The sequence below is a fragment of the Mesocricetus auratus genome, unplaced genomic scaffold, assembly GCF_017639785.1.
Source record: "Mesocricetus auratus isolate SY011 unplaced genomic scaffold, BCM_Maur_2.0 Super-Scaffold_100045, whole genome shotgun sequence".
In the NCBI taxonomy this organism is placed as follows: Eukaryota; Metazoa; Chordata; class Mammalia; order Rodentia; family Cricetidae; genus Mesocricetus; species Mesocricetus auratus.
Window position 1 is genome coordinate 42,063 of NW_024429222.1, and position 72,089 is coordinate 114,151.

At 42.9% G+C, this 72,089-nt stretch overlaps 1 protein-coding gene across 1 annotated transcript; it reads left to right on the forward strand.

Moving 5' to 3' along the window:
- The first annotated feature begins 14,781 nt into the window (after positions 1-14,781).
- On the forward strand, positions 14,782-57,106 carry LOC101836425 (zinc finger protein 25). Its single transcript, XM_040735325.1, has 6 exons — positions 14,782-15,111; positions 30,403-30,529; positions 34,220-34,312; positions 35,789-35,886; positions 36,367-37,138; positions 55,434-57,106. The coding sequence occupies exons 2-6, from the start codon at positions 30,496-30,498 to the stop codon at positions 55,475-55,477; spliced, it is 1,041 nt and encodes a 346-aa protein (XP_040591259.1). The 5' UTR covers positions 14,782-15,111; positions 30,403-30,495; the 3' UTR covers positions 55,478-57,106.
- The last annotated feature ends 14,983 nt before the right edge of the window (positions 57,107-72,089 follow it).

The following is a 72,089-nucleotide window of genomic DNA, read 5'->3' on the forward strand; positions in this document are numbered from 1 at the left end:
ATAAATAAATCTTCTTTGGCCTATGGCAAGACAAGATAGAGCCAGGTGGGAAATCCAAGCGAAGAGACGGTAGAAGGGCAGAATCAGAGAGACAGCATCATCTGCCCAAAGAGCAACATGCCAGACCACTACCAATAAGCCATGGACCACATGACAATACACAGATTAATAGAAATGGCTTAATTTAAGTATAAGAGCTAGCTAGTAATAAGCCTGAGCCATTGGCCAAACATTTCTAATTAATGTTAAGTCTCTGAGTAATTATTTAGAAATAGCTGTGGCAAAGGGTGTGAGAGAGAAGCCTCCAATTACAGAGAGAGACAGAGAAGAAGAGGGAGAGGGAGAAGGAGAGGGAGAGGGAGAGGAAGAGGGAGAGGGAGAGAGAGAGAGAGAGAGAGAGAGAGAGAGAGAGAGAGAGAGAGAGAGAGAGAGAGAGAGAGAGAGAGAGAGAGAACTTTTTGTTAGGATGGGACACTGTGCCCACTCCCCCTTCTCTGTACTGGGATTTTTGTCTCGTTTGAACCTGTGCATGTCTTGTACCTGCTGTCACAGTCTCTGTGAGTTCATATGTGCATCAGTCCTCTTGTGTCTGAAAGATTGTTTCCTTCAGTCATTGTTTTTTTGGCTGTTACAATTTTCTCACTCTTCTACATAAAACTTGAGTCTTGAGGGAAGGGGTTTAATAAATACATCCTATTTAGGGCTGAATGCTGCAAGTCTCCCACTCTCTGAACATTGTCCCCTTGTGGGTCTCTGTTTCACTGATTCTTTTTTTTAATTAAAAAAATTTATTTTTAAATTTAAATTCAAATTAGAAACAAGGTTTCTTAACATGTCAATCTCACGTCCCTTTCCCTCCCCTCCTCCCACCCCCTCCCACCACCCACCCAATACTCCCTCCTTCCCACAGGGAGGGTGAGTTCTTCCATGGGGGTGTCCATAGTCTGTCATTTCATCCAAGACAGGGCCTAGAGCCTCCCTCAAGAGTCCAGGGTGAGAGTGCATCTCTCATTGTGGGATGGGCACCCAATGTCAATTTGTATGTCAGAAATAAATACTGGTCAACTACCAAAGGCCCCATAGATCGCCTAGACCTCCTCACTGACACCCCCATTCAGAGGGTCTTGATCAGCCCCATGCAGGATTCCCAGGCATTAGCCTGGGATTCAAGAGTTAACCCTTGTCAGGTCAGCTGTTTCTGGGGGTTAAACCAGCCCAGTCTTAATCCCTTTGGTCATCAGTCCTCCCTCTCTGTTACTGGCTTTCTTGAGTTCATCTCAGTGCTTAACCGAGGGAGTCTGCCTCTGCCTCCATCAGCCACTGAATGAAGGTTCTGTTTCCCTGACTCTCTGGCCATGGGATTGTAGGCTGGCACTCCCCAGATCTATGTCTAAAATCCATATATGAGAGAGTACATGCCATGTTTCTCTTTTTGTGACTGACTGGGTTACCTCACTCAGGATGGTTTCTGCTAGTGTCATCCATTTGCCTGTGAATCTCATGATTCCATTATTTTTTTCTGCTGAATAGTACTCCATTGTGTAGATGTACCACATTTTCTCTATCCACTCTTCGGGTGAGGGACATCTAGGTTGCTTCCAAGTTCTGGCTATTACAAATAAAGCTGCTATGAACATAGTGGAACAGACATCTTTGTTGTATGAATGGGCATCTTTTGGATATATGCCTAAGAGTGGAGTTGCTGGGTCTTGTGGTAGGTTTATTCCCATTTTTCTGAGGAATCTCCACACTGATTTCCAAAGTGGCTGAACAAGTTGGCACTCTCACCAGAAATGGAGGAGTGTTCCCCTTTTATCACATCCTCTCCAGCATAAATTGTCCTTGGTGTTTTTGATTTTAGCCATTCTGACAGGAGTGAGATGGTATCTCAGAGTTGTTTTGATTTGCATTTCCCAGATGGCTAAGGATGTTGAGCACTTTCTCAAGTGCCTCTCAGCCATTTTAGACTCCTCTATTGAAAATTCTCTATTTATTTCTGCAGCCCACTTTTTAATTGGATCCTTTGGTGGTTTGGAAACTTGCTTCTTGAGTTCTTTGTAAATTTGGAGATCAACACTCTGTCAGATGTGGGGTTAGTGAATATTTTTTCCCAATTCTGTGGGCTGCCTTTTTGTCTTGCTGACTGTGTCCTTTGCCTTACAGAAGCTTCTCAGTTTCATGAGGTCCCATTTATTAATTGTTGATCTCACTGTCTGGGCTACTGGTGTTATGTTCAGGAAGCTGTCTCCTGTACCAATTCGTTCAAGGGTACCACCCTCATTCTCTTCTAAGAGGTTCAGTGTGGCTGGATTTATGTTGAGGTCTTTGATCCATTTGGATTTAAGTTTTTGCATGGTGATAGACATGGATCGATCCGCAGTCTTGACATGCCAGCCTCCAGTTATGCCAGCACCATTTGTTGAAGATGCTTTCTTTATTCCATTGTATACTTTTAGCTTCTTTGTCAAAGATCAGATGTTCATACGTGTGTGAGTTAATATCAGGGTTTTCAATTCGATTCCATTTGTCTACCTGTCTATTTTTGTGCCAATGCCAAGCTGTTTTCAGGACTATAGCTCTATAATAGAGCTTGAAGTCAGGGATGGTGATGCCTCTGGAGGTTGCCTTGTTGAACAGGGTTGTTTTGGATATCTTGGGTCTTTTGTTTTTCCATACAAAATTGATTATTGTTCTTTCAAGTTCTGTGAAGAATTGTGCTGGGATTTTAATGGGGGATTGTACTGAATATGTAGATTGCTTTTGGCAGGATTGCCATTTTTACTACATTGATCCTTCCTATCCAAGAGCATGGGAGATCTTTCCATTTTCTGAGGGCTTCTTTAATTTCTTTCTTTAAAGATTCAAAGTTCTTGTGATACAGGTCTTTCACTTGTTTGGTTAGCTTTACCCCAAGTTTTTTTATGTTGTTTGTGGCAATTGTAAAGGGTGATGTTTCTCTGATTTCTTTCTCAGCCCTTTTATCATCTGTATATAGTAGGGCTACTAATTTTCTTGAGTTGATCTTGTAGCCTGCCACTTTGCTGAAGGTGTTAATCAGCTGTAAGAGTTCCCTGGTAAAGTTGAGTTCATCTTGTAGCCTGCCACTTTCTGAAGGAGTTAATCAGGTGTAAAAGTTCCCTGGTAAAGTTCTTTGGGCCATTTATGTAGACTATCATATCATCTGCAAACAGTGAAAATTTTACCTCTTCTTTCCCAATTTGTATCCCCTTGATCCCCTTTTGTTGTGGTATGGCTCTGGCTAGAACTTCAAGTACAATGTTGAAAAGGTATGGAGAGAGCGGACAGCCTTGTCTTGTTCCTGATTTTAGAGGAATTGCGCTGAGTGTCTGTCCATTACTTTGATGTTGGCTGTTGGTTTACTGTATATAGCTTTTATTATGATTAAGTATGTTCCTGTTATCCCAGATCTCTTCAAGACATTTATCATGAAGGGGTGTTGGATTTTGTCAAAGGCTTTTTCTGCATCTAGTGAGATGATTATGTCATTTTTGTTTTTCAGCTTGTTTATATGGTGGATTACATTGATGGATTTTCGTATGTTGAACCTTCCCTGCATCCCTGGGATGAAACCTACTTGATCATGGGGAATGATTGTTTTGATGTGTTCTTGGATCTGATTTCCCAGTATTTTATTGAGTATTTTTGCATCAGTGTTCATGAGGGACATTGGTCTGAAGTTCTCTTTCTTAGTTGTGTCTTTGTGTGGCTTGGGGATCAAGGTTATTGAAGCCTCATAGAAAGAGTTTGGCAAAGACCCTTCTGCTTCTATTGCGTAGAATACTTTGAGAAGAATTGGTATAAGCTGTTCTTTGAATGTCTGGTAGAATTCTGCACTGAGGCCATCTGACCTGGGCTTTTTTTTGGTTGGGAGACTTTTGATGACTGCTTCTATTTCCATAGGGGTTAGGTCTATTTAAATTGCTTATCTGTTCTTGATTTAATTTTGGCAAGTGATAGCTATCCAGGAAGTCATCCATTTCCTTTAAATTTTCGAATTTTGTGGAGTACAGGTTTTCAAAGTATGACCTGATGATTCTCTGAATTTCCTCAGATTCCGTTGTTATGTCCCCCTTTTCATTTCTGATTTTGTTAATTTGCATGTTCACACTCTTCTGTTTGGTAAGTTTAGACAAAGGTTTGTCTATCTTGTTAATTTTCTCAAAGAACCAACTCTTCGTTGCATTGATTCCTTATATTGTTTTCCTAGTTTCTACTTTATTGATTTCAGCCCTCAATTTGAATATTTCATGGCATCTACTCCTCCTAGGGGAGTTCGCCTCTTTGTGTTCTAGAGCTTTCAGCTGTGCTGTTAATTCTCTAGTGTAACTATTCTCCAGCTTCTTCATGTGGGCACTTAGTGCTATGGACTTCCCCCGTAGCACTGCTTTCAAAGTGTCCCATAGGTTTGGGTATGTTGTGTCTTCATTCTCATTGAATTCTAGGAAGTCTTTAATTTCTTTTTTTATTTCTTCTTTGACTCAGGAATGGTGCAGTTGTGCATTATTCAATTTCTATGAGTTTGTAGGTTTTCTGCAATTTGTGTTGTTGTTGAATTCTAATTTTAAAGCATGCTGGTCTAATAAGATGCATGGAGTTATTCCAATTTTCTTGTAGCTGCTGAGGTTTGATATGTTGCCAAGTATGTGGTTGATTTTTGAGAGAGTTCCATGTGGTGGTGAGAAGGTATTTTTTTATGTGGATGAAATGTTCTATAGATGTCTGTTAATCCCAGATATCATTACTTCTATTAGACACTTTTCTTCTTTGTTGAGTTTCTTTCTGGTATTCCTGTCTAGTGGTGAGAGTGGTGTGTTGAAATCCCCCACTATAAGTGTGTGGGGCTTTATATGTGATTTAAGTTTTAGTAATGTTTCTTTTACAAATGTGGATGCCTTTGTATTTGGGGCATAGATGTTCAGGATAGACACTTCATCTTGGTGGCGTTTGCCTGTGATGAGTATGTAATGACCTCCTCCATCTCTTTTGATTGATTTTATTTTAAAGTCTAATTTTTAGATATTAGGATTGCTACCCCTGCTTGTTTCTCGGGTCCATTTGATTGGAAATTTTTTCCCAACCTTTAACTCTCAGGTAATGTCTGTCTTTGAGTGTGAGGTGTGATTCTTGCATGCACCAGAAGGATGGGTTCTGTCTTTGAATCAATTCTGCTAGCCTGTTTCATTTTATGGGTGAGTTAAGGCCATTAATGTTGAGCGATATTAATGACCATTGACTGCTCATCCTGCTTTGATTTGGAATGGTTGTTGGTACTGGAGTTATGTGTCAAATTTCACCCCTCTGTTCTTTTGGCTGTTGGTAGAGAGGGATTCTCTAATGCCTATGTTTTTCTGGTTGTAGTTAGCTTCCTTGGGTTGGAGTTTTCCTTCCAAAACTTTCTGTAGGGCTGGGTTAGTGGATACGTATTGCTTGAATCTAGTTTTGTCATGGAATATCTTGTTTTCTCCGTCTATAGTGATTGAGAGCTTTGCCGGGTATAGTAGTCTGGGCTGGCATCCATGGTCTCTTAGTGTTGGTAGAATATCTATCCAGGACCTTGTGGCTTTCAGAGTTTCCATGGAGAAGTCAGGTGTAATTTTGATAGGTTGGCCTTTTTCCTTAGCTGCTCTTAATATTCTTTCTTTATTCTGTATATTTGAGGTCTTGATTATTATGTGGCGAGAGGACTTTTTTTGTGATCCACTCTATTTGGTGTTCTGTAAGCTTCTTGTACCTTCATTGGCATGTCTTTCTTAAGGTTGGGAAAGTTTTCTTCTATGACTTTGTTGAATATGTTTTCTGCCCCTTTGAGGTGGTTTTCTTCTCCTTCTTCTATACCTATTATTCTTAGGTTTGGTCTTTTCATGGTGTCCCAAATTTCCTGGATGTTTTTGTTAAGGATCTGTTGGACTTAAGATTTTCTTTGGTTGATGAAACCATTTCTCCTAGTGTATCTTCAACACCTGAGATTCTCTTTTCCATTTGTTGTATTCTGTTGGTAATGATTGTATCGGTAGTACCTGACCATTTGCACAGCTTTTCTATTTCCAGCCTTTCTTCAGATTGTGTTTTTTTTTTATTGTTTCTATTTCAGTTTTCAACCCTTGAACTGTTTGTATTGTTTCTTGCAATTTTCGGTTTATCTTTTCATCCATTTGTTGCATTTTATGAATTTTTTGGTTTGTTCTTTCTTCCATTTCTTGCATTTTTTTGGTTTGCTTTTTCTTCCACTTCTTCTATTTTTTGGTTTGCTTTTTCTTCCAGTTCTTCTATTTTTTGGTTTGGTTTTTTTCTTCCATTTCCTGCCTTTTTTGGTTCGTTTCTTCTTCCATTTCTTGCATTTTTTGCTTTGTTTCTTTTTCCATTTCTTGCAATTTTTGCTTTGTTTCTTCTTCCATTTCCTGCCTTTTTTGGTGTGTTTTTTCTTCCATTTCTTGCAATTTTTGCTTTGTTTCTTCTTCCATTTCCTGCCTTTTTTGGTGTGTTTTTTCTTCCATTTCTTGCATTTTTTTTTGCTTTGTTTCTTCTTCCATTTCCTGCCTTTTTGGTGTGTTTTTTCTTCCATTTCTTGCCTTTTTGGTTTGTTTTTTCTTCCATTTCTTTGAGGGATTTTCCTATATCCTCTTTTAGGGCCTCTATCATTTTCATGAAGGTGGTTTTAAGGTTATTCTCTTCTGCTTCATTTGCATTGGAATGTTGGAGTCTTGCTGATGTGGAGTCTCTAGAATCTGGCGGTGTCATATTTGTTTTTCTGTTGTTGAGTGTTTTTATGTATTGTCATCTCTTCTTCTGGTGGGTGCAGAAAGAGCCCCTTACCGGTTTGGTGGTTAGGGGACCAGAGTTCCCTTCTGGTGGGTGCTAGCAAGTCCAATAATCTGGAAGTTCTTCTATTCCTCATCCTCGTTCTGGTCCCATGGGTGGAGAAGAAGACCAGGAATCTGGGGTGCTTAGTCTCTCACCTGGTCCCCTGGTCTCCCTGTGTCCCCTGGTTTCCTGGTCTCATTGGTGTGAGAGAAGACCTGGAGTCTGGGGTGTTTGGCTGCTGCCGGGATTTGAAGCTCTGTGCAGTTCCTAGGTGATCCCCATGCACTGGAACACAGGCCCAGATTCAGGGCCTGTTGTACCTGGTCCTGCTGGTATACCTGGTCCCCTGGTCTCCCTGGATCAGCTGGATCCGCTGGTTTCCTGGTCTCGTTGGTGAGAGGGAAGACCTGGAATATGGGGTGCTTGGCTCCTGCCAGGATTGGAAGCTCTGTGCAGTTCCCAGGCAATCCCCGGTCACTGGGTCACAGGCCCAGATGTAGGGCCTGTTTTACTTGGTCCTGCCGGAACAGCTGGTCCCCTGTTCTCCCTGGTTCTGCTTCACTGATTCTTTTTATTGTTTTCTTTGTTTCTATTTTACTGATTTCCTCCCTCAATTAGATTATTTCCTGGCCTCTACTCCTCCTTTGTGAGTTTGCTTCTTTTTGTTATTAAGTTTTCAGATGTGCTGTTAAGTCTCTAGTATGACTATTCTCTAGTTTCTTTATGTAGGCACTTAGTGGTATGAACTTTCCTCTTAGCACTACTTTCAAAGTGTTCCATAAGCTTGGATATGTTGTGCCTTCATTTTCATTGAATCCTAGGAAGTCATTATTTTATTCCTTGACCCAGGTGGTGATGCAATTGAGCATTGTTCAACTTCTATGAAATTGTAGGCTTTCTGCAATTTGTGTTGCTGTTGAATTCTAACTTTAAACCATAGTGTTCCGATAAGATACAGGGGGTTATTCCAATTTTTTTAACCTGTTGAGATTTGCTATATTGCCGAGGATGTGGTCTATTTTAGAGAAAGTTTCATGTGACACTGAGAAAAGGTATTTTCTTTTATGTTTGGATGGAATGTTTTATAGATGTCAGTTGAGTCATAACTTCTGTTAGCTCCTTTATTTCTGTTTCATTTCTGTCTATTGGTCTTGTCCAATGGTGAGTGTGGGATGTTGAAGTTCCTACTATTAATGTGTGGTGTTTTATGTGTGATTTAGGTTTTAGTAATGTTTCTTTTACTAATGTTGTTGCCCTTGTATTTGGGGCATACATGTTCAGAATTGAAACTTAATCTTGATGGATTTTTCCTGTGACAAATATGAAATGACATTCTTCATCTATTTTGATTTACTTTAGTTTGAAGTCTAATTTGTTAGATATTAGGATAGCTACACCAGCTTGTTTCTTAGGTCCATTTGATTGGAAAATCTTTTCCCATCCTGTACTCTAAAGTAATGTCCGTCTTTGAAGTTGAGATGTGATTCTTGTACGGTGCAGAAGGATGGATTCTGTCTTTGTATCCAATCTGTTAGCCTGCCAGTTTTTTATAGGTGAATTGAGACCAGTGATATTAAGAGATATGACCAGTGGATTGTTAATTCCTTTTAGTTTTGAATTTGTTGTTGTTGGTGGTATTGTGTGTGTGTTTCCCTTTTGGGGGGCTTGATAATGTGGGATTATCTATTGCCTATGTTTTTGTGGATGTAGCTCACTTCCTTGGGTTAGCGTTTTCCTTCAGTACTTTTTTTAGGACTGGATTTGTGGATGTGTATTGTTTAAATCTGGTTTTGTCATGGAATATCTTCTTTTCTCCATCTATAGTGATTGAAAGCTTTGCTGGGTATAGTAGTCTGGGCTGGCATCCATAGTCTCTTAGTGTGTGTAGAACATCTATCCAGGAGCTTCTGTCTTTCAGAGTTTCCATTAAGACGTTAGGTGTAATTCTGATAGGTCTGCCTTTCTTGACCTTGGTGAGATGGATCCATATGCAATGCCAGCTACCTTCACAGCCCCTTTGACTAGTTTAGTGCCCCTTTGGTTACCTGCCTGACCCAGACAGTGTCACTGCAGTGGAACATTGGGAAACTGGAGAATCTCTCAGATAGTCTAGTGATTAGACTTTCTGGAGGACTGGGGTGTCTGTAGTGCCTTGAGAAAGGAATGGTTAGAGAGTTCTGCCAACTGAGTCTCTGAGTCTCTGAGTCTCGGAAGCAGTGGGTGAGTTTTTCCAAACATAATCTCCTTGTAAGGGTTGCAGCTGCCAAATCAAAGCAAAGGAAGGAGGCCTCTTCGTTGGATTCTGATAAGAGTTTTGTTAGAGGTTTTCTTCTTCTGGTTTTGTTTGTTTGTCTGTTTTGTTTTATGACCTGTTTATTATTTAACTTTCCCAGAACTCTGATGTCTGTATGCACAATGAAGTTTTAAATCTATGTGTAAAGCTTTAGCTGTTAATTGATTTTGGCTATGAAAGCAAGGCCATTGGTGGACTCAATTGCTAGGGAGAGGCTAAGTCAGGGCACCAATTCCTAGAGGAGATTTTTATCTACTATTTGAGCAGTTTCAGTCTGGGTGACTGAAAAAGTAATCTTTAAGACCTAACAAGTACTGTTATGTTCTGGATCAGACCAGATCTTGGTGAAGTCAAGTTTCCAGAGATCACCAGGGTGTTAGTCTCACATTTGGACCCCTTCCTTGGCTAGGCCTCTCCATTTTGGATTCACTTGAGCAGAAGCCTGGCATCTGTCTGAGACACCCCATACCAGGCTGTCTAGTCTAGGTGTAACATACCTTGGTGTGAGCAGCTCAGAAAGTTTTGTGGATCCAGATGAGTAGCCTGGTGAAGATTATGTACCAACAGTCCTGCCAGTTGTTTTTAGGAAAAAGATCTTTCCCTCTGGTGTCCTCCATCAACCTGTGGGTTGAGATGTCTATTTCTTCTTTACCATGGAGTCTCAGGCAACACCGTGACATGGTATCTCATCAGAATATCAGTAGACCCCACTGGTCTTAGGGCCATTTGTGTTTGTATGTCAGCCAGGTCAGAAGCCCATAGGTGAAGGACAGCAATTTACAGGGGACATCAAATAGCCTTTAGGAGGGCCAAGATTTTTTTTAATGTCCTAGTTTCCAACAGTGAGAGCTCCTCTTTCTCTGCAGATCACACAGTGGACAGAGCCAGTAGTAAAGGCACACTGACTGATAGTCTGTGTATGTGGTGGTGGACTTTCTGCTTCTTCATCTCAGAGGCTGGCTCAAAACAATCTGTTCTGCTCGCTGGGCTGAGGTACCTGGATTGGGCCCAGTTTGGTTAAAGTTACTATTCCAGCTTCCACATAACTGGATTCATCAGGCAAGAGGGTATCAGGATTGATCGTGGTGGGTTTCTCAAGCCAGACTTGAAGGTGGGCCAGGCTAGGGCCTGGTACTGGGTCACACAGTTATGAGACAGATAGTGTTCTGGTATTCCTCGGAGGAGGCTTCAACAGTATTGTGGGGTGCTGTGGGTATATGACTTTGACCTGGAGTTAACTTGTCTGCTTTTTTTTTAACTAAACTAGCAGTAACCACCACAGTTCTTGGACCGGGTGGACCATTATGTGGCTATAGGGTTCCATAGTTTTGACAGGTATGTAACAGGGAGTTTCCATGACCCCCAACATCTGGGTTAAAACCCCATTTGTCTTTTTTTAAGTCCCAGTCCAGATTAGGGGCTTAGTGCCCCTAATTTATAAAAGCCTTGTTATTCCCATAAATCCTGGTTGGTGTTGAGAGGCAGCAATACCCTGATTCACCTGTCTCTCAAACCTCAAATTCTTAAACCTGTGTCTTGGTCTTTGGAGCTGGGATCTGAAGGATGGCAGCAATCCTACTCTGAGACAGACCCCATTTGCCTCCCCTCAGCTGTTAGACAAGACAGGTAGCTATCGGTTGTCAAAGTTGGGCTTTCTTGGCTGACACTGTGTAGCCCAAGGTCTGCAGTTCTGGCATCTGTCCCTCATCAGCCCTTTTATAATATATTTACCTTGGAAACCTCTGACAGAAGGGCAAGAGGTCAGCATTTAGTGTCTCACCAAATAGGGCTGAAGAATTTTTAAATCCTTGGGGCAACCTGATCCAGGAATACTGCCCATTGTGACCACCCTCTGGGTCTGTCCATTTAAAAGCATTGATGGGTAGACTCATTTCTCTCAATGGTAGGCTGAAGAACACATCTTTCAGATCCAAGACAGGGTAGTGTACACCTGTTTCTCTGGAATAATAAGACTCATGAGAATAGGGTCCCAGGTTTCTTCACAGGCAAGAGAGGCACATTCCAGGGTGACTGGCAGACACCAGAATGACTGTATCTTTAAACCAGGCAATATAGACTGCAATTTCCCCTTTCATTTCCAAGATCATTGGATGTTGTTTAATCTGAACTTGTTGGTTCAACAATTATAGGAGCTTGGTGTTTGGCCAGTCCTGGATGGTCAGTTTCTGCCCATACCCTGGCAATCTTTATTGTCAACCTGAGAGATGGTCCAACTATATCTTTTATTGAAGACAGAACTTTAAGCTGGTAGATGGTCTTCTATAGAGGGCAAGACACCAAAATATTGCTGGTTATTTGTAAGTCTGACTGTGTCTCCTCACCAAAGAAGATGATGGTGGCTTTCAGTTTATGCAAAAAGGTCTCGTTCCAATCAGTTCTCTGTTGTTAAACACATTAGAGCTACCTCTAGAAACTGCGACCTGTTTATATCTTCAACTTTTATAACTGTTTTCTAATATGTGGGGCCAACTGGGTGATGACAGAAATCTTTTTAGTAGCAGTCTAATTCTCTATGATAGGCCTAGCAAAAGTTGTCTAATGTCTCCTTGCTCAGTGTTGGGCAGAAGGGAAATCCATTTTGTCCAGGCTGCATTGTCTGTGAGTGATCCTTGTGCCCAGGCCAGGGGTGTTTTATTTGTTCTGTTTGTTTTTAAGAGAATGGTAGGTTTTATGTATCACTGGTTAAAAGAATGACATGAATCATGAGAGAGAAAAGAGTGGAACTCTCTTTTCTTTGGAAAAAGCCTAGGGTAGCTTCCCTGCTTCCCTAGGACTATTTAGAATAGCCATGGAGTGGAGGGATGCTCACCTGGGGGACATGGCTCCCCTCCTGGAGTGTACTCAGCTTAAGTAGCAGAGGACTCTACTACTTAAGTAGCCCCTCCCCAGCTCCACACAGTGACCATCCCTGGCCAAAACAAGAGCCATGCAACAAAACAAGCAAGTGCTCCTGTTCCTGGAGTGGGGCAGGCAGAGGTTTCTGGGGCTTCTATGCATGACCAAGCAGAGATTTGGGTCCCCAATAGGATGGGGCACCAACTATTGGGTTCTTAAGCCAGGGGGTTCTCACACCAGAGAAAGACAATACAGGGAAACAGAAAGTCATTACAGGGAAACAGAACTGATACACACACACACACACACACACACACACACACACACACACACACACAGTAAAGACAGCCAGGCGTGGCCACTACACACTCATATACTTGAAGATACAGAAGGATCCAGTGACATCTCACATGGATCCTGGACACTGGATCAGTACGGTGTCTGACCTCTCTTATGTGTGCAAACAGAAGGCACCTTAACCAGACTTTCCTCCACCTTCCCCCAGAGGTGACAGGCCAGCAAAGTTTTTAGATGGAGAGAATGAGCTATCCCACGACAAAACCAGATTTAAATAATACATATGACTCAAATGAGTTTAACAGACATCTATAGAACATTCCATCCAAAGACAAAAGAACATACCTTCTTCTCAACACCACATGAAATCTTCTCTAAAATCGACCACATACTAGGCAACATAGCAAACCTCAACAGACACAAAAAAAATTGGAATAACTTCCTTATCCTATTGGATCACCATGGTTTAAAGTTAGAATTGAACAACAACACAAATTGCAGAAAACCTACAAGCTCATGGAAATTGAACATTTCTCAATTGCATCACTCCTGGGACAAGGAAGAAATAAAGAAATTAAAGACTTCCTAGAATTCAATGAAAATTAAGGCACAACATACCCAAACTTACGGGACACTTTGAAAGCAGTGCTAAGTTCATGCCACTAAGTGCCCACATAAAAAAACTAGAATATAGTCACACTAGAGATTTAACAGCACAACTAAAAGCTCTAGAACAAAAGGAAGCAAACTCACAAAGGAGGAGTAGAGGCCAGGAAATAATCAAATCGAGGGCTAAAATCAATAAAGTAGAACCAAAGAAGACAATATAAAGAATTAATGAAACAAAGAGTTGGTTCTTTGAGAAAAATCCACAAGATAGACAAACCTTTATCCAAACTAACCAAAAGGCAGAGAGAGAATATGCAAATCAACAAAATCAGAAATGAAAAGGGGGACATAACAACAGACACTGAGGAAATCCAGAGACTCATCAGGTCATTCTTTGAAAACCTGCACTCCACAAAATTGGAAAATTTAAAAGAAATAAAAAATTTTCTGGATAGGTATCACTTACTAAAATTAAGTCAAGAATAGATAAGCAATTTAAATAGACCTATAGCCCCTAATGAGACAGAAGCATCAAAAGTCTCCCAACCAAAAAAAAAAAAAAAAAAAAAAAGCCCAGGGCCAGATGGTTTTGGTGCAGAATTCTACCAGAAATTCAAAGAAGAGCAAATACCAATACTCCTCAAATTGTTCCACACAATAGAAACAGAAGGGTCATTGCCAAACCCTTTCTATGAGGCTACATTTACCTTGGTACTCAAACCACACTAAGACACATTAGGAAACAGAACTACAGATCAGTCTCCCTCATGAACAATGATGCAAAAATACTGAATAAAATACTGGCAAATAAAATCCAAGAACACATTAGAAAAATTATCCACCATGATCAAGTAGACTTTATCTCAGAGATGCAGAGATGATTCACCATACTAAAATCCATCAGTGTAATCCACCACATAAACAAACTGAAAAATAAAAACCACCTGATCATCTCACTACATGCTGAAAAAGCCTTCCATAAAATCCAACCTCCCTTCATGATAAAGGTCTTGGAGAGAACACACCTAAACATAATAAAGGCAATATACAGCAAGTCAACATAAAGCTAAATAGAGAGAAACTCAATGGGATTCCTCTAAAATCAGCAACAAGACAAGGCTGTCCACTCTCTCCTGCCCCAAATAATGTGACAGACTTTGATGCCTTATCCTCCCTGAGCAGTGGGTGAGGGGGTGAGAAAGGGGGGTGGGTGGGTGGGATGGGGGTGAGTGGGGGGCATGGGAGGATGGGAGGCAGAGGGAACACGGATTGGTATGTAAAATAAGATTAAGATTGTTTTAAATTTAAATAAAATTAGTTAAAACAAAACAAAAAAACTTATCATTCTGACAGTTTAGCATAGTGGTGCTTTAGGAAATTGCTTCCAATTTCAAAGTTCAAAGTGTCTACCTACCTAAATATCTATCTATCTATCTATCTATCTATCTATCTATCTATCTATCTATCTATCTATCTATCTATCTATCATCATAAACTGATAGATCTAGTTTTGTGTACAAAGTTAAATATAACTTGTTCAGTTGGGGCTAGATTTCCAGGAGAGAAATCCAGGTCAGTCAACCTGTTATTGTTCATTCAGTTGCCGATTGGATCAATCCACTGTCACTCTGGCTCTGAACCTGAGGTTCTGTCCAATCGGAGGCATTAGTGCGAGGCTTGTCCAATCAGGAGCAAAGACACAGTGTGCTTGGCTCATTATTGTCTCAGATCAGCCATCTTGGGACCTGGCGCTGGGTACCATCCATCCTCTCTCAGGAGATATCCTTCCTGGACACTGTGTACTCGCCTCTGTGGCCCGGTGCCTCGGTGGTGCGGGGAGAGCCACAGTGAGGACTTGGGATGCCCGGGAAGCTGGAGATGGTGAGTGAGGCGCGTGCTGAGCGGAAGAGCAGCTGTGCACTCTGTCGCCTGTCGCTGTGGGTTTGGGGCTGGATCGACTCCGGACAGCCAGGCGTCCTGTCGGTTCCCTGCTCCTGGAGTTGAGTCTTGCTGCAGTCCTCTCTGCGAGCTCTGCCCTGGAATGTGTGGCGGCCGAGCTGGGAGAGCCGCTGAAACTGGTCGGCGAGCGCTACTATACCAGCCAGGACCGCGGTGGGACGGCCTGCACGGTGGAGCTGCCAGGCGGGAGCCTTGGGCCCGGGTCCCACAGGACTCACGGGGAGCTCCCGAGCTGCGGTAAATCACGGACTGCTTTGTCTCCACTGGGTGCTCAGGTCAGATCCCTGCGCATCATCGGGTGGCGGATTCCTTCCCCTTGCAGCATCTGAGGGATTGTTATCTCAGCGGTTACAGCCACCCGGTTCTTCCCACCTCCCAGAACTTTCACCCGTGTTCTGGTCGTTCCCCTGACCCCCACTACCTCCTCACCCGCTGCTGTAGCTTTGCCTCTGCTTGGGTTTGTGTCTCTGACTATCCTTCTGAATCTGCTTGATCTCTCATCTTTGAGCTGATGTGACCGCTTCTCTGACAGTTTGAATCTAGTCCTGTATTCCACATGCCCCGTTGGCTCGCTTGTCTGGCCCATCTTTTCCCGGGTCTCTCACCACCTCTTCCTCAGGACCTGTTTCCTTGAAACACTGGGTCACTAAGGCAGTCAGGTTTGAAATCCAGGTGATAGCGTTCATACTGCTTGATGCAGATAATGCCCTGTATCAGTTACTGGCACACCGTGTGTGTGTGTGTGTGTGTGTGTGTGTGTGTGTGTGTGTCTGTCTGTCTGTCTGTCTGTCTGTCTGAGGCTCAACCTAGGGATTGCTAGGCAAGCAATTTGCAAGAGCCACCTTCCCAGTATTGTTTGATGTTTTTTTTTTGTTGTTGTTTTTTGTTTTTGTTTTGTTTTGTTTTGTTTTTGTGATTTTTTTCGGGGCAGGATCTTACAGGTAACACAGAACAGCCTTGAACGTGGACCTCCTGCATTGGTCTCCAGAGTAGCTGAGATCAAAGGGTGGAGTCCTCAGGATTGTGTCCTTTCTCTGTGGAGATAAACAATGGAGCCCAGGTCAGAAATTGACATTTTTCAGGTCTCCAGTTACTAGCTCGGCTTCTCCTCCACAGTCCCCAACTGCACACTGGTCTCCTGCACATATGTCCAGGGGCAGATCTGAGGCCAATAGGAGATGCACAGAAGTCGTGGGTGGGTCTGTCCTTCAGGAACCCTAGACCTTACCAAGAGCTCTCTGCATCCAAAGAGATGCCTGAGGAATCACAGATGATGTGTGGACGGACAGGTGCAGAGATGACTACCCTCTCCCTCCCTGCAAAAAAAAGAAAAAAGCACAGATAGATCATTTGAGTACTGTTAGAGCCCCAGGACCAAACGCTGGGGGGTGAGGTTGTGTTCTTTAGTTCTCCTGCCTCTCAGACCTTGTAGGTCATGGCAGTGGTGTGCAGACGCTGTTGGTGGAGAATATGACTCAGAAGCACGGAGCTGTGGGTTCTAGAACAGGCACATCTTTACAAAAGGCCACTGCTGAGGTCTTGAGACCTGGTGTGCCAGTCTCGGGAACAGAGGGGAAAGATACAAGAGGCTAGCTAAGAGAAACTTCTCTGTCTGGGTGTTCCTGTATGTTCACAAATGCATTCCTACAGCTCTTTCCCTTCCCTGTATTCTTCAAACAGGCTCTCACCGTGTAGACAAGCAGAGTCTGGATTTTTTTATGGAGCTCAGGCTAGCCTCAAGCTACAAGCAGTCCTCCTCCATCTTCTAATCACAGGGATTTATACACATTCACCAGCAGCCCATGGGTCCCTCTTCCTTTCCACCCCCTCTTCACAGCCATAGAACAGTGACTATGACAGCAAGAAGTGCACCCCTGTAATCCTAGCACTTGGGAGGCAGGAGGATTGTGAATGTTTAGGGCCAACCTGAGCTACAGGATAAGGACCTTATCTCCAAAGAAATACTCAAAGTCCAATTGTTTGGACCTGAATTCCAGGGTAGCATTACTGCTTAGTGGTTCATTCCCTTTCAGTGGGTTTTCCTCTCCTATAAAATGGGGCTGATGTAAGGGTCAGACTTAGTTCCACCCTGTCAGCACAGGCCTAGCAGAGCAAACTCTTTGTGGCACACTCCTGCAATAGTACTATAAGCATTGCAGTAGCTCGGATGGATAGGGATTCTACTGAGTGTCACAGCTCGGACATAAAGATACTCTGGCACCCGGGAGCCAAGGAAAACCACAGGTCACAATAATTGTAGCAGCTTTTAGCCCTGCTTCAGGGAAAGGCTTCCCCGGCGTATCAGCTCTGCTCCAGTTTGGCTCAGGTCTGTCTCAGGTCCCTGGAGTGTAACAACTCCAGTTGGCCAGGGGAAGTTTTCTCTGCGAAGGTTGACGCCACTCTACTCTGCCCTGGGTCTGGTGAAAAGTTGTTACTTCTCTCCATTCCAGCGAAGGAAGGCCTCACCCAAACCTCATTCAAGAGACTTATTGGGAGGGAAGAATCCAGACAGCTAGACAACCACAAGCTGAACAGACACAGGGTTTTATGTAGGGGATCTTAGGGGCGGAGTTTTCCAGGGTGTGGATTGGTCAGATTTCAATCCCTGAGCTCAGAATGGCTACATCTCTTGCTCAGGAATTGGTTAGTTTTCTGCACAGGTTCAGGTTCAGATTTGGCTTTTATTTCAGGGCTCACATGTGTTTCTTTCTCTGGTCCTTTTTAGCCTTTTGGCTCTGATTTTAGGGGCAGAGTGCATTTTTTTCACTGGCTCTGATTTCAGGGACAAAGTGTGTTTCTTTGGCACTGGTTTCAGGGTCAGGGTGCATTTCTTTGGTTCTGGTTGCAGGGTCAAAGTGTGTTTTCTTTGGCTCTGCTCAGGGTGTGTTTCTTTGACTGGTCCCTTTTCCCCTACATTTACCCCATTGGAAATCACAGGCAGGAGGAACAGGAATTTGAAACCAGTTAAAAGGTCCAAAGGAGCCTGGTGGTGGCACATGCCTTTAATCCTGGCACTTGGGAGGCAGAGGCAGGCGGATCTCTGTGAGTTCTAGGACAGCCAGAGACACACAGAGAAACCTGTCTCGAAACCTTCCCTCCCTCCCCAAATTACATAGGAAATCTTGTCAGAGGGAGAGGGAAAGGGGGGCGTTGTTGCTCAGGGGCAGAATTGTTGCTTAGCATCTGCAAGACCATCATGAGCTCTACTACAGTCACACAAATAACCCTTCTCAAAAATCCCAAACACACTGATTATGTTGGATAAAAAAAAAAGAAGGCTTTTTTGGGATGTGGTCCTCAATTAGCCATCTCTTGATTAATTTCTGCTAATATGTTTGCTGTAATATTATTAATGTTACTAATCATGCAGGCCATCTTTGTATAAGTACCGCACACTACCTGATTGCTCTATTGGAGTGCCCGAAGGTCATCTTTAAGACCTCTCTTTGTATTCCAGAACATTCCTGGGATGGGCAATAAAAAGCCCATTGCAGGGCTGGAGAGATGGCTCAGAGGTTAAGAGCACTGACTGTTCTTCAAAAGGTCCCAAGTTCAAAATCCAGCAACCACACGGTGGCTCACAACCATCTATAATGAGATCTGGTGTCCTCTTCTTGCCTGCCGACATACATGCAGACAGAATACTGCATGCATAATAAATAAATAAATTTTTTAAAAAGTCCACTGCAGGTGTGACCATTACAGGATCCAATACATGCAAAGAATCATCACAATTCCCAGGGTGAGTTCCCTCTTTCTCTGTTTTTTCTAGAAAGGGTTTTTCTGTGTAGTCTTGGCTGTCCTTAATTCTATTAATCAGTTGCAAAGATTTACTGAGCAAAGTGGGTATAATATGGCCTGTCCTACATAAGCCTTTATAACCTGCAGGAAGGACAGTGTAAGGAGCATTTTCACACACACACCCAAAAAAAGTCCATCCCAGAGGGCAGGGTATTATTAGAGGTGGAATTGCAATAAGGAAGGATATAAGTACATTTAAGGCATAAACAGTGTGATAGAAAACACCATAGATAGGAAGATCAGAGGCAGCCCTATGTTTGGGAGCAAGAGGATTCCATTTTGTCCCCTGTGATTTGTACATAGTGCATATGAATGATTCCAATGCATATAAATTTATTTTTAAGAGCCAAGAAATAGCTGGGGCTCTTGACGCAAAAGGATTGTTCCTGTTGACTGCCATGTGCCAAGTGAAGCCAGAGGTTACTGTCTAAACCATTGGCAATAGATAGAACTATCCTAGGTACAATAATACCAACTTTGGTAGGCAACACACCAGGTATTCCCCTTTTCATCTTCATACAACTATAGTTCCCACTATCAGAGCTTTCTAAAGAGTACTTATTTTATGCTACAGTCCATATTACTGCATTTGAACTGTTCCCATTAGATTAGTCCAACGAAAATATCCCCCATTCATGGGACTAAATATTTTTATACCATCTTTTACCCAGACAACTGTTCTTAAAAGATGAAAATAATCCTCAGCATGGCAAGACAATATCAAACTGTCTCCTCTTACTGGTATGCATTTTATTTCCCCCTGAAAAACAGAATGACAAGTTGAGAATTAGCATGTAATACAGTCCATAAACCTAACAGTAACATTTTTGGGGTCAGTAGTATTGTTCCCTTATCTTCCTCTTCCTCTGGGTGTGTCTCCTTGATGGGTTTGCCATCTGTCTTCTGACACTTCATTTGTCCGGTGGTCTCTGTTGCTATCCTGGTTGAATTCATCAAAGCAGGAGCCATCTGGGACTTCATCTTCGGAAAGACACAGCATAGCCTTGCCCTGATGTTGAAAGAGCATCAGAGCCTTCCTACTGATTAGTCTCCATATCTTTCCATTTAACTTTCTTTAGGTTGTGTTTCCTTTAGGGCAAAATGCTTTGGGTCGTCAGAAGCATCATGCTTTAAAGTGAAAAAAATTAAAACTTAACATAGCTAAATGTAGCATAGCATGTGGGGGTTTAGATGAGTGTATATACTTATTCTTTTAAAAATTTGATGTTCAAGTATTTGATGATGTCATTCCACAAAAGCTTGACCCTGTAGATGGTAAGGGATATTAGTAACATGATTAATATTCTATAAACTGCTAAATTCTCAAAAATGTTTGTTGGTATAAGCAAGGCGGTTATCAGTTTTATTTGTTGTGGGAATCCTAGAAAGGAAGGGTGTGTAATAGATGTTTAATGGTGTCTGAGGATGCTTCACCCCTGGGAGCAGAAGCAGCAGTCATATTAGAAAAAGTATCAGCGGTTACACGAGCATATTTGAAGTGTCCAAATTCTGGGATATGAATAATATCTGTTTTAAGTGGCATTGAGTTTTCATAACCCCTGGGGATTGACTCTACCAGCCTAGGGTAATGTGGTGGGTGAAACAAGGGTCGGGCCAGATAATTTGCTGGGCCTGCTCATGAGGTGAAGAGAATTGCACCCACAAAGATCTCGTGTTTTCAGTTAAATTCTTTTCACTTAGTTTACATACTGATCCCCCTCCCTCCATCCCTCCCCCCTCTCCTCTCCCTCACCTCCTGTCTAACCCTTCCCCATTTACCCCTCCTCCATCTCTGCTCAGAAAAGGGCAGGCCTCCCACGGGAGTCAACAGAACATAGCACATCAAATTGAGGCAGGACCAAGCTCCTCCCTTGCATCACGATTAATTGAGGCAACCTAGCATGGGGAATAGGTTTCCAAAAGCCAGTTCAAGCGCCAGGGGACAGATCCTGATCCCACTGTTAGGAGCCCCACAAACAGACCAAGCTACATAACTGTCACACACATGCAGAGGGCCTAGGCCTGCCCCATTCAGGTTCTCTAGTTGTTGGTCCAGAGTCTGTGAGCTCCAAGCTCAGGCCAGCTGTCTCTGTGGGTTTCCCTATCATGACCTACACACACACACACACATGCACGCACGCACACGCGCGCACACACACGCGTTTTCACAATCCCTCCTCCCTCTCTTCAGCAGGACTCCTGGAGCTCGACCCAGTGCTTGGCTGTGGATCTCTGTATCTGCCACCCTCAGTTACTGGATGAAGGTTCTCTGATGACATTTAGGGTAGTCACCAATATGATTACAGGAGAAGGTCAGTTCAGGCACTCTCTGCTATTGCTTGGAATCTTATCTGGGGTCATCCAACAGTTTGAGGATCGGCCCTTTGGTTTGAGCTGAAGGTAAGAGCTAGAGGCTGGCTGCTTTGCTTCTCTGAACTTCATCTGGAACCCCAATATCAGTTTCTGGGTCTTTATTTTTCATGCTACACCCCACTTCCTAGTGTCCCCAGGAGATCTCTTCTATTTTCCTCTCCCAGGGAAAACCGTGCATCTCTTTTGGGGCCCTCTTCATTACCTAGCTTCTCTGGGTCTGTGGATCGTAGCCTGGTTTTCCTCTACTTTACAGCTAATATTCACTTATGAGTGAGTACATACCATGTTTCTCTTTCTGGGTCTGGATTACCTCACTCAGGATGCTTTTTTCTAGTTCCATCCGTTGTCTGCAAATTTCATGACGTCATTGAAATGAACATCTGAGTGATACTCCATTATGTAAATGTACCACATTTTTTATTGCCTTTTTCTCAATTTCTTTAGGGGAATTTTTCATTTCCTCTTTAAGGGCCTCCATCAACTTCATAAAGTTATTTTTAAGGTCATTTTCTTGTACTTCTTCTGTGTTGGAAGTTGTAGGGTTGCTGGGTTCTGGCATTGCCCTTTCTGCTGTTGAATGTGTTTTTACACTTTTGTGATACATCTGTTCTTCCAACTGGTATGGGTTGTGCCTGTGTCTATGTAGTCTGGGGTTTCAGAGAGTGACTGGCCACAAGGAGGGCGACCAGGTGCGTGGGGTTGGGCATTGGAGTGGTTTTGGGAGAACAGACTCCAGTGGGTGGTGTCGGTGATGGTGCAGCCTGGAGGTGGGTTTCTCACCTGCTTGCCTGCTGCTGGGAACTGCACCAGAGCAGTGGAGCTGCTCCAGAGTTGGGGGTGGGACCCAGCTGCCTTGCTTAGTGCTGAGATAGGGAGGGGAGGGACACAGAATGTGCCCAGGGTTTAGGATCTAGTCATTGGGGCAGTTCAGCTGGGGGGCCAGTCACTCACCTGTTCTTCCAACTGGTGTGGGCTGTGCCTGTGCCTGTGCCTGTGTAGTCTGCTGGCATTTCAGGGGAGGGCTGGCCATGAGGAGGATGACCAGGTTCATGTGGTGGGTCTTGGAGTTGGGTGGTGGCAGTGGTGGTGCAGCCTGCAGGCAGATCTCTCACCTGCTTGCCCAAGATGTTGCATTTTGATGAAAAAGTTCATGAGATTTTTGAATGACCTGAAAAGAAAGTATTAGGGGCGAGGAAGAGGCCAGCGCATTGGCTTGAGCATTAGCGGATGTTAACGAACCTGACTAATTAGAATGAGCACGAATATGAGTTATAAAAAAGTTGAGTTTGTAGTCATATAGACATCTGAAGGGAGATGGGTTCAAGTCTTGCAGTTTCTAAAAGAGAAAGTGTTTGAGCACAATATGAAGAGTCAGTTAAAGTAGTTTTCCAATGATTGGGAAACATCTAATAACAGCTGATTGAGTTCAGTGAGTTCAGACTGTTACTGTACAACCTGGGTTGGATCCAGTCTTTTTTTGAGGAACAAGTGGAATTTGTATATATAACATTCTCCTTGTCCTTGTGAAGAGCCATCTGTAAAAGCGTTGAGAGCAATCTATGGGATTTTTAAATGTAATTTTAGGCAATTCCCATGAGATATCTTCAAAAAAACCTTAAAAGGGTCTTTTGGATAATGATTATGTATTGATCGTGAATAGCATGCTAGTGAAACCTGCCATTTGTTATCACTGTGGAACGAAACAGTCAACTTGCATTTCATTTAGTGGCGCAATGATTTCCATGGGCTCTTTACCAGTAAGTTCTTTATGATGTGTCCTTCCCATAATTAAGTCTATAATTTCTTGCAAATAAGGAGTTTCAGATTGTTGCTGAGAATTATGGCAGGCATAAATTTCTGTGATATCATTACCTACCTTGTTGATAGGTAATTCCAATACCAGAGAAAGAGGGGGCAGGATAAGTAATTGGTAAGGAAGTGAGGGATTAATTCTGTGAGCTACTGTTTTAGCAGCAGCATCATTCAATAGACAAATAACCTGATTTCCTTCAGGTGTCATCTATTTTATAGCATTTAACTGAGAGTCTCCAGAAAGCAATTTAAAGAGTGGAGCCAAATACTTAATCATGATAGGCAGATAAGCACATACTCAGATGACATGGCCCAAAGTTTTTGGTACGTAATTGAGGATGTACTGTTTGGGAAGTTTTAATTTTGAACTGAGAGGATGATGGCTAATTTTTTGTTGAGAAATAATATAGCCTAAGTACTTATAAATATGATGCCTTGTATTTTATCTGGAACTGTGTCTAAATTTTGTTTTTTAGTTTATGTACCCTGAAAGTTAAGAGCTGGTGGGATGAGAGGGTGGAGATGTCATCCTCATAAGGAATGATCAGTACCTTAGGAAATTTAATCAGCATCAGCTTAATTGCTCCATGTACTTAATATTGATAAGTAATGGCCTGCTCTTCATCCTCTGCAATTAACCCTTCCATTGCTGTCTGGTCATTGGCTATTGATTATTTAAAATAGTGTATGCAAATGTTCCTTATCACTGGGATGTGAAGGAATAGAGAAACAGGTATTTAAGTCAAGTATAATAATGTAATGTCCCCGAGGTATCTTAGTAGGAGCCCTTGGAGTCCTGGCTGGAGGTCCCCATTGTTTTCATAGTAGCATTTATGCTCCTAAGATCATGTAACAGTCAAGATTTATTCTTTGTCTTTTTATGCACTACAAAAGTAGAATTCCAAGGACTAACTTAGGGCTATCTATCTCTTAGTTGCAATTGCTCCTTACTAGAAGTCAGACCTGTTTTAATTTTTCCCCATGAAGGCGCAGTCCCCTGCATGACTGGATATGTTCCTGATCCTGGTTTATTTTTTGTTCAGTAGGTTGGTTTCTGCATTTGTCACGGGACTAGGGGTTGCTCCCATGGAAGTTTAAAGGCTTACTCTCCTTGTCAAATTTGGATTAACATTCTTGTTTGTTTGCTTGTTTGAGACAAGGTCTCACTGTAAAGCTCTGGCTATCCAGAAATTCAATATGTATATCAGGCTGGCATCAAACTCTGCCTTCCGAGTGCTGGGCTTAAAGACATGTGCTGCTACACCCAGCTTGGATCACCATTCTTTAGTCCAATGTTTTCCTCCTGTACATTGTGGGCAAAGGTGAGTTAGATCATTAGAATTTTTGAATTCATTCTTTTCAGTGTCCTCTGTTTCCACATTCAAAGCAAGATCCTTTTTGAAATATTTCAGAATGACTGCTACAATGACTGCTGCCACAAGAGAGGCGCTGACAATGTCAGAGTGGCCGTTACCCAGTTAGAAAACTCACGTTTAACTGGTATTGTGGCCGCTCTGCACTCTGTGGTGGCTCCACCAAACATAAGTTGCCTGAACAGGATATCTGCAGCCTCCCCCACGAGGGAGCAAGAAATTCAGGGCAAGACTCATTAACTTTGTCTTAAAGTGACCAGAGGAGCCAGTTTCTCCATGACCAGAAGTAGTTCCCCAGGGCCACAGTGCCCAATGTGCACTTGGTCTAAGGACTGAGCGGAACCATTCATTTGTCCTAGTGTCACTAAATTGTCCCACTTGCTGAAGCATATCCACATTAATAGGGGCATTGTTGCTACAGTTTCTTTCCTCTTTTCCTTTGACTCATCATAATAGTTTGTGTTCCACATCAAGTGTTGTCCTGGGGCTCAGGAAGCTTTGTCTGTTTGCTTATAGTCCTAAAGAGTGACAATGTCTGTCTTAGTTATGGTTCTATTTCTGTGAAGAGACACCATGGCCAAGGAACCTCTTATAGAGGAAAACATTTCCTTGGGGCTGGCTCAGAGTCCACTGTCATCATGATGGGGGTGGGGCATGGCGGTGTGCAGGCAGACATGGTGCCAGAGAGTAGCTGAGAGCTCTATGCCCAGATCCATAGGCAGCAGGGAGAGCCACTAGACCAGGCTTGAGCAATCGAAACCTCAAAGCCACCTTTAGTGACACACTTCCTCCAGCCAGGCCACACTTCCTATGAACCTGTGGGGGCCATTTTCATTCAAACCACCATAATGTTTGTCTTAGAGTTTCTATTGTTGTGAAGAGACATCTTTACTACAGCGACTCCTATAAAAGAAAACATTTACTGGCTTACAGTTTGAGAGGTTTAGTACATTATTGTCATGACATGCAGACAGACATGGTTTTTGGAAAAGGAACTGAGAGTTCTGCATCTTGATCTGCAGGCAGCTGAAGGAGAGTGCCACACTAGGCCTACCTTGAGCATATGAGACCTCAAAACCAAACTCTACAGTGACACACTTCCTCCAACAAGGCCACACCTCCTAATAGTGCCACTCCTTATGAACCAAACATTCACACACGTGAGTCCATGGGGGCCATTCCTATTCAAACCACCACAATATTCCTGCTTAAAATTTCCCACGTTTATCAGTAAATGCCATTGCCAGCCATGAGTTTTCTGACATTCTTTAGGAACTGAAAAGTAAATGGCAATGTTGACGCACATTTGGGTCTGACGATTTGAAGTCGTAAGGACAGACATGAGAGGGTCAAGTGTGAAAATGTCCAAGCATTTCCTGTTCATTGTTTTCCTCATCTTCCATAAGTAGTCTCTGGAAGTGAGGCCCATAGACTGAATTTCTGAGTTGGATTGATGAGAATGAATATTTGTTGTACATGGATATAAATTTGGGGCTTTTGGAAGGGGAGGCAGAATATTCAAGTCAGTCTCCTTAACCCTGGGAGTAGCAGCCCCTAGTGAGAAGTGTCCATGGAATTCAGAGGTTTGTTTTTGTTTTTGTTTTTGTTTTTTATGGTCCTCAGGAGGATTCAAGCAGTGCATTACTGCAGTCCAGACTTCAAAATAATTGACAGGGATTTTAACTTCTTTCTCATGGGCTGTTTTTACATTGACTCCTATACATTTCCAATTTTCAATATCTATGGTTCTTTTTTTAAGGAACCAAGAATTAAATTTCAAAGTTGCTTGTACAAAATTATAGAGCTCTTGCTTTGCATATTTTGCTCCATTAGATTTTAGCAAGTATTTCAATAATTTTATAAAGTGCTTTGTCTCAGAAGACTAGGAAGACTCCATGTTAATTCCACTCTATCACTTACAGTCATGAACCCTTGAGTAAGATGCCCACATTTCTGCCCCTAATTTCTACTTAAAGGAAAATTTTCTTACTGTCTTAGCCAGTGTTCCATTGCTGTGACGAGATGCCATGACCATGTCAACTCTTAAAAAGAAAGCATTTAACTGAGTATTGCTCACCGTTCAAGGTTTAGTACATTATGGTCAGGGCAGGAAGTGTGGCAGCACACAGGCAGACTTGGTGCTAGAGAATTAGCCAAGAGTTCTACATCTGGATCTCCAGTCAGCAGGAAGAGAGACCATGGACTTGGAATGGGCTATTGAAACCCCAGAGCCCACCCCTGGTGATACTCTTCCTCCAACAAGGCCACACCTCCTAATTCTTTCAAGTAGTCCACTCCCTGGTGGCCAAGTGTTCAAATCTGAGGGGCCGTGGGGACCATTCTCATCCAAACCACCACACTTACCTTCCCCAAGGTTGAGACCCTCACATGGGGCACTAATTGTGGGGATTCCTGCAGATGCTATAGCCACAGCCAGTAGAGGAACTGTATGCAAGAATTAAAAGGAAAGCTGGTTTAGTATGGCTTAGGTAGCTAGACGGGTTCAAACTTCTGACCCCAAGCAGTCGACTTTTTTTAACATATTTAAACACAGAGCAGTTTTGAAAAAAAAAGTTTCCTCATGGCATTTATCACAAGCTTAAGGAATGACTACATCAAAACTCTTTTCATGAGAATGGGTTCTGCTGACTGAGAGACAATGCTCAGAGTCTGTGGAATTAGGATGAAACTTGGCCTTACAAAACAACAAAGATAACCAGGCTATAAACAACATCCACTCCCAACCGTTTGGGTGGAAATCATGAAAATTCCTCCTGTTGAAGAGAAAAAGCCTTCATGTATACCATTCCTGATTTCTCTAGTGATATCTGTGAATACCAGAACCTCATAACCTTCTACAGAATAGAATTAATTTGTATGCAATTTTCAAGGCTAGAAGATGACTCCAGCCTGTGTTGGCAGAACACATCTTTAATCCTAGCACACAGGAGGCAGAGACTGGCGCATCTATCTCTGTGAGTTCCTGGCCACTCTGGTCTACAGAGTGAGTCCCAGGACAGCCAGAGTTATTACACAGAGAAACCCTGTCTCGAACAAACAAAAAACAAACAAACAAACAAAGCATGTGCTGTTCTTGCAGAGGACTTGGGCTCCATTCCCAGTATTCATGTTGGGAGGTTCACAACTGGCTGTAACTTGTGGCTCCAAGAGATTCAGACTTTTGACCTCTTCTGACACCAATGGGCTGCTGCACTTACGTGCACAAGCACATACACATGCACATAATTAAAAATAAAATCAATCTTTAAAACAAAATCACACCTCTGACCTCAGCAGGGACAAGAGTTTATTTTGGAACCAAATATGAGTGATCATCATTTTGGAACACTGATTTACATTACCTCAAGTTCCATGTTTCAATATGCTAACAATTTCATGGTACTTCTATGGTAAAAATCAAAGTAATGCATGAAAGCACTTGAAATACATTGATGGAGACATTGGGTAGGCAGTTCATAGCAGCAAGGTGGCAAGACCTCAAGTATGAGTCTCCAGCGTCATCTGATTCCTAGCCGTTGGTTGCTAGAAGCTTGTGGTCTGATACATTACTTAACCAATAATTAACAAGGCATCATATGATAGGTACAAGGCTATCAGGTAAGACACAGACTGGGTATTGGGGCGGGGGTGGCGGGAGTGGAGAATATCCAAGGTAGTTTGTAATTGAACTGTGGGACTGCACCATTCCAACCTGTCCACAATCCAAATTAAAGTTCTAATTAGTCAATCAGTTTTCATAAAAAGTGTGGTGTAGCCTGGGAGTGATAGCTCATGCCTTTAATCCCAGCATTTGTGAGGTAGAGGGAAATCAATAATTGAATTTAAGACCAGTCTTGTCTACATAGCAAGTTCTAGGCTAGCTAGGGTTACAAAGAGAGACTTTGACACAAGAAAAAAAAAACTGAAAACGGTACTAGATGTTTCATTTATGAGAATATCATTTTTATCTCTCCTTCCTCTTCCTTGGACTACACCATGTCTCTTCCACTCTCTTTCTAATTGATGACTACTTCTATAATTGTTACTGATATATCACTCATAAACTTACATTGCTAGTGTATGTGTGTGTGGGTGTGTTTGTGCATGCCTGAGTGCATGTATTTAATGCCTAACACTTGGGGTTGGATAACTTACTGAGGGACTCCTCCTGGAGAAAACTGAGTCTCCTTTGATGAGCGGCCATTCATTTCCTGTGGCTCTTTAGGAGTGGGGCCTTGTTAAGTCCCTCCCATCCACACTGACATTTCAACTGATACTGTCAGTATGCAAATCTTGCCTAGGGAGCCGTAGTGCACAGGCTTCACGGGTGCAACTTCCCCATCGTGTCTACAAGTTTGGCTGTTGGAGTTTTTCCTTCCCTTCTTCTATGATACATCCTGAACATTAAATGGTATAGGGTTGCATTTTAGATGTAGCAATTGGGGCTGTGCACTCCCTGGTTACTTATTCTCTGCATTCAATCAGTTGCCTAAAGATTAAAGCAATGATATCGTGTAATGAAATGAATGTGTGTGTTTTGCTAACACAACAAATTCAGATATATACTAATTGATCCTTGAGTACTGAAATGATGGTAGGAAAACTTTGTTTTCTAAGACAGGGTTTCTCTGTGTAGTCCTGGCTGTCCTGGAACTTATTATGTAGACCAGGCTGGCCTTAAACTCTTAAACTCACAGAGATCCACCTGCAGTAGGAAAACGTAATTGAGCCATTATGTTTTTGTGAACAGTACAGTAAAACATGGCAGTTTACAACACACAGCTGGGCTTGGAGTGCTCTTGATAGACTCCTCAGAATCCATTCACATGGAATGATAGATTTAGTGCACTACATGCTTTTTCCTATGTTTCTTCTTCAGAGAGTCAAGGCATGCAGTAAAAGGTGTATGTTGCATGTTTACTACTCCTGATGCAATATGGGGGAATGCTGCCCCAAACACATTGGAATCATGGCATATTTGACGCTGAACTAATTTTTGGTTGTGTTTTCAGAAACTGTTTAAGTATTACCAAACTTTTTTATTTGGCAATACTTGGCCTCTATATTCCTATGTGACCCTATATGGAGTTATAATTTACATTTGAAGGAGTGCCTTTTGGATTTAGTTATTCTGTGTGTTTTGACTACACCACATTCATGCCTGGTGGCTGGAAAGGTCAGAATAGGGTTTTGGATCACTTGGGCCAGATGCACAGGTGGTTGCGGGCCACTGTGTGAGTGCTGAGAACAAAGCCAGGGGCCTCTGAAAGCAAAACAAGTGCCTTTAACCTCCGTGCCATCTCTTTAGCCCCAGTGATCCATTCCAACAGCAGTACCTAGTCTGCTAGAGATGCTAGGACCAGATCCCACAGCCGTGCAACTTGGGGCATGGATATTATTACAGTGCTGTGCCACTAGCCTGAAATTTTATATTTTTACCGAGGTTCTTGCTTTCACCGATTTGATACTATTTTTTATATGGCTGGAGGTACGCATTTCTTCCCCTTGCTCTTTATGACACAATCATTACACACACATAGACATTATTCCTTGGATTTTGTTTCCATTTTAAGTGCATGGAAAGTCTACAATTACATTTTCTTGAATCATTGTACTAACACAGAAGGTATTTGTATTGATTTTTTTCTTTCCCTAAAAATAGACTATGTTTTTCTTTTTCTTTTTCTTTTTTCTTTTTTTTTATGGGCAGTGTGACATAAGCTATAGTCATCTGGGAAAGGCAACCTGGATTGGGAAAATGCCTCCATCAGGTTGTCCTGGAGGCAAGTCTGTAGGGCATTTTTTTAACTGATGACTGGTGTAGGAAGGTCCACCCATTGTGGGTGGAGCCACTGCTGGGCAGGTGGTTGGGGTTGCATAAAAAAGGAAACTGAGCAAATCATGGCTCTCCAGTAACCAGAGCTCTCTGCTTCGGCGTCTGTCATGTGTTCCGGTCTTGGCTCCCTTGATGGTGGACTGTCACCTGTAAGCCAAACAAACTCCTCCCCAGGTTGTCTTTTAGCCAGTTTGTTGTTGATTTGTTTTGTTTTGCTACAGTACTAGAGAAACTAACTACACCAGAATACAAATTGAGTTGCACCTTCTGTAAGATACTATTTAAGTGTACACCCCAGTGAAGACTGGGGTGTCATTTTCTGTTCCCAAGGCTTAATGGTTCCTGGGTGAAAGAGAACTGTGTCATTACAGGGTTCGGTGTCATTTGAGGACGTGGCTGTGGACTTCACATGGCGGGAGTGGCAGGGCCTGGATGCTGCTCAGAGGATCCTCTACAAGGACGTGATGCTGGAGACGTACAGCAGCCTGGTATTCGTGGGTAAGTCTAAGTCTCTGTAAGTCTACTAGCAACTCCCTTGCCTGGATGATAAGCAAGGGAATGTGGCTAATGTTGGTAGTAACTGATAGACATCTTAGGAGACGGTCCCATGCATATTCATGTAGGACAGTGTGTCTTTGCTGTATACTTGCAGACGTGTGATGGTCAGATGATGGTAGTTGGTGACTCTGTCAGCTCAGATAATCTTTGTTTGTGGATCATTTAAAATTTCTCTGACAGCTATTATCAAATAGTCAGGTAATTTGCCAACTATAAATTCACTGCTGTAGTGAACATTTCAAGTTTCTCATTCCTTCCAGATGCACCCCAGTGGCTAGACACATCTTTTTTCCTGTGTCTTTGTCCTGTATCTTCCCACATTTTAATATCCAGTACTTTACAGCTTTGAGGTGAATTATAGCTTACTTATGTCTCCTGACATTGCTACCCTTTCTTTTCTTCTTACTCCATAGCTGCTTGTGTGGCTCGGAGGCTGGTCCCTCTTCTTCTCCTGCTTTTACTCTTCTCTTCCTCAGCCTAGGCCCCGCCTCTCCCTCTCCTGCCCAACTATTGGCCATTCAGTTCTTATTCAGGGGTTTAGACAGACAAAGTAACACAGCTTTGCAGAGTTAAACAAATGCAACATAAAAACATGTAACACATCTTTGCATCATTAAACAAATATTCCACAGCGCAAGTGAATATAACACATCCTAAACTAATAATTCCCCCTTTTATCTAAATAAAAATGAACTTGAACTTTAACATAGTAAAACTATACACAACAAAACAGTAATCAAGTAAGAATTACATTTACAATATTCAGTCCATTTGTATTTAGCAGGTTCAGAAAAATACTACATTATCTATCTTATCTTAGTGATTCAAAAGTTTTATACCTAATTTACTTTCTATCATAACTAAGGGACAATTACATCTTGCTTTAACTCAATCAAAGACCCCAGGAGGATGTAATATTACCTAACAACAGAGGTTGTTGGACAGTAACACAAAGTTCCTCTGCAACTTTGGTGGATCCATCTTTGGCTTACAGGCCTTAAATACCTGGCAGACTCTTCTGTGAAGCAGGAATGTCAAAGAACTGCCCTGCTTTGTCTTGGCAATGTTCAGCAGTCACTTTCTGATTGTTCAGTCTACACAGCACACTGTCAGTAGTCAAGGCAAGAGCAGGTTCTTGCCCAAATGGCTAGCCTTGCCACATTGAAAGCAAACTCCAAGTGGCATTTCTTCAATGCCTGTCATCCTTTTATGAAGAATTCATGCTGCCAGGAGCAAATGTGTTTCATTTCCATGAAAATCCTTTGGTTATTAAACTTCTTAACTTCCATGTTCTATAGGTCTTTGAAGAGTTTGAAAATCTGTCTAAAATATACCTGTTTAGCCTTGAAAACTTTAACCTTGAAAACATACCTAGTGTGGCAACAAGATTGATTGACTATTATAGATTAACTGCTACCCTCATTTCTTAATTACACATTGCATTTTAAATGAACTGCATAAGCACAATCCCCCAAGCAAAAGTAGAAACCTATATACAGTATAGCAAAAATAACTTGAAATTTGTATCAATATACCAAAATCCATGTCAATACAAAATATCTGAAGTTAATAGTAGTTTTTTATCCTATATTCCCCTAAATGATAACAAATATTTATAACCCACCAAATAACCAAAAATCACCCACACCCCAACTCTTAAGAATATGGTTGTCATTTTCTCTAGATAGCTTCCTGTTGTCTGTGGACAAAGGCATCTTTAGGGGAACTTCAGAAAATTGAAATAATAACCAAGTCCTGGGAAGACCAGCTGTCACCTTTGTTGAATATGTATGTATGTATGTATGTAAATCTCCTGTCAAGATTCAGGAGGTCTCCCCTAATCAAGCATGATCCATATTAACCCTGAAGGAATCCCTGACCTCTCGTTTCCTGTGGGAATAGAAGCAGAACCTCTTCTCCAAAGCAATGCATTTTTTGAGTTCCATTTAGCAGTCTAGTTCACAATCCCATGTCTGTCAGCAGCTGTCATTTACTTAACCAGCAATCAAAAAATTCAACGCCAATAAAGCAATATACATGATCCAGCCTCCCATCTCTATGTGGCTTATTCTTTTTTATTACTTTACTTCTCTCTTGAAAGACTACTATATTATTTTTTCTATAATTTTCTATATCTTTTGTCTTTTCTTTCTTACACCTACATCCGTTTTTATACACACTAACCTGTTTTGTTTTGTTTTTCTGTTTGAATCTGTCTTTATTGCATATCTCCAGTCAGTTTTGACTGCATGAGCCTTTAAACTGCTAAGCATCGCAACTAGGACCTCCGCCATGGTCTTGGTGCTGCCCCACCCACTTCTGGGTCATGAGAGCCAAGCCTAAAGCGTAGCCTTGTTGGAGGTGTGTGACTGGGAACTTCATTTATTCACCCAGCTCTAGAATGCCAGTGCCCTGCATTGTGACAGGCACTTTTTACTTAAATTTTGTTTCTACTTAGCGTACAAAAGGTTCTTTAAGTGCTCCTCTGTGTGGCAGAGAGTCCTAAAGGAGCTTTATCTTTTTTTTTTTTCCTTCAGCTTTCTCAGACCCTACTTGGAAATACAGGCCTGTGTTGGAACACTAAAATGTAGTTGGATTTATTACTCTTTACTCTTTTGGGGGTCCCGCCACCCAGCTCCAAGTAAATCATACATGGAAGCTCATTCTTAGTTATGAATACCTGGCCGTAGCTTGGCTTGTTTCTAGCCAGCTTTTCTTGACTTAAATTTTCCTCTCTATCTTTGGCCTTGAGGCTTTTATCTTCCTCTATTCCTGCATGCCTTTTCTCTCCTTCTCACTCTGTCTGGTTGTGTGGCTGGGTAGCTGGTCCCTGCATCCTCCTCTGCTTCTCGCACTCCTCCCTCTTCTGTCCTCCCCAGTCTGGATTCCTCCTCCTCTTTATTTCTCTGCCTGCCAGCCTCGTCTGTCCTTTCCCCTCCTTACTATTGGCCATTCAGCTTTTTATTAGACCAGTAAGTTGTTTTAGACAGTACCACAACTTCACACAATTAAACAAATGCAACATAAAAGAATACAACACATCCTTACATCATTAAACAAATATAACACATCTTAATATTCCACAACAAATTGCCCTGTCAACTTCATCTTCTTGTCTCTTCTTTTCATCTGCTTATTAAAATTTTAAAACTTATGTTGCACAATTTATCGTGCATAAATGTTACTTGAGAGTAATATTCCAGACAGTGAAGAGCATGACTATAAAGCTAACATAAATGTTACTTGAGAGTAATATTCCAGACAGTGAAGAACATGACTATAAAGCTAACATAAATGTTACTTGAGAGTAATATTCCAGACAGTGAAGAACATGACTATAAAGCTAACATAAATGTTACTTGAGAGTAATATTCCAGACAGTGAAGAACATGACTATAAAGCTAACATAAATGTTACTTGAGAGTAATATTCCAGACAGTGAAGAGCATGACTATAAAGCTAACATAAATGTTACTTGAGAGTAATATTCCAGACAGTGAAGAACATGACTATAAAGCTAACAAATTTGAGTGCATCCACCATAGCCCCAATCAAAACTGGGGTTGATGTCTTTCTTCAGAGGATTTGATAGCACTTTACCGCCATCTCTGTATGATCCCCCATTTACAGGGCACTGCACAACCAAACCTGAGTTGATCTTCAAGTTGGAGCAGGGATTTGGGCCTTGGTGCAAAGCAGAAGCCTCAGTCTGGAATGTTCGAGGTCTGTGAATGTATGCTGGGCAAAGGAGGTAAACCAGGAGAGAGATGGCTGGGGATTGTTCATAGTCAACCCTGAAGAGAGCTGGTCATATGACCCAGCCATATGGGTTTTCAGTCCTTAGAGAGGTCTCCCTATCTAGCCAACTTGCTAGTCTTGTTGATACAATTACCCCATATGGGGGGGGTGATTTATTTTAGATTTTGTTTGAATATCTGGTTCATTTTTCACAACAGGGTTTCACTATGAAATAGACTCTGGCTGTCCTGGATCTCACTCTGAAGACCAGGCTGACCTTGAACTAACAGAAGTCTCCCTGCCTCTGCCTCCTGAGTGCTGAGATTAAAGGCGCGCACCACCACTGCCTGGTGAAATAGAAACACACACACACACACACACACACACACACACACACACACACACACACACACACACACACACATACACATACACACTCACGCACAGACACGCACACAGACTTGACAAAAATCTCACCCTGTGTATATCTTAGGCAAATTTTGTGCTTTAAGCAATTTCCAATTGTGTTTCCTCCTTGTGTACTTAGCAGGGTTTTTTTTACTGCTTACAAAGTTGATTTTTATTGCATGTTTGTTTACATAGTCATTCAACACTTGGATTTTGTTCACCTGATAAGCAGTGGTTCTGACCATTGAATCAAGCAGTGTGGGTTTCTTAATAGCAGACTGGCCTTGGAGAAGAAATTGGTTGCGTTTAACCACATCTCTTGGAATTCTAAAAGTAGACATCCTGTACACTAGGAAACTGAAAAGAAGTCATCAGAAATCAGAGAGGCTGGGGACACTGACAGTTCCTATGTAGAGGCTTGCATTTTGTTTTTGTTTGTTTTCTTTTTCACGAGAGCAGGCATGGAAACTGAAAGTGCAGATGCACTGAGAAAAAATGCTCAGGATGCTTGAGATGTGTAAGGCGTGGCAATTCTCACTGTGGATGACTGAGTGTGATACCCAGACCATCCTTAGTGCTCTTCCAGTTTATCCATTAAGGTCTCTTGCCACATCTCCCTAGGGTTCTCTTATCTCTGCTTTCTCAGCCTAGAATTACCAATGTTTAATCTAGCCTGCCTGTCTTATGGGGATGTGAACTCCAGTTTTCATGCATGCGTGGCCAACACCAGTCACTGAGCCACCTTCTCAGCCACAGTCATCCTAATTTATTTAAGAATAAATTGTCAGCCAGGCGGTGGTGGCCTACACCTTTAAGCCCAGCACTTGGGAAGTAAAAGCAGATGGATTTCTGTGAGTTCCAGGAATTCCAGGACAGCCAAGGCTACACAGAAAGACCCTGTCTCAAAGCAAACAAATAAAAAGAATAATTTCTCCCAGCCAATGTTGTCATAAAATTTACATGAGGACACTAAGACACTATATGTTGAAATGAATAAATAATAGGATTATTTGTGGCTAATGATTTTTTATATTATTTTTGGTGTTCAAAAAGCATGTGTCCCGATTGAGACCATCCAGGGAAATGAAGAAAGTCATTGGTATGAAGTGAAAACCACCAGCAGCAGTGTATCAAATGAAGAAGTGGCTGAAGTAAGTAAAATCTTTAATGTGGACTCAGACTACTTGTAATCGGAACAAGAAGAGTAGAACTGTCTGGGGAGGCTTCCTTTTAATTTCTCTCATGTCAGAACACACTACTTCTCCATACTGAGTCCTGTACCGTGCAGGCTGCAGAAGAACCCAATGATGAAACAGAGAAACTCCTCCCATATTCTATACATCGTGGTTCCTGTAACAAGAATAAAAGAGCATCCTGCCATATTTAATATATTCAACTAGGATCTTTCTATACAAAGTAATATTCAATAAAGGAACTTCATATTCAAGAGACCTACTTATTTCAAGGAATTTTTTGAATCCTTTGTTAAATAGCATTTATTGCTCAAAACACGGTTAATTTAAGGATGAAACTTGTTGGATAAACAAAAATCACACCTTACCTTACAAAACATGAGGAAGCCATGTTAGGACAGTGTGTGCAATGAATGAAACAAATTCTTCTTTCTTAAGGCACAGCTGAAGGCTCAGTGGGAAATTCAGCGAGGAGAGAAATCCAGTTCATGTGTGGAAACACACTGCCAGAGGCCGCTGCACAAGAAGAACCACGGGTGTGGGAAGCCCTGTGAGTGTAGGCACTGTTGTAAAGTTGTCCATGAGAAGCCAACGCTCACAGAACACCAGGGAACTGAAACTAAAGAGAAGACCTACGAGTGCAAACGGTGCCGGAAAGCTTTCCACCACAAGTCCCATCTCTTTCGACACCAGAGGACTCACACAGGAGAGAAGGCCTACGCATGTGAAGAGTGCCCGAAAGCTTTCTACCACAAGTGCCATCTCATCCAACACCAGAGAACTCACACGGGAGAGAAGCCCTATGCGTGTGAAGAGTGCAAGAAAACCTTCCGCCGGAAGTGGCTTCTCACTTTACATCAGAGAACTCACACAGGAGAGAAGCCTTATGGATGCAAAGAATGTAAGAAAGCTTTCTTTTACAAGTCCCACCTCACTCGACATCAGAGAACCCATACGGGTGAGAAGCCCTATGAATGTGACGAATGTAAGAAAGCTTTTTGGCAGAAGTCAAACCTCACTGCACACCAGAGAATTCACACCGGTGAGAAGCCCTTTGAATGTAAAGTGTGTAAGAACGCTTTCTACAACAAGTCAAACCTCACTTTACATCAGCGGACTCACACCGGTGAGAAACCCTACCAATGTGAAGAATGCCTGAAAGCTTTCTACAGCAAGTCAAAACTAAGTCGACACCAGGCGACTCATGCAGGTAAGGCCCTTACTAACGCAGAAGAGCCTCTCCCTGGGAGTCATGCAGGTAAGAAGGCCCTTACTAACGCAGAAGAGCCTCTCCCTGGGAGTCATGCAGGTAAGAAGGCCCTTACTAACGCAGAAGAGCCTCTCCCTGGGAGTCATGCAGGTAAGAAGGCCCTGACTAACGCAGAAGAGCCTCTCCCTGGGAGTCATGCAGGTAAGAAGGCCCTTACTAACGCAGAAGAGCCTCTCCCTGGGAGTCATCTCTCTTTCAAAGTCAGATTTCACTCGAGGAGAAATCCTGAGATTGTAAGTAACATGTGGAAACTTTGTAGTTTCAGTTGGCCCCCTTTGTGCCTCACTGATCTCAGGTAGGTAAAGTCTGGGAGCATAAAGAATGCATGAAATGTTTCTTCCCTGCCTCTGGTCTCTCTCTATAAGAGTGCCTCATAGGAGAAACTCTAGCATGAAATCTGCTATATACTGTTAGTCCTCACTTGAATCAGGGAATGCATGCTGGTGAGGCTGATGAGTGTTAAGAATGTTTGAAAATGTTCTTCCCCAGGTCAGGTCTTAACTCGAGGGAACACATACTGGTGCAACATACCAGGACTGTACAAATATAGGAAGGATTTCTACATTGTTAGTTGGGGGTCATCCTTGTAGATCTGTGGACATTTCCCTAGTGCCAGATTTCTTTTCAAACCTATAATGGCTCCATCAATTATGGTATCTCTTTTTTTGCTCTCCTCTATTCTTCTCCTGACTCAATCTTCCTGGTCCCTCATGTTCTCCTCCCTCCTTCTCTTCTCCCCTTCTCTTTCTCCTAATTCCCTCTCCCCTATCCCCATGCTCCCAATTAGCTCAAGCGATCTTGTCCTTTCCACTTTTCTAGGGGACATTATATGTTTCTCTTAGGGTCCTCCGTGTTTCCTAGCTTCTCTGGCAGTGTGGATTTTAGACTGGTATTCCTTTGCTCTATGTCTTAAATCTATATATGAGTGAGTACATACCATGTTTGTCTTTTTGTGACTGGGTTACCTCACTCAGGATTGTTTCTTTTAGTTCCATCCATTTGTCTGGGAATTTCAACATTGCTTTGTTTTTTCCACTGAGTAGTACTCCATTGTGTAAATGTACCACATTTTCTTTGTCTGTTCTTCAGTTGAAGGGCTTCTAGGTTGCTTCCAGGTCCTAGCTATTACAAATAATGCTGTTATGAACATAGCTGTGTAGGAGGAAGTCTGATGCCGCCATTAAACATGTGACTTATTAGAGGCGTGAATGTGCATCCTTTGGGTATATGCCCAAGAATGGAATTGCTGGATCTAGTGGTAGACTTATTCCCATTTTCCTGAGGAACCGCCATACTGATTTCCAAAGTGGCTGTATGAGTTTGCACTCCCACCAGCACTGGAGGAATGTGCCCCTTTCTCCACATCCTCTCCAGCATAAACTGTCAATGGTGTTTTGTTTTGTTTTGTTTTGTTTATTTTAAATAGCTTGTTTTACATGTGAATCCCATTTCCCTCTCCCTCCACTCCTCCCGCACTTCCCATCCCCCCCAGCCTCCCACCCTATTGCCAATTCCTTCCACATAGGGGATATCTAGTGTCTGACATTTCCCTCAGGGTAGGGTCCAGGCACTCCCCTAAGAGTCCACGCTGAGAGAGCATCCCTCTTTGTGCTATGGGCACACGATGACTGTTTGTATTCCAGGGATAGACACTGATCCAATGCTCAGGGCCCCATAGGTTGCCCAGGCCTTCTCACTGACACTCACATTCGGGGGTCCAGTTCAGTCCCATGCTGGCCTCCCAGCTGTCGGTCTGGGGTCCAAGAGCTCTCCCCTGTTCAGATCAGCTGTCTCTGCTGGTTTTACCAGCCCATTCTTTGCCAATTTGCTCATCACTCCTCTCTCTCTGTCACTGGGTTTCTTGGGTTCAGTTCAGTGATTAGTTGTGTGTTTGCCTCTGCTTCCATCAGTCACAGGATGAAGGCTCCCGGATGGTTATAGACATCAAGTTCATTATCAGGAATGGGCATTTGAGGTGGTCTCTCCACTATTGCTTAGCTTGCCAATTGGTGTTATCCCTTTAGATCACTCGAGGTCATTCTGTTGCCTGATCTGTCTTCTATCCTATGATTCCCTCTTCCCCCTATTCTACCCCCACCCACTCAACTTCCTGTTCCCCCATGACCAACTCTCTTCCTCTTCACCCCCTCTCTTCTTCCCAGCTCCCACTCCCTCCCCACCCCTCGCCGTGTTCCCCATCCATTCAGAGGATCTTGTCTCAATCCTCTTCTATTGGGTACTATGCATATATGCATATCTTTTAGGTTCTTTCCTGTTTCCCAGACTCTCTATCAGTGGAAGTGCAGACTGGCACTATCCTGATCCATGTCTAAAATCCATATATGAGTGAGTACATACCATGTTTGTCTTTTTGCGACTGGGTTACCTCACTCAGGATGGTTTCTTCCAGTGCTATCCATTTACCTGCGACTTTCAAGATTCCATTGTTTTTTACTGCTGAGTAATGCTCCATTGTGTAAATGTACCACATTTTCTCTATCCACTCTTCAGTTGAGGGGCATCTAGGTTGCTTCCAGGTTCTGGCTATTACAAATAATACTGCTATGAACATAGTGGAGCAGATGCCCTTGTTGTATGAATTTGCTGGGTCTTGTGGTAGATTAATTCCCATTTTCCTGAGGAATCTCCATACTGCTTTCCAAAGTGGCTGTACGAGTTGGCACTCCCACCAGCAGTGGAGGAGTGTTCCCCTCTCTCCACATCCTCTCCAGCATAAATTGTCTTCAGTGTTTTTGATTTTAGCCATTCTGACAGGAGTAAGATGGTATCTCAGAGTTGTTTTGATTTGCATTTCCCTGATGGCTAAGGATGTTGAGCACTTTCTTAAGTGTCTCTTGGCCATTATAGCCTCCTCTATTGAGAATTCTCTATTTAGTTCTGTACCCCACCTTTTAATTGGATCCTTTGGTGTTTTGGAGACTTGCTTCTTGAGTTCTTTGTAAATTTTGGAGATTAGTCCTCTGTCAGATGTGGGGTTAGTGAATAACTTTTCCCATTCTGTGGACTGTCTTTTTGTCTTGTTGACTGTGTCCTTTGCCTTACAGAAGCTTTTTAGTTTCAGAAGGTCCCATTTGTTAATTGTCAATCTCAGTGTTTGTGCCACTGGTGTTATGTTTAGGAAGTGGACTCCTGTACCAACTCGTTGAAGAGTATCTCCCACTTTGTCTTCTAAAAGTTTCAGTGTAGCTGGATTTATGTTGAGATCTTTGATCCATTTGGACTTAAGTTTTGTACAAGGCAATAAACATGGATCTATCTGCAGTCTTCTGCATACCAGTACCCAGTTATGCCAGCACCATTTGCTGAAGATGCTTTCTTTTTTCCATTGTATAGTTTTAGCTTCTTTGTTAAAAATCAAGTGTTCATAAATGTGTGGGTGAATATCAGGGTTTTCAATTCGGTTCCATTGGTCTACCTGCCTATTTTTGTGCCAATACCAAGCTGTTTTCAGGACTATAGCTTTATAATAGAGCTTGAAGTCAGGTATGGTTATGCCTCCTGAAGTTCCTTTATTGTATAGGGTTGTTTTGGCTATCCTGGGCCTTTTGTTTTTCCATATAAAGTTGATTAATGTTCTTTCCAAGTCCTTGAAGAATTGTGATGGAATTTTGATAGGGATTGCATTGAAACTGTAGACTGCTTTTGGCAAGATTGCCATTTTTATTATGTTGATCCTACCTATCCAAGAGCATGGGAGATATTTCCATTTTCTGGTATCCTCTTTGATTTCTTTCTTTAAAGACTCAAACTTCTTGATATACAAGTCTTTCACTTTCTTGGTTAATATTATCTCCAGATATTTGGTGCTGTTTATGGCTATTGTAAAGGGTGATGTTTCTCTGATTTCTTTCTCAGTCACTTCATCATCTGTATATAATAGGGCCACTGATTTTTTTTTTGAGTTTACCATTGCTGAGGGGGTTTATTAGCTCTAGAAGTTCCCTTGCGGAGTTTTTCGGGTCACTTATGTAAACTATCATATCATCTGCAAATAGTGAAAGTTTGACTTCTTCTTTTCCTATTTGTATCCCCTTTATCTCCTTTTGTTGTCTTATTACTGTAGCTAGAACTTCAAGTACAATATTGAAGAGATATGGAGAGAGTGGACAGCCTTGTCTTGTTCCTGATTTTAGAGGAATTGCTTTGAGTTTCTCTCCATTTAGTTTGATGTTAGCTGTCAGTTTACTGTATATTGCTTTTATTATATTCAGGTATGTTCCTGTTATCCCTGATCTCTCTAGGACCTTTATCATGAAGGAGTGCTGGATTTTGTCAAAGGCTTTTTCAGCATCTAGTGAGATGATCATGTGGTTTTTCTTCCGCAGTTTGTTTATATGGTGGATTACATTGATAGATATTCTAATGTTGAACCATCCCTGCATTCCTGGGATGTAGCCTACTTGATCATGGTGGATGATTTTTCTGATGTGTTCTTGAATCTGGTTTGCGAGTATTTTTGCATCGATGTTCATGAGGGAAATTGGTCTATAGTTCTCTTTCTTAGTTGTGTCTTTGTGTGGCTTGGCTATCAAGGTAATTGTAGCATCGTAAAAAGAGTTTGGCAGTGAGCCTCCTGCTTCTATTGTGTGGAATACTTTGAGGAGTATTGGAATTAGCTCTTCTTTGAATTTCTGGTAGAATTCTGCACTGAAGTCATCGGGGCCTGGGCTTTTTTTGTTTGGGAGACTTTTGATGACTGCTTCTATTTCATTAGGGGTTATAGGTCTGTTTAGATGGTTTATCTGCTCTCGATTTAGTTTTGGCAAGTGATACCTAGCCAGGAAATTGTCCATTTCCTTTAAATTTTCGAATTTTGTGGAGTACAGATTTTCAAAGTATGCCCTGATGATTCTCTAGATTTCCTCAGAGTCCATTGTTATGTCCCCTTTTTCATTTCTGATTTTGTTAATTAACATGCTCTCTCTCTCTGTCTTTTGGTTAGTTTGGACAGAGGTTTGTCTATTTCGTTGATTTTCTCAAAGAACCAACTCTTTGTTTCATTGATTCTTCTCAGTGTTTTCCTGGTTTCTACTTGATTGATTTCAGCCCTCAATTTGATTATTTCCTGGCGTCTGCTCCTCCTGGGGGAGTTTGCTTCTTTTTGTTCTAGAACATTCAGCTGTGCTATTAATTCTCTAGTGTGACTGTTCTCCAGTTTCTTCATGTGGGCACTTAGTGCTATAAACTTTCCTCTCAGCACTGCTTTCAAAGTGTCCCATAAGTTTGTGTATGTTGTGTCTTCATTCTCATTGAATTCCAGGAAGTCTTTAATTTCTTTTTTTATTTCTTCCTTTACCCAGGGATGGTGCAATTGTGCATTGTTCAATTTCCATGAGTTTGTGGGGTTTCTGCGATTTGTGTTATTGTTGAATTTTAATTTTAATGCATGGTGGTCTGATAAGATACAGGGGTTATTCTGATTTTTTTGTATGTGTGGAGATTTGCTATGTTTCCTATTATGTGGTCAATTTTAGAGAAGGTTCCATGTGGCGCCGAGAAGAAGGTATATCCTTTGTGTTTGGGTGGAATGTTCTATAGATGTCTGTTAAACCCAGTTGGGTCATAACTTCTATTAGCTCTTTTGTTTCTTTGTTAAGTTTCTGTCTGGAGGTTCTGTCTAGCGGTGAGAGCGGAGTGTTGAAGTCTCCTACTATTAGTGTGTGAGATTTTATGTGCATTTTGAGCTTTAGTAATGTTTCTTTCACGAATGTAGGTGCCTTTGTATTTGGGGCGTAGATGTTTAAAATTGAGACTTTGTCTTGATGTATTTTTCCTTTGATGAATGTGAAGTGTCCTTCTTCATCTCTTTTGATTGATTTTAATTTGAAGTCTAATTTGTTAGATATTAGGATTGCTACACCCGCTTGTTTCTTGGGGCCGTTTGATTGGAAGATCTTTTCCCAGCCCTTTACTCTGAGATAACGTCTGTCTTTGGTGTTGAGATGTGTTTCTTGTATGCAGCTGAAGGAAGGGTTCTGTCTTCGTATCCAATCTGCTAGTCTGTGTCTTTTTATAGGCAAGTTGAGGCCGTTGATATTGAGGGATATTAATGACCATTGATTGATGATCCTTGTTTGTGCTTGATTTATTGTTAGTGAAGTTATTTTGTGTAGTTTCTCCTCCCTTTTTCTTTTGGTGTTTTGTAAAGTGAAATTATATATTGCCTGTGTCTTTGTGAGTGTAGTTATCTTCCTTGGATCTAGGTTTTCCTTCTAGCACTTTCTGTAGAGCTGGATTCATGGATACGTATTGTTTAAATCTGGCTTTGTCATGGAATATTTTGTTTTCTGCATCTAAGGTAATTGAGAGCTTTGCTGGATATAGTAGTCTGGGCTGGCATCCTTGTTCCATTAGCATTTGTAAGACATCTATCCAGGATTATCTGGCCTTCATCGTTTCCATTGAGAAGTCAGGTGTAATTCGGATTGGTATGCCTTTGTATGTTACTTGGCCTTTTTCTTTAGATGCTCTTAATATTTTCTCTTTATTCTGTATGTTTGATGTTTTGATTATTATATGGCGAGGTGACTTCTTTTTCTGGCCCAGCCTATTTGGTGTTCTGTAAGATTCTTGTATTTTCATAGGCATATCTTTCTTTAGGTTAGGGAAGTTTTCTTCTATGATTTTGTTGAATATGTTTTCTGTACCTTTGAGTTGTATTTCTTCGCCTTCTTCTATACCTATTATTCTCAGGTTTGGCTTCTTCACGGTGTCCCATATTTCCTGGATATTTTGTGTTAAGGATTTGTTGGCTTTGAGATTTTCTTTGTTGACGACTCTATATCCTCTAATGAGTCTTCAACACCTGAGATTCTCTCTTCTATCTCCTGTATTCTTTTTTTTTTTTTTTTTTTTTTGGTTTTTATGAGACAGGGTTTCTCTGTATTGTTTCGGAGGCTATCGGTACAGCCTGGCCTCGAACACACAAAGATCCGCCTGCCTCTGCCCTATCTCCTGTATTCTATTGGTGATACTTGCATCTGTAGTTCCTGATCATTTACCCAGCTTTTGTATTTCCAGCATCCCTTCATTCTGTGTTTTCTTTATCGTTTCTATTTCAGCTTTCAATACTTCAAGTGTCTGAGTTGTTTCCTTCATTTTTTTGGTTGTTTTTTCTTGGTGCTCTTTAGATTCTTTGAGAGATTTGTTTATTTCTTAAAATTTTCCCCCATTTCATGGATTTTTTTGTTTGTTTTTTCTTCTATTTCTTTAAGGGATTTCCTCCTTTCTTCTTTGAGGGTCTCCATGATCTTCATGAAATAATTTTTAAGGTCTGTCTCCTCTTCTTCGTGTATGTAGTGCTTTTCGGGTCTTGCTGGTGTTGGATTCCTAGATTCTTGTGGGGTCATGTTGGTGTTTCTATTGCTGAGTGAGCTCTTATTCTGCCTTCTTCCCATCTCTTCTTCCAGTGGGTGCTGGTGGGGTCTTTCCGTCTCCACTGGTCTCCTTCCTTCCTGCAACTGAACCTGGGGATGCTGACACAGAGTTTGGGGCCTGGAAGAGCTGATGTCTTTCCTGAAACTGGACTCGCTGGGGTTGGGGTCTTGGAATTGCTGACGTCCTTGCTGTGTGAGTGGGTCTCCTGAAGCTGTACTCGCTGGGGTTGGGGTCTTGGAAGGGCTGATGTCTTTCCTGTGTGGGCGGGTCTTCTGGATTCCAGGAGCGGCCTGGAAGATCAAGGGGATGGGTGTTGGGTGGGCAGTCTCTGCCGGAGACCCAATCTCACCTGAAGCTGGACTCCCTGGGGTTGGGGTCTTGGAAGGGCTGATGTCTTTCCTGTGTGGGCGGGTCTTCTGGATGCCAGGAGCGGCCCTGGAAGATCGAGGGGATGGGTGTTGGGCGGGGGATCCCTGCTGGAGACCCAATCTCACCTGAAGCTCGGCTCGCTGGGCGTCAATGGTGTTTTTGATTTTAGCCATTCTGACAGGAGCAAGATGGTATCTCAGAGTTGTTTTGATTTGCATTTCGCTGATGGCTAAGGATATTGAACACTTTCTTAAGTGTCTCTCAATCATTTTAGACTCTTCTATTGAGAATTCTCTATTTAGTTCTGTACCCCACTTTTACATTGGATCCTTTGGTGTTTTGGTAACCAGCTTCTTGAGTTCTTTGTATATTTTGGAAATCAGCTCTCTATCAGATATGGGGTTGTTGAATATCTTTTTCCAATCTGTGGGTTGCCCTTTTGTCTTGTTGACAGTGACCTTAGCCTTATAGAAGCTTCTCAGTTTTAGGAGATCCCATTTATTGTCGATCTCAGTGTCTGCTACTGGTGTTATGTTCAGAAAGCTGTTTCCTGTACCAATTCATTCAAGGGTACCTCCTACTTCCTCTTCTAAGAGGTTCAGTATGGCTGGATTTATGTTGAGGTCTTTGATCCATTTGAACTTAAGTTTTGTACATGGCGATAGATATGAATCTTTCTGCAGTCTCCTGCATGCCAGTATCCAGTTATGCAATCACCATTTGTTGAAGATGCTTTCTTTTTTCCATTGTATAATTTTAGCTTTGTCAATAATCAGGTGTTCCTAGGTGTGTGAGTAAATGTTTTGATCTTCAATTCGATTCTATTGGTCTACCTGTCTGTTTTTGTGCCAATACCAAGCTGTTTTCAGGACTTTAGCTCTATAATAGAACTTGAAATCAGGGATAGTGATGCCTCCGGAACTTGTTCTATTGTACAGAGTTGTTTTGGCTATCCTGAGTTTTTCCATATAAAGTTGAGTATTGTTCTTTCAAGATCTGTGAAGAATTGTGCCGGGATTTTAATGAGGACTGCATTGAATCTGTAGATTGCTCTTGGCAAGATTGCCATTTTTACTATGTTGATCCTACCCATCCAAGAGCATGGGAGATCCTTCCGTTTTCTGGTATGTTCTTTGATTTCTTTCTTTAAGGACTCAGAGTTCTTGTTATACAGGTCTTTCACTTGTTTGGTTCGAGTTACCCCAAGATATTTTATGGTGTTTTTGGCTATTGTAAAGGGTGATGTTTCTCTGATTTCTTTCTCAGCCCATTTATCATCTATATATAGTAGCGCTATTGATTCCTCTTTTTTTTTTTTTTAGTTAATATTGTATCCTGCTGCTTTTCTGAAGGTGTTTATCAGCTGTAGGAGTTCCCTGGTAAAATTTTTGGGGTCACTTATGTAAACTATCATATCATCTGCAAATAGTGAACATTTGACTTCTTCTTATCAATTTGTATCCCCTTGATCTTCTTTTGTTGTCTTACTGCTCTAGATAGAACTTCAAGTACAATATTGAAGAGGTATGGAAAGAGTAGACAGCCTTGCCTTGTTCCTGATTGTAGAGGATTTGAGTTGAGTTTCTCTCCATTTAGTTTGATGTTGGCTGTTGGTTTGCTGTGTATAGCTTTTGTTATGTTTAGGTATGTTCCTGTTATCCCTTATCTCCCCAGGACCTTTATCATGCAGGGGTGTTGGATTTTGTCAAAGGCTTTTTCAGCATCTAGTGAGGTGATCATGTGGTTTTTCTTTTTCAGTTGGTTTAAATGGTGGATTACATTGATGGATTTTCATATGTTGAACCATCCCTGCATCCCTGGGATGAAGCCTATTTGATCACGGTGGATGATTTTTCCAACTCATATAAGCTGCTTTTCAACCTCTACATGCACACTGTAGCACACGCATGCTCACACTCCTTTGCACACACTACATAAATCAAAATGAAAAATAAAGAAGACACATTGAAACACATTTATTTAGCTGGGCACGTACTCAGTTAAAGTTTACTTTCCAAGTTTGTGTTGTTTGTCTTTTTATATAAAGATTTCCATGCCAGTGATGCCCAATGTGGTTAAGGCATTTGCTACCAAGGCTGACCACCTGAGTTCAATCCTCAGGACCCATATTGTGTTGTAAGAACTACTACAGAAAGAACTATACCTCCACATGTACAGCATAGTAGGGCATGCATGTAACACACATTGGCAAACACACACTATATAAGTTTTAAAACATTTTTTAGGTTTCCTATATGTCACTTTTTGTTGTTGAATATTTATGTATGATATTCAGTTGTTGATATAAGCAATCATGCAAAAAATTGCACCAAATTTATAATGTGTCCTTGGTAAATTTCAGCCTCTCTCCTCAAAAACATCCACCACTGGTGGCGGTGCATGCCTTTAGTCCCAGCACTCAAGAAGTGGAGGCAGGCAGATCTCTCAATTCAAGGTCAGCCTGGTGCACAAAGTGAGTTCCAAGACAGCTAGGACTACACAGAGAAACAAAAACAAAAAAAAATGAAATGGTTTATTTTTAATTAAGGTATCTATCTAAAGCTCCATTTGTAAGCATTTTGACAGATCAAATGGGATGGACAGGGATAGATCCTGGCACTCATGAGCCAAAGAATACTGAGTATTACAGCTTGGATGGGAAGGTATTCTGATACTCAGGAGCCAAGGAATTACACCAGTCACATTAAGAATAGCAGCTTATAGCCCTGCTTCAGGGAAAGGTTTCCCCAGTGTATCAGCTCTGCTCCAGCAGGAGAGGGTTTCCCTAGAAAAATTGTTATAGTTCGGCTCCAGTCTGTTGGAGAGCAAGTGTAACAACTTTAGTTCAGCCAGGGGAAGGTTTCCCCAACAAAAAGTGTGACAGCCTTGCTCCACTCGGATCCCCTCTGCCCAGAGTTGTCTCTCTGCTCCGACAAAAGAAGGTCTCACCCAAACCTCATGAAAGAGATTTATTGGGAGGGAAGAATCCAGGAGAGTGACTGCCTTCTGCCAGGGTGACAGAGGGCACCTGGGTACCAAGAACAGTCACAAGCTGAACAGACACAGGGTTTATATAGGGACTCTTAGGGAGTGGAGTTTTTCCATGTTGGGGATTAGTCAGATTTCAGTCCCTGAGCTCAGACTGGGTCGATCTCCTGCTCAGGGATTGGTAAATTTTCTGCACAGTGTGTTTCTTTTTTTTTTTTTTTTTTTTTTTTTTTTTTGGTTTTTAGGAGACGGTTTCTCTGTGTTGTTTTGGAGGCTGTCGGAATAGCTGGGCCTTGAACTCACAGAGATCCGGCTTACCCCGGCCCCGGAGTGCTGGGATTAAAGGCGTGCACCACCACCACCAGCCGGCTCAAAGTGTGTTCCTTTCACTGGTCCTTTTTAGCCTTTTGGCTCTGATTTTAGGGCCAGGATGTATTTTTTTCACTGGCTTTGATTTCAGGGACAAAGTATGTTTATTTGGCACTGGTTTCAGGGTCAGGGTACATTTCTTTGGTTCTGGTTGCAGGGCCAAAGTGTGTTTCTTTGGCTCTGCTCACGGTGTGTTTCTTTAGCTGGCCGTTTATCCTCACACCACTGTTTTTGGTACTTAGAGTGTAGTCAAATCTATTCTAGTGTTCATATTCTCCTCCTCTGCTGAGTCCTGCCAGTGCCTAGTGCCCATGATTCCAGATTAAATTGAACCTGGGAACTCAAGCTAAGTTTCTCTAGCGAGTTCTTACTGACACTCTGTGGCGCTTTTGTTCTGGGTAGCTTAGAGTTCAAAGCAGGAACTGAGAAACAATAAAAAAAACACAGATAGTATTTCTCATTACAATCCGATGTGCTCAGGTCTCTTGGCAAAATGAGAGCTGTTTGTTTAATGCCCTTGAATGTTCTAAGCTACATTGCTGAAGTGTTGGGACAATCTTGGCCAAGGCAGGCAGACCCACTCCTCCCAGGAGAGCAAACAAGCGTGAAAATCTTATTATTTTCGGTCTACTTCTCACCCCTTTCCTATAAACTCATTAAGAGCAGTGTAAAGCTTCTGTTGATACAGAAGACGATAGGGGAGTTCACGAATCATTGAAAGTACAGGTAATATGTGATAGCTGCCAGTGCTCCCTGAAAGGAAAGGAGCCGGGGGAACCAATGTGGCCAGCTCCACTGCTTTTAATCTCCCAAAAGGTCATCCACCTGTTGTGGGACCAAGTGAGAATCACCTATAATATTGGAGAACACATACCAGGAGATGTTCACAACCAAAAGCCTTTAGCAGTAAATCTTAATAGCAGCTCAGGTTTTGTAAAACTGCTGTTCAAAGTTCCTTCATTTTTACATTTAATTCTGCAAAAATAATAGTCATGGCATTGGCAGTTTTGCTGAAGACACAGAACAGTTGGTAGATTCCATGCTGAGGGCGCTATCATTCCCAGTGCTGGAAGCAGAGAACAGGCTACAAGTGCAATCTGCTTTCTCCTTAGTCACGGCAGTTTGTTACACCAAGTTGATGGCAAACTTCTAGTAGCTCTGGGGGTGTTGTCTAGAAAAGGCAAGAGTGCAGGACTTCTGCTTGTAGAACAATATCCCAAGAGACTGGCCAGCAATGCCTGGAAGACTAGTTGATTACATAAACAGACCCTTCTATAAGGCAAAGCTTTACCTAAAGGTAAGGACGTATTTCTTTCCACAGTACAGTATAGTAGTTAGTATCAGAACATTAAGCAGTGAGGAACCCAAGTTAAAAACACAATGGGTGAGGCTGGGTTAGATGTCATAACTGAGTCACCCTGTGTAGGGACATTGTCCCTACCTGAAAATGAAACAAGTGACACACTCAAAAGTGTTTCTCGTGATGTTAGCTGTCATTCATGCTTTTACTATACAAGAGAGTTGTCAACCAACTCTCTCTATTAAGGTTTCAGTTATCATTCATCTGGCGACATTAAGAGAGCCATCATAGTTTGCTGACAATCCAACCAGATTCTTTAAAGGAGATGATGAACAGATTGTCTTTCCTGAACAAAAAATGAGGTTTTGTTCAAGGTATCTGTAGCCATTTTGACACAAAAATGTTGGTTAGGTGTAAGTGGATCCAAGTAAGTCTCCTTTTAAAGTTACATTAGCATTAAAAGTATCTGGATTGTTCTCCTTAAGCTTTGCACAAATATAATTTCCTGTGCATTGGATAGTTTTGTTATCAATTATTGAGCCAAAAAAATATTATCAAAGAGTTTAGGCCTTTTTTTGCCTAATAATAACCATTTCTAAAAGTGGTAATGTAACTGTAAAATATTGAGAATCAGTCACATAATTAAGTGGGGAGGATGCATCCTTTAGCAATATCTGTACAGCATACAGGGATATATAAGTTGGTCTCTTCCTCTAATCTTGTCTCTGTAATTGAATTGCATTTGTATTTAACATGACTATAAACAATTCTGGGCCCATTAAAGACATTTGATGATTTATCAAGTGATCATTAACTTTTATATCTGAATGATCTGTCTTAAAAGCTAAATATGAATTAGTAACTCTTGTAAGACTAGGTAGGATTTTATAAATGATGGCAGTTTATCCTTGTTAAGATTTTAGGCCTTAAAAAATACTTGAGTCAGACGTTTTCATCAGACAGTTGGCTCCCCAATAATGACACAGAGACTTATTGTTAATTGTAAAATGTTGGCCAATAGCTTAGGCTTGTTTCTGACCAGCTCCTACTACTTAAATCAACCCATTTCTAATAATTTACTGCTGCTGTGTGGCTCATGAGTGTCACCTCATCTCCTACGTGTCATGTATCCTCCAAGTCAACCTGGCTTCTTTGCCTTCTTCCCAGCATTCTCTCTTTCCCAAAAGTTCTGCCTAGCTATTGACCATTTAGCTTGTTATTAAATCAATAATAGTGACACATCTTCACACAGTGTAAAGGAATATCCACAACAGGTTAGCATTTTTGAGTTGAAGCTCCTTTAGTACCAAATAAACATTAAACCATAAATACAGTTCAAAATAACTAGGAGCAACTTTTCTTGATCTTTTTTTAGTGTACTTTTACAAGATCTAAGTTAATTTAATCACTGTTTTATTTTAGCTTGTTTTATCATAAAGTGTATAATTACAGGAGAGACTACAAGATTGGTTTTCACAAAATAATCAAAAGGTATTTTTTCACATGGGTAAAACAACAAAGTTAGCAAAGACATAGTGATTAGCTTGATTTGACATACATTTTAAAATCAGCTTTTGCTGCCATGTGTAGATCATTCTAACATATATCATCCATGAGTCCCATCTGCCATAACCCTTAGGAAATTTGCTCAAACCTTCTGCTCCTTGGCTTTAAGCTTTCTTGGCTTTGTCTCATCTGTCAGTTTTCTTTTTGGACAAAATAGTTTTATCATACAAAATCCATCCTTATCCCAAATGCTCTTTTAGAATGTCCCCTTAACCAGAAATATTCCCTCAAGACAGTTGAGGTGGCACATGACTGTAATCCCAGCACTTGGGAAGCAGAGGCAGATGGATCTTTTGGAGTTTGAGGTCAGCCTGATCTACAACGTGATTCCAAGTTAGTCAGAGTGACATAATAGAGAGACCTTGTCTCACATAAATAAATGAATAAATAAATAAAGCAGCAAGGTGTGGTGGTGTATACCTCTAATCCCAGCACTTGGGAGGTAGAGGCAGAGGCAGACCTCTGTGGGTTAGAGACAAGCCTGGTCTACAAAGTGAGTTCCAGGACAGCTAGGAGTGTTACACATAATAACTCTCTCTCAGAAAAACAAACTGTGTGTGCCTGTGTGTTTGTTTGTGTGTACATATATATGATTCTTTCTCTCATACTTTCTTTTTGTTTCTTTTTATTTTGCTAATTAACATTTTTTGGTTTCAGTTCTAAATTCTCTGCTTGAAATTTTACAGCTTTTCAACCTCCTCTCCCACTTAGGGTCTTATAAATCCTGGGAGGCAGAATGCTTTCACTTTAGCAACGGCTTAAGGGATAATGATGACCTTGAATGGGGCGACATTTTTGTAAGCAAGAACCAAAAGTAACGGAGTACTCAGAGAGCTAAACCTCTTAAGGACTTCATAGAGTCTATCCATTTCTTGGATTTATCATTTATACGTGATTCCAAGCATTTAATATTCTCATCCTTAGATATTATCTGAATGGCATGTAAGTTACCTTCTAGAAACAGTGTTCTATCTGATAACAGGTCATTATCCTCAGACATGGAATGAATTGTTTCAGTAAGTTTAACAATCTGGTTTTCCAGCTTTCGAGTTTTATTAGTTGAGTCATCAGACATGGAACAAGTTGTTTCTGCCAGCATGATAATATCCTGCTGAATTGATTCCATTTTGGCCATAAGGGCAGTGGGCATGGAATCAATTCTGCCTTGTAAGTTGTTATGTTTGAGTTCCAAGGTATTTACTTTGTTAGACATTTCCCCATTGACCTGAAGACTTTGAATTTTTGTCTTTAATTTACCAATAGTTTGTAAAGCTTCCCTGCCCTATGATTAAGCCCTCTCTTCTAGGATATCATGTGGATTATGAATCTAATCATTAGCATTAGAGAAAAGAGATGGAATCCAGTTCGGCCGAAGAAAACCGCACCGAGCAGGAGAACGGGACTTAGGAGGGCCTCTGGGGGTACTCAGATGCACAGGGTTGTAGGCCACACATGTAGGCTGGCACCCGGCCAGGGAGGGAGGCAGCGGATCCGGAGGCTTGGTAAATTTACTTGCTGATACCGGATAATGTGGAAATAATAAATTACACAAAATAGGGGTGTCCTATGATATTTTGTTGAGGAAGCAATCACTTACGTGAGAAACCAAGAAAGCCGAGAACCAAAGTGTAAAGAGAAGCCTTTTCCTTGAGAGAAGTCTTCCCGCCAGCCTGGTTCTAGAGCCGCATCAGTCCCAAATAAACACACAGGAGGCTATATTAATTATGAAGCTGTTGGCCTTGCTTGTCTCTTACTGGCTAACTCTGGCTTAAGTAATTACCCCATAATTGTTAATCCAAGTATGTCTCTTACCGGAGAAGTTTCCGGGCTTCCTACCCCATGGTGTTACATCTCGACTCTCTGTGTTTCTCCTACCCAGAGTCCTTCTAGACTCCTAGTCCCACCTATCTTGGTTTCCTATTGGCTCAACAGTGCTTTATTGACATAATCACAGGACCTCCCACATCACCAAAGGTGCGCACACTGTTCTCCAGGCCAAACCCTGACCACAAAGAGAGAGAGCCTCATCCTCCTAGCAGCATTTTGTAATAGCCAGAACTTGGAAGCAACCTAGATGCCCCTCAACTGAAGAATGGATAGAGAAAATGTGGTACATTTACACAATGGAGTACTATTCAGCAGAAAATACTGTTTATAAGCTATTTGGCTGATTGCTCAGGCCCTTAGTGGCTACCTCTCTCTTAATTATTAACCCATTTGTATTAAACTATGTATTATGCTGCTATGAACATAGTGGAGCAGATGTCCTTGTTGTGTGAATGGGCATCTTTTGGATATATGCCTAAGAGTGGAGTTGCCTGGTCTTGTGATAGGTTTATTCCCATTTTTCTGAGGAATCTCCACACTAATTTCCAAAGTGGCTGAACAAGTTGGCACTCCCACCAGCAATGGAGGAGTGTTCCCCTTTTACCACATTCTCTCCAGTATAAATTGTCAATGGTGTTTTTGATTTTAGCCATTCTGACAGAACTGCTATGGTATCTAAGAGTTGTCTTCTTTGCATTTCCGGTATGGGTAAGGATGTTGAGCACTTTCTCAAGTGCCTCTCAGCCATTTTAGACTCCTCTATTGAAAATTCTCTATTTAGTTCTGCAGCCTACTTTTTAATTGGATCCTTTGGTGATTTGGAGACTTGCTTCTTGAGTTCTTTGTAAATTTTGGAGATCAACCCTCTGTCAGATGTGGGGTTAGTGAATATTTTTTCCCAATTCTGTGGGTTGCCTTTTTGTCTTGCTGACTGTGTCCTTTGCCTTGCAGAAGCTTCTCAGTTTCAGGAGGTCCCAACTATTAATTGTGGATCTCACTGTCTGTGCTACCGGTGTTATGTTCAGGAAGCTGTCTCCTGTACCAATTCCTTCAAGGGTACCACCCACTTTCTCTTCTAAGAGGTTCAGTGTGGCTGGATTTATATTGAGGTCTTAGATCCATTTGGATTTAAGTTTTTGCGTGGCGATAGACATGGATCGATCCGCAGTCTTGACATGCCAGCCTCCAGTTATGCCAGCATCATTTGTTGAAGATGCTTTCATTATTCCATTGTATACTTTTAGCTTCTTTGTCAAAGATCAGATGTTCATACATGTGTGAGTTAATATCAGGGTTTTCTATTCGATTCCATTTGTCTACCTGTCTATTTTTGTGACAACGCCAAGTTGTTTTCAGTATAGCTCTATAATAGAGCTTGAAGTCAGGGATGGTGATGCCTATGGACGTTGCCTTGTTGAACAGGGTTGTTTTAGCTTATCTGGGTCTGTTTTTTTTTCCATACAAAATTGATTATTGTTCTTTCAAGTTCTGTGAAGAACTGTGCTGGTGCTGGTATTTTAATTGGGATTGGATTGAATCTGTAGATTGCTTTTGGCAGTATTGCCATTTTTACTACATTGATGCTGCCTATCCGAGAGCATGGGAGATCTTTCAATATTCTGAGGGCTTCATTAATTTCTTTCTTTAAAGACTCAAAGTTCTTGATATATAGGTCTTTCACTTGTTTGGTTAGTGTTACCCAAGGTATTTTATGTTGTTTGTGGCAATTGTAAAGGGTGATGCTTCTCTGATTTCTTTTTCAGCCCTTTTGTCATCTGTATATAGTAAGGCTACTGATTTTCTTGAGTTGATCTTGTACCTACCACTTTGCTTAAGGTGTTACTCAGCTGTAAGAGTTCCCTGGTAGAATTCTTTGGGTCATTTATGTAAACTATCATATCATCTGCAAATAGTGAAAGTTTGACCTTTTTCTTTCCAATTTGTATCCCATGCCCTTGCTCTCCTTTTGTTGTCAAATGGCTCTAGCTAGAACTTCAATTACAATATTGAAAACCTATGGAGAGAGTGGACAGCCTTGTCTTGTTCCTGATTTTAGTGGAATTGTGTTGAGTTTCTGTCTATTTAGTTTGATGCTAGCTGTTGGTTTGCTGTATATAGCTTTCATTATGTTTAGGTATGTTCCTGTTATCCCAGATCTCTCCAGGACTTCATCATGAAGGGGTGAATGATTGTTTCGAATTGTTTTTGGATCCGATTTGCCAGTATTTTATTGAGTATTTTTGCATCAATGTTCATGAGGGATATTGGTCTGAAGTTCTCTTTCTTAGTTGTGTCTTTGTGTGGCTTGGGGATGAAGGTTATTGAAGCCTCATAGAAAGAGTTTGGCAAAGACCCTTCTGCTTCTATTGCGTGGAATACTTTGAGAAGTGACCGGCTGTTTATTTTGTGTCTTCCCAGGAAAAGTCACAAACAGCATGAGAAAACGAACCTGCATAACCTGACCCTGAAATGCGTCAGAATCTGTCCACAGTCTGGAGAAGGTGTCAGCACCCTGCTGATCACATCCGTTAGTGGAGATGTGTTAGTCTGTGTCTTAGTTAGGGATACTATTGCTGTGAAGAGACACCATGACCATAGTAACTCTCATAAACAAAGACATTTATTGGGGAGGACTTATAGTTTCAGAAATTTAGTCCATTATCATCAGGGTGGGGCATGATGCTGAACAGAAAGACATGTAGCCAGGGCTGAGCATCCTGCATCTTGATTGGCAGGCAGCAGAAAGTGACTGAGTGTCCTGCATCTTGATTGGCAGGCGTCACGACATGAACTGAGACACTGGCTGTGGCTGGAGCATATGTGAGACATCAAAGCCCACCCCACAGTGACACACTAACTCCAACAAGGCCATACGTTCTCCAACAGTGCCACAACTACTGATAGTGCCACTCACTATGCGCTTATGGGGGTCAATTACATTCAAACTGCCACAGTATATAACCTCTACTCACTCCAAATCCGTTTAGTAAGCCGTTGGTATGATGTTTTAGCAGCTTGTGTGTTTTTTTTTTTTTTGCAGTTCCCTCATTTTTGCTTTTAATTCTCCTAACACAGTAGCCATGTGTTAAAGTATTAATTCTTCTCATAAGTTAGACAGAGTGATGGAGCATAGAAAAACTGAGACAAAAATTTTGGGTCTGAAGTAGGCAGGCCAAATCCCATCTCAGAGCTGAAACAACACATGACAATATGTTTTTTTAATATTATCCATACCCAAAGAGCATTTGAACCAGAGATCTAAGGAACTCAGTGGTGGCATCTGTGCCTTTACAACTAACAAAGGCAGACCACAGGCATAAGGCAAGGAAACCCAAGAACACAAAGAATGTTGCATCTCAGAGGAAGCAGACTTGGGTACTTACTGCCATTGCAGGCTCCTGTGTAATCTTCTCAAAGACATTTAGCTATCTGAACTGCGCCCGTTGGTATTCTCTGTTAGCATTGTCAAAGGCTGAAGTTTCTAATAACATCCATTTAAGATCAGACTCAGAAATAGTCTCTTCATGCCACCAAGCCGTGAAATGAAGGAATTCAGCAGGATCAAACAAGCCCAGGCCAGCTTGCCCCAGTCATGGGGGAGAGTTGCTCTGTTTCAGCTATCCCTCTCAACAATCCCATCAAACATGGAGATGCAGGTCTGCAAGAGGGTATACTTTGTGTTAAATCCTTAAGTATCATATAGGGAATAGGCCCCTATTCTGCTCATATTCCCCTCTTAGGAAAATTATCATCAACTCTGAGTCTAACGAATTAGAAATGTGTTGACACTTGAAAGAGGCACAGATAGGTACACCCCAGAATCCTGTTACTTTTGAGCTGAGTCCCAGGGCTGTTGCAGAAACACCAGCTGCAGGGATGCAGAGGAATGAATGGGTAACAGAGAACTTTTCATCTTCTGAATCATCAAGGGAGGCAGATCACCGAGATCCAGTGATGGAGATGACTTCTGTACATATGTTTCTTTTATTGTTTGATGAATCAAACACTGTAGCCAATAGGGCAGCAAGATAAGCGGGTCTAGGAGATGAGGAAGATTCTGGGAAGTGGAGGCAGAGAGAAGTTGTCCTGTGATCCCGGGAAGAGAGGACACGAGTGAGGCATTCTCCAGTAAGATAAGACCATGTAGAAATATAGATTAGTAGTTATGGGTTAATAATTAAGACAGAGCTAGCCAATAAGAAGCCCAAGTTAATGGTCAACAGTTTCATAATTGATATAGTGTCCGTGTGTTCATTTGGGGCTGACACGGCTGTGGGATCAACCTGGCAGAAAGAACATCCATAACAATCCAGGGAACCAAAGGAGGAAGGTGCAAATCCTTTGCATTGTCTCGTTCCTTCTGAAAGAGCTGCCTGTCTGCTGCTGTCTCCTCCTCCAATAGGACAGAGTCATTTGCAATGGCTGAATTCTAAGGTGAGGGAAGTATGTGAGCAGACACATCATGGGATTACCTCTGCCTGCAGAGGAGCCTGTCTAAAAGAACATGGACATCTTCCCATTGCTTCCTGGGCAATGTTCCTGTGCTGACAGAAGTAACAGTATTGTATGTATGCTCTGACAGGTCATAGAAACTTTGTTTTTTCTATTTTAAAATTATTAAGAATTTGAGAAAAAAAGATCTAAAGTTATAAGTATAATACAACCTACTTATGGAAGGCTAAAGTTTCAGAACTTAAATTCAAATTATGTACAACTGCATCACAAATCTAGAACCTGAGTATGCCTTGAAAAATGCCCATGAGTCAAAATAAGCATTTCTCATAAAACGTCATTGAACACTTATTTCATATCTGGTCATTGAGTGTTTAATTAATTTATAGCAGTGACAGAGGAGTTAGCTCAGTTCACAGAGACTGACCTAGCATGCAAGAGGTCTTTGGTCTGATCCCCATGGCTACAAACACCCAGCAGGGGGCGTTGGGCTTATTCATCTAACCAGCAGTTCAGAGGTTGAAGCAGGAGCACACAGAGATGTTGCTCTAACCTCTCATCAGCCTCCCTGGAAACTATGGCTCCAAACAAAACTAAAGTTATGTGTTTGCTCTTCTAGCTTGTTGTATGTTTGTTTCTTTTGGTTATGTTCTCTTGAGATAGGGTCTCTCTACATAGCTCCTGGAATTCACTATGTGGACCAGACTGGCCTCAAACTCTTTGCCTCCCCAGTGCTGGCAATAAAGGTGTGCGCCACCATGCCTGTCTCTTCTAGCTTTATTCGTTTGTCCTTCAATTTCTTTTTAATTTATATATTTTATGCATATTAGTATCTGTCTGCAAGGAGATCTGAACAGCCTGGTAAGAAGATTGTGATGATGAACATTTTGTTTAGAGGATAATTTACTGTGCCAGGCTTGTAAACAAAAAGATGCTTTTAGCTTGTAAAAGCCATGAGGAGGTTATTCCTTGAACTTACCCTGTCAACTAGCCTGAGATGGACAACTGCCTGGTGTAATTGGGCTGTTCTTCAAAACTGCTAGTCATTGCAAAATATTTCACAGTCTCAGCTATTCTTAAAAGGTTATTATGGTCATAAGATTAAACAGTCTAACTCCAAGTTCCACCTTTGTATTAAAAGTTTGCTTTAATGGGTGAGACTCTGGTTGCTTATCTGTTACAAAATCAAACCTTGCCCACGCCGAAATAGAATGAGTTAATTCCGCTCCCCAAAATCATAGCTTTGTGGCTTTTACATTTATAAGTCTTGGACTAATAATAGCCAGGACCTTACCTTACTTTCTCGGTGTCCATCCTGCCAGTCTTTTTAAATAAAAGCCTCTAATTTACTAAAACTATAACGACTCAGACTGCTGAATCTCAGTACGGCCATAGACCAACAATCAGAGCAAGTTGGATTCCCGAGGACTGCCTTGTCAGTGCTGAGAACTAAATCCAAGTCGTCTAGAAGAGCAGTGGTCTTTTTTTTTATCATCACTTTTTTTATTTTAATTTTAAATAGCTTGTTTTACATGTCAATCCCAGTTCCCTCTCCCTCCCCTCTTCCCGCACTCCCCTCCCCCTCCCTCCCACCCTATCCCCACTTCCTTCCACATAGGGGATATCTAGAGGTTGTCATTTTACTCTTGGTAGGGTCAAGGCACTCCCCTAAGAGTCCAGGCTGAGAGAGCATCTCTCTTTGTGCTATAGGCACATGAAGACAGTTTGTATACCAGGGATAGACACTGATCCACAGCTCAGGGCCCCATAGGTTACCCAGGCCTTCTCACTGACACTCACATTTGGGAGGTCCAGATCAGTCCCATGCTGGCCTCCCCATTGTCGGTCTGGGGTCCAAGAACACTCCCCTGTTCAAATCAGCTGTCTCTGCTGGTTTTGCCAGCCCATTCTTTGCCAATTTGCTCATCACTCCTCTCTCTCTGTCACTGGGTTCCTTGGGTTCAGTTCAGTGATTAGTTGTGTGTTTGCCTCTGCTTCCATCAGTCACAGGATGAAGGCTCCCGGATGGTTATAGACATCAAGTTCATTATCAGGAATGGGCATTTGAGGTGGTCTCTCCACTATTGCTTAGCTTGCCAATAGAGCAGTGGTCTTAACCACTGAGCATCTCCACAGCCCGTGTCCTTAAGTTTCACCAGCAAATAATGATAGGTTTGTCATATCTGTGCTCTGCATCCATGAACTGTGAGTCACAGCCCACAAATCCAGTTTCTGAAAGCTGATGAAATTGTCCTGGAGGGAGGTGGCCAGAGTCTGTCTGTAAACCCATTAATCCCTATTATCTCCAATATACTGAATACCAGGCTTTGTGCCCTAGAGACGTAGGATCTAAAGCTCAGGGATCTTCAACTGAATGTTTCTAGTCACAGGCAGGACACCCTAAGCCTCATATAAGAAGTGAATATTGCCCACTTACTGGTTTTCTGGTGTCTGAGAGTGAGACTTCACTCTTCATTGCAAATGAGACAGATTAAACCCAGCCCACCCACAAGTTCCTCAGCTTTGTATATGGGCCAATAAATATCTTCTACTAGTGCACTGGCTGTTTTCCTGTCAGCTTGCTACAACCAGAGTCATCAGAAAGGCATCTCTCTGTCTCTCTTTTTTTTTTTTTTGGATTTTTACAAGACAGGGTTTCTCTGTTTTGGAGGCTGTCAGTCCAGCCTGGCCTCGAACTCACAGAGATCAGCCTGCCTCTGCCTCCCGAGTGCTGGGATAAAAGGCGTGCACCACCAACGCCCGGCCAGAAAGGCATCTCTCTTGAGGAGATACCTGGATGAGAACCAGCTATAAGACAGCATCTCAATGAGTGATCAATGGGGAAGGGCCCAGCCCATGGTGGGTGGGTATTTCCTTCCCTAGGCTGCTGGACCTGGAATCTATAAAGAAAGTAGGGTGATCATGCCAGGAAGCAGTCCCCTTCCATAGCCTCTACTCAGTTCCTGTCCCAGGACCCTACCCTATTGTGAATTCCTGTCCCAACTTCAGTGGGAACAACAATGTGGAAGTATGAACTGAATAAACTGTTTCCTTCCCAACTTGATTTATAGCCATGGTGTTTTGTTGCAGCAATGGAAATGCTAACAAGGACATTCAGTCTGTGTTGGAAACTATAAAATGCCTATTAATACTCAAAGGAATGAAAGAATTTGCATACATGTGATATGCAGTATGTGTTTCCAAATTTGTACTACCTTGAGCAATGATAATATGTCATTGTTTTTCATGTAGTTGATATACTCCGTGGCACCTGTTCCCATGTTTTAGATCACTTCTAAAAGCTTAGTGTTGACATGGTGTACCTAGTACATCAGCAGAAGGGGGTAACCAGCAGGAACAAAGCAGGAGGCCCAGGTTGGGCAGTGGTGACAGAGAATGAAGTCATAGTACAGTAATTCACTTGGCTGGCAAAGTGGGTTAGCTAGTGACGGCGTTTTCTGTCTGAGGGGGCAAGCCTGACGATGTGCATTAAATCCACAGAGCCCAAACACAGGTAAAAGCAAAAGTCATTTCTAAAAGCTTCCTTTCAACCTCCACCTCAGACCATGGCATGAAGACCTCCACACACATCTTTTACAGTAATATAGAAATGGTGGTGTGGCAGATCTAGTGGTCACACGAATTTAGAACATTGGTAATCATCCCAATTATTTATACTCATTCTATAAAGGTAAGATTTAATGTGTCTCTCTTTAACTTTGTTTATTTCCTTATTTGGCTGGCACACTTCGGTAGGCCTTAGTACATCACTCAGTCCTTATCAGGGAAACTCCTTGCAGTAGATGGGATTTAACACGAAACCCACAAGGGGACAATGTGCAGAGAGTGGGAGATTTGCAGCACTCAGCCTGAAACAGGATATATTTATTAAACCCTTCTCCTCAAGACTCAGGTTTTATAGGGAAGAAGAGAGAGAAAGCTGTAAGAGCCAGAAGTAACAATGACTGAAGGAAACAATCTTTCAGACACAAGAGGACTGAGGCACTATGAACTCACAGAGACTTTGACAGCAGGCACAAGACCTACACAAGTTCAAACCAGACACAAATCCCAGCACAGACAAAGGGATTTGGCACAATGTCCCATCCTAACCAAAACCTCTCTACAATGGATAGATACCCTCCTCTGTGTCTGTCTCTGTCTGTGTGTGTGTCTGTCTGTCTGTTTGTCTGTGTTTGTCTCTGGAACCAGAGGCTCCTCTGTCCCACCTGGCCCCACCACCATTTCTGCATAATCACTCAGAGACTTAATATTAGTTAGAAATGTTTGACCAATTGCTCAGGCTTATTACTAGCTATCTCTTACATTTAAATTAACCTATTTCTGTTAACCTGTGTATTGCCTCGAGGTCCGTAGTTTACTGGTAGTGCTCTGTCATGTTGCTCTTTGGGCAGCTGATGGAGTCTCTCTGACTCTGCCCTTCTCCTTTATCTCTGCTTGTCTTTCCCACCTGGTTCTATCCTGTCTTGCCATAAATCATCTTTAGTCATCAACCAGTGAGAGCAACACATATTCACAGCATACAGAAGACATCCCATATCATTTCCCCTTTCTGGATAATGAAAAAGGAATGTTTTACTTTTAATAGAGTAAAATTACATATAATAGTTATCAAGCAAAAATTAGTTGCAATTTTTGCTCTATTTGTATCTCCCGAAATTAAAGTTCTCTATCTTTGTGAGTCTAAAGTTTTATATCTAATTTATCTTTTTTCATAACTAAGGATAACTGTAATTGTAACTATCCAGTCTTCAACACCATCAAAGTTCCCAGAAGGACATAATATTACCTGAGTAAACAGAAAGTATTTTGCAAGCACGTTCCAAATCTCTAGAACTGACAGAGACATCTGGCTACCTAGACAGTCACCCAAAATTCTTCACTAATATTGGGCCATCCATCTTCAGCCTCCAGGCCCATAGGGACTGGCAGACTTTTCAATAAAGCAGGAAATTTGTAAGACTATCCTGCCTATATTGGCAGTTTGTCTGTCACTCACCTCTGTGTCCTGCAGAATGCCTGGCAGTTCTTTTCTGTGAAGCAGGAACCCTGAAGGACAATCCTACCTTGTTTGGAAAAGTGCAGCAGTCATTTTCCTGTGTGTCCTGCATGTCTACTTTATACAGCATACAGTCAGTTCAAGCAAGTTTAGCCTCTTGACCAAATGGCTAGCCTTGACACATTGAAAGCCAACTCCATAAGAAGTATCTGATGCCCATCATCTTTGAAATAATTGGTGATCCAGGAGTTGACATGTTTCACTGTGGAGAAAAGTTTATATTCATAAAACATATAAATGTGATATTCTGTAGGTCTTTGAAGTATTTGAAGATTACCTATCCATCTGAAATATTTCTCTGCAAATCTAGAATAACTAACAAACATGACCATAAGTTTGAATATTATAGATGACTATGAATATGTATTTCTTAATCATACATTACATCTTTAAATGAGCTGCATAAACATAGTAGCTTAAGAGTAGAAATATACATACATTATAACAGAATTAACCTTAAATTTGTATCAGTAAACCAAAATCCATACCAATGAACGATATTTTTGAGATGAGCTCTTCAAATATCTACTGCTTTAAAAAATCACAATAGTGTACCTTTTCCTCATCATCATACTCCAGGCCCATAGTATCTGGCAGACTTTTCAAAGAAGCAGGAAATTTGAAAGACTGACACTAACCCTTCATTCATGCCCTGTTGTGGTTTACATGGAATGCCCTGGTGGGCTCATATGTTTGAACGTTTGGTTTCCAGTTGGAGGTCTATTGGGGAAGGATTAGGAAGAGTGGACTTGTTAGAGGGAGGTGAGTCAGTGGGGTGGGCTTTAAGTTTTCTAAAGCCTTTGTCAGGCTCAGTGACTCTCCCTCTCCCCCTCTTTCTGTCTCTCATCTCTATCTCTCTCCTTCCTCTACACTAGCACTTCCAGACCTACAAAAGCCCTTCTATCCCTTTCTGCCTGCTAACCAACTACCCGTCTTTGCAATACCCTGTCAAAGGCAGGGAGCACACACATAGCCCCGTTGTGCAGTTCTCCAAACATTTAACATGGTCATCAGAGGCTGGCCATCCTGCCTCCAGACCCTCGTGTGGTGGCACTGCTTGTCCAGGAGGCAAAATCTTGCTCCCAGCTCCCTACACATCCTCACTCCACACTCACTCAAGGACCTTATCATTCGCCTCTTTTTTTCTGATACTATCCCATCCAGGGTACAGCTTCTACATACTTGGTTGTTACATCCCATGTATTTAGTCATGTCCACTCCTCAACCAGGCAACACTCTGATCCAATAACCCTTTAGTTTTCTTGTTTCAGAAACACATATTTGATTCCCTCCAACATGGAAAGGTGAAGGAAGGAAAGGGTTGTTTTCTCTATTGCTCTCCTTCCCTCCTCCCTCTCTCTTTGTTCTAAGTAGATCCCAGCATGGCTAACATGCTACTGAGTAGCACTAATTGTTATTCTCATCCAGAGTTTTCTATTTTTGTTTTAATGACCCACAAGTTATACAGTTTTGTTAGTATTCAGGCATTTGTACTGGCATGCCTTAGGAGTTCTGACAGGATATGCCCTCAGCTGTAGCCATTAAGAGCACCTCCTGTACATGTTCCCTTCTCAAAGGACCATGCCCACCTCTTATCTTTCTCTCCCTCTGATTATGTCTGTCTGTCTGTGTCTGTCTCTCTGTCTCTCTCTGTCTCTCTGTCTCTCTCTCTCTCTGTCTCTCTGCTCTCTCTGTCCACATAGAGGGCCATGGCAGGGCTTCTCCTCCCTTTACTGCTCTTGGCTATGTTTCCATGGCTTCTGTTACAGGCCCGTGCAACTCTAGGCACCTAGGCACCTGTGGCTGATGTCACCTCCTCTATGCCGAATGTGTGCCAGCAAGGGAAGCAGTGCAGGGAGAGACACTGGAGAGAGATCCAGAACCAAGGCCTGGAGCCTTCAGCAGCTCCGCCCACCCCACTTTCCATCTTTCCCAATGGCTGCTGTGACTCAACACTGCCCTCTGTAGGAGGAAAAGCACAGAGCCGGTGACAATACCAGTCGAGGAGTCAATCACCATCAGGGCAATGCAATCATTAGTATTATTATTGTTGTTTTCGTTGTTTTGGTGTCTGGTCATTTTATTCATCCTTTTGTTTCATTTCTTTTACATCTCAACTACAGTTTTCCCTCTCTCCTCTCTCCTCTCGCCTCCCCACGACCCCCTAAGCTCAATTCTACCACCACCCCCCACATCCTCTCCTCAGAAAGGGTAAGTGTGGACATGGCCCTGGGCTCAGAGAAAGCAGGGATCTCGTGACATTAGAGTTGGTCCTCATCGGCCCCTGAAACTTTGCTGCTACCCAGCTACAGGAGCCTGCAACGCAAGGAGAAACTCCTTGGAGGGACACCTGGTAGCCTGACCTCTAAGCACATGACCCTGGCCGTCAGGACCCCAGCCAATGGCAGCCAGCCACAGCTATACGGACAGGTAGCACCACTCCCAGGCATTCGGCTGGCCTCTGTCAAGGCCTGGGCTTTTATCTCCCTTTCTCCAGGATTGTCTGTCTCCACGTAGCCTCTCCCTCCTAGCCCATCCCCAGGCCCAGAACATGCATGCAGAGTGGACGTCATATCCACGATTCAGACAATGAAACACAAACAAGAGCAATTTATTCAAACCAATCCTTGGACTAAACTAACACAACATCGGAAAGAGTCAAAAGGCTGTTAGACAGGGGAGGGTGAGTCTGGCTGTGGGGCTGACAAGGCTGCTGGGCTGCAGGGATGTCACCAGGAGGGCCGACATCTGTTCCAGGGGCCCGAAATGGGGCATTCTAGGGGACTCGTTCAGCTCCTCAGGTGCAGACTCCAACCCGACCTGAGGAGAGATCAAGGTGCATGGTTCAGACAGGCACAGGACTGCGACCTTCTGACTGGTTGTCATCATTGCAGCTGTTCCTGAACCTCCTCACTGCCAAAGACCCAGAATGAACCTGGGCGATACTCTGAGATCAAACAGTGCTCACCTGGTCCGTGTCGCCCTGGACCTGGATGCCCTGGCACACCTGGCTCCTGTGGCTTCCCTGGCTGTCCAGGCTGCCCTGGGTTCCCTGGTTGCCATGCCTGCCCTGATTTTCCTGGCTTCCCAGGCTGCCCTGGCTGCCCTGGCTTTCCTGGCTGCCCTCGCTTTGCTGTCTTCCCTGGTGTCCCTTCATTCCCAGGCTTCCCTGGTTGCCTTGGCTGCCCTGGCTGCCCTGGCTGCCCTGGCTTCCCCCCTAAGCTCAATTCTACCACCACCCCCCACATCCTCTCCTCAGAAAGGGTAAGTCTGGACGTGGCCCTGGGCTCAGAGCAAGCAGGGATCTCGTGACATTAGAGTTGGTCCTCATCCGCCCCTGAAACTTTGCTGCTACCCAGCTACAGGAGCCTGCAACGCAAGGAGAAACCCCTTGGAGGGACACCTGGTCGCCTGACCTCTAAGCACATGACCCTGGCCGTCAGGACCCCAGCCAATGGCAGCCAGCCACAGCTATATGAACAGGTAGCACCACTCCCAGGCATTCCCGTGTACTCTGTCAAGGCTGGGGCATTTATCTCCCTTTCTCCAGGATGGTCTGTCTCCACGTAGCCTCTCCCATGTAGCCGTTCCCCTAGGCCCAGTACATGCATGCAGAGTGGACGTCATATCCACGATTCAGACAATGAAACACAAACAAGAGCAATTTATTCAAACCAATCCTCGGACTAAACTAACACAACATTGATCAGAGTCAAAAGGCTGCTAGCCGGGGCAGGGTGAGTCTGGCTGTGGGGCTGACAAGGCTGCTGGGCTGCAATCGGGGAGTCGTTCTGTGGGGAAACACCAGAAGCTGTGCCGTCTGCAGGGCAGATACATGCAGACGACCAGAGGAGGAGGAAGGGGTGGCCGGGCCGTTCCCTGGGGAGGCAGACCACTGCGGCCCAAGCAAGATGTTGAATGTGGTACCGCGTCTGCCCTCACGGCCAACAGCGACAGCTTCAGTGGGTGGCGATGAGCCCGCTGCTGCTGCCACATGTGGCTCCAGCTGCACACGGGTCACAGAACCTTGTGTCGGTTGTGTGCTCTCCGGCTCCAGTGCACAGGCTGCTTCTGGCTCCAGAGTAGCCGTCGCCATTGCTGGTCAACACACTGGGAGCACTGGATCTGCGGAGGCGCCGCTGCCCGGGCCTAAGATTGCACACAGGTGTGTTGCTCAAGCCGGCGTCTCTAGGAGGGGACGTGGCCGTGGACCTACAGGAGGAGACGACGTGCCTAGAATCAGACGTTCCCAACACAGAGGAGACCATGTCTGCCCGGAGTCCCAGACAGAATCTATCCTCGGAAAGGACTTGTGCCCGGCTTAGAGTCCATCAGTAGCTACTGCACAGAGGAAGCTCTCAGAGGATCCCCACAGCACTCCAGGTCCTGAGCCTGGCTCCCAGGCTCTCAAACACCTACCCTGAGGCTTCCTCATCGCTGGCCCCTGATTCGCTGGCCACTTGTGACAGCAAGTTTTTCTGGAGAGACTGTACACGGACCAGAATGTCTGAGGAGGGCATGTTCACGCTCAAGTAGTCCTTCACCCGCTTCAGATTGCGCACCTGGTTGATCTCGCAAAACTCCTCAGGGAACTTGTCGATCCAGTAGTCCAGGAGGGTACAGATGGCGCTAGCAGAAAGGGACAGACAGCACAGTCGGTGGCCTGCTCTTTCCTTTGCCCGTCCTCCGTGGGAGGGCTCCGCGGGTTGCCAGTTCCATGTGAGCAGGGAGCTCCACCACATATTCCCTTATCATACTAAGGCCCAAATGCCTGGTGTCACACGGCTCTGGGTGAGCCCATGGCTGTCTTCCCACCAGCTGCCCCATTAAGGATCCTGGATGGCAAGCCTTTGTCTCAGAGTAATGGCATCAGGCGGCGTAACTTTCTGCCTCCACTCGTTGGTTTTTCTGTCCCATTCAATTTTATGTCTGTTCCCTCCTCTACACTGTTATTCTCCAACTTTGTCCTCTTGAATGTATCCAGACTTTTTGCAAATATCATTCTAATACTTATGTGGGTTTTTTTTTATCCCAATTGTATACTCTCTGATTTTATAATATCAACTTTGTCCTCCATTCCTGAAACTCTTCCTTCATGGTCTGTCTGGGTTTGGTGATGCCTGTTGTGGATTTCGTTTAGTTGACCATTTCCTTCATTTCAGGTTCTGTTTGGTTGGTGTCTCAGGTGGCATTTCTATTGCTGTAGTAAACACCATGACCACAGGCAAGTTGGGAGGAAAGGTTCCTGTGGTTCACACTCCCACATCACTGTTCAACATTAATGGCAGTCCCAGCAGGAACTCAGACAGGGCAGGAATCTGGAGGCTGAGGCTGATGCAGAGGCCATGGAGCAGTGCTGCTTACTGGCTATCTCAGCCTGATTTTGTTGTTGTTATTATTATTTTTTCAAGACAGGTTTTCTCTCATGTTCATGCAGGTGTGGGTGAACCAGTCCAGTTGTGAGCATGGGAGAACTGTCCCCATTCCTCATCAGTCTTGTGGCAGCATGGGTGGGGGAATGAACTCCCATCCCCTGCCCATCAATGCCCAAGAGAGGTGGGAGAGCTGACTCTGTTGCCATGAGAACAGGAGAGCTGGCTCTGTTGCCATGAGAACAGGAGAGCTGACTCTGTTGCCATGAGAACAGGAGATCTGGCCCTGTTGCCATGAGAATAGGAGAGCTGGCCCTGTTGCCATGAGAACAGGAGAGCTGGGTCTGACCTCCAGCAGCTACAACACTGGAGAGAGCAGGCCCTGCACCTTGCCTGGGCAACACCTTGGAGCCAATCCCGTTAGTGCAGGTGTGGCTGAGCCAGCCTGGAAGCAGTGAGCAAGGCAGAGCTGTCATCCTCACCCGTCTTTCCTGTGCCGGCATAAGTGGGGCAGAGTTGCCCTCCTTCCCCATCTCTGCCTATCAGTGGCTGAGGCTGGCGTGAAAACTCATAGACGCCACAAGAGTAGGAGAGCTGTCCATGCCCCTCACCAGTTGCAACACTTGGGAGAGCAGCCCCTGCGCCTCATCTGAGCAACACAATAGAGCCAACCTTGTTGGCAGAAGAGTGGGTGAGCCGGCCCTGAAGCTGTACACAGAGAGAACTGTCCCCACTACTTGTCTGTCAGCTGGCAGTGTGTGAAGGTGAGAGATGCCCCCTTTACCCCTCACTCCTTGCCAACTGCAGTAGACGAAAGAGCAGACCCTCTCTATTACCAGCTGCCCTACTCAGGAAATGCTCCCTGCCCCTGCCTTGGCAGCACAGCCCAGTGGTTGGAGGGGAGGGTGACCCAGACCTGATGTTATGAGCAACGGAGAGCTGTCCCCATTACTCATCATACATGCGGTAGCATTAGCAGAAGAGAGATGTCCTCCCCTGCCTCCTGCCAATCAGTGCTTGAGACAGGTGGAGGAGCTGGCCCTGGAGTCATAAGAGTGACTGGCTGTCCCTACCCCTCACTAGCTGTATCACTCTGAAAAGTGGCCCTTGTAGCTCACCTGGGCAACACAGTAGGGCTGGCCCTGTTGGTGTAGGTGTGTGAGAACCTATCCTGAGAGTCTAGGTCATTGCTGAAAGAGGTGAATTAGCCTGGACAGTGCTGGAGAGCTCCCCCTGGTGGCATAGGCAGGGGAGAACTGGCTGGCAGACCATCCCTACACTTGTCCAAACTCAGAACCAGGGCTATGACTTGGTCCGCCCCAACTTCCACCCCATCTGTGATCTGCTGGAGCACATGAAGGGACCCAACTGGAAGACCCAAAGCTGCAGGATGTTCAAAAGACAGGGCAACAGCAGGTACCCAATAAGAGGCCCACTGAGGTCCCACCATTGATGGTGGAGTAGACATCAGAGGCCTCAAACCAGTCCAATGACTCTTTGCAAAGAACAGTTGAAACTAAAGATACGTGGACAAAGGAGGTTCCTGCATGACAGACCGTATCACACCGCAGCCTCCATGGTGAGATGTTTAACTTTTTCCCGTTTGTTTTCTTCCCTTTTTATCTTAAATTTTGTTTTATTTCAGGGTGGTGTGCACAGGCAGAGAGCAGATGCGCAGGGACTGGGAAATGATTGAGGCCAGGATACAGGACTCAAAGGAAGCACAGAATAATTAAAAAGAGAAAAAGACGGGGTTTCTTGGTTTGGCGCTGGCCGTCCTCATACCCATTCTGTAGTTCACAGCCTGACAACATGGGGACAGCCCTGGAGTCCATACAAAGGTAGGAGAGAATCGATGCCACAGAATTGTCTTCTGACCGCCATTCTTTTTTTAATATTAAGTTCCAGGGACTTAGTAGTGAAGAGCACCTGCTAATTTTCCGGCACCTACAGTGAGCAGTACTCACTTCCCTGTAACTCCAGCTCCAGAAGATCCAACCCCTGTACAGGCTTCTGTGGCCACACAACACATGTGTGCACATACTTTCACATAAATAATAAGCTAAAAAAAGAATACGGACCAAGCCGAGTATAGTGGCACACGCTTTTAATCCCAGCACTTGGGAGACAGAGGTGGGCAGATCTCTGTGAGTTTGAGGCCAGCCTGAGCTACATAATGCAGCCTTGCCTTGAAAAGAACAGCAACAAGTAGCATCAAGAAGGTAGGTAAGCACGCATCCGAGGGCCAGCTAAAGGACATCCTGGGCTATACCGAGGACCAGGTGGTCTCCTGCGACTTTAACAGTGATGCCCACTCTTCCACCTTTGATGCTGGGGCTAGCATTGCTCTCAATGACAACTTTGCTCATTTCCTGGTATGACAATGAATTCGGCTACAACAACAGGGTGGTGGACCTCATGGCCTACATGGCCTCCAAGGAGTAAGAAGCCTGCCTTAGACTATCCACCCCCAGTAAGGACACAAGCAAGAGAGAGGCCCTAACTGCTGAATGGTTCCTGTCCAACTCAACCCTCAACACTGAGCATCTCCCACAGTTTCCATCCCAGGCCCCCAGAATAACGGTAAGGACTTGGGGAGCCCTACTCTCTTGAATACCATTAATGAAGTTCACTGCACCCCAAAATAATGTAGCCTATGTTCATGCTTTCTAGATGCTGTGAAATTTATAGAACTCTGTATCAGCAATTAGTGAAGCAAACCAGGTAGTAAGTATTGAGGGACCACAGAACTGTATGTCAACTTTTTGGTAGGCTACCTTGTGGTAGAGCTTGCCTAGCATGTAGGACCCCAGGTCCAGTCCCCAGTACTGCAAAGAAAAAAAGTGGTGTATGTGTGAATTTACAGATTGGAATATAGGTTGCCCCAGCTCTATTGATCTTACTCTTTACACATGTGGAATATTTAGGATTCAGTGGCCTTTAAGGTGCGTCTGTGAATTTCACTCAGGAGGAGTAGGCTCTATTGCATCCTTCACAGAAGAAAGTCTACAGAGATGTGATGTGGGAAACCTTGAAGAACCTGTGGGTATGTTTCCTTCACTCCGATAATTGTATGAAAAGGGTTTTTTTTTATTGGGCTTTTGTTTGAAACAAGGTCTCATTCTATCACTGGCTGACCTAGAACTCATTATGTAGATCAAGCAGGCCTTAAACTTTCAGAAACCTGCCTGCCTCTGCCTCTGCCTCTGCCTCTGCCTCTGCCTCTGCCTCTGCCTCTGCCTCTGCCTCTGCCTCTGCCTCTGCCTCTGCCTCTGCCTCTGCCTCTGCCTCTGCCTCTGCCTCTGCCTCTGCCTCTGCCTCTGCCTCTGCCTCTGCCTCTGCCTCTGCCTCTGCCTCTGCCTGTCCAGTCTGGGAATACAGGCATGGGTCACCAAGCCCAATGACAGTGATTCTTGCTTGCCATCACTATTTTAACAGTTAGAATGTGAAAATTGAATGCATTGATAGAAACCAGGCCTTATAAGCTTTTGGACATAGAATCTAAAAAGATTTCTGCAATTTAGAACAGTTTATAATGGTTTTCTGGGTTTACATTTGAGGGAGTAAATTGGAAGACCAGGATGTTACAAATCAGTACAGAACCCAAAAGAAAAATGTAAGGTGATTTTACACACTAAAGACAGTAGAATCTTGCTGTGTATTATATTTTTAGTAGATTTTTTATAAAGTAGGCAACCAAAACAAACTCATATTTCTTTATATATTTATATATCTCCTTATATATTCTTACTGGAAAGAGAGAGAGAGAGAGAGAGATAGAGAGAGAGAGAGAGAGAGAGAGAGAGTGTGTGTGTGTGTGTGTGTGTGTGTGTGTGTGTGAAAGCCCATACATTAAAAATATTTTTTGTCATTGCACTTTTTGTTTGGTTTGGAGTCGTTACCATCATCATCATCATCATCATTATCATCATCATATTTATGAGTATTTTAAATGGTTTTTGAGGCAGGGCTTCTCTGTGCAGCTTTGTTGACCAGGCTGGCCTCAAAAGCACAGAGATGCACCTACCTCTGCCTTCCAAGTGCTGCTATTAAAGGTGTGGGCCACCATTTCCAAGCTTATGTTTATTTTCATGTGTGTCTGCCTGCTTGAATTTATGTGCACTCCACGGCCCCCAAAGGCCAGAAGAGGACATGAGATGCCCTAGAACC

Coding starts and splice junctions, on each gene's coding strand:
- LOC101836425 (XM_040735325.1), top strand. CDS start 30,496: ATGCTGGAGACGTACAGCAGCCTGGTATTCGTGG. Junction 30,530..34,219: donor CAGCAGCCTGGTATTCGTGG/GTAAGTCTAAGT, acceptor CCCCATTTACAG/GGCACTGCACAACCAAACCT. Junction 34,313..35,788: donor CTCAGTCTGGAATGTTCGAG/GTCTGTGAATGT, acceptor GTGTTCAAAAAG/CATGTGTCCCGATTGAGACC.